This window comes from Dicentrarchus labrax, unplaced genomic scaffold, assembly GCF_905237075.1.
Source record: "Dicentrarchus labrax unplaced genomic scaffold, dlabrax2021, whole genome shotgun sequence".
Lineage (NCBI taxonomy): Eukaryota > Metazoa > Chordata > Actinopteri > Moronidae > Dicentrarchus > Dicentrarchus labrax.
Genome location: NW_026136721.1, coordinates 20,876,258 through 20,939,118, shown reverse-complemented (window position 1 = coordinate 20,939,118; position 62,861 = coordinate 20,876,258). Strand labels below are relative to the sequence as shown.

The following is a 62,861-nucleotide window of genomic DNA, read 5'->3' as shown; positions in this document are numbered from 1 at the left end:
TATAAATCAAATGGTTCTAGTCTGTATTTACATGTTCTGCAGCAGGGCACAGTATGTATGACTGCCAGCTGAGAGAGGGACATCAAGACAGGGTTTAAGAGGAGGATGGGAAGAGGATTGACATGGACTGGGATGCATCTGTGTGACGAAATACAGCGTTATGGTAGCGTTCAGTGTGCGTGTGTGAACTCAGCTGGACATGCTGGAGGGATATTTCCCCACCAGGAGTGGGGGGGTTGTTTGTTTACTGTGCAGTCCACTATTCAGCACTTCCGTTCTCACCCAGGCATCCCTCCCACTTTCTCTCTCTTTGTTTCCTCGACTTCTCCTTCTCCCCCACATCTCAACTCTGTCCTTGAGTACCTCTCTTACTTTCCTCCAGCTTACCCTTCAGATCACTCTTGCTTTTCCTTTGCTTGTTCTTTCTCTTTAAACCTATGGTCACTCATGCTCACTTGAGCATCCTCTCAAAGGCTCCTGCCAGTATCAACACTCAGATTATGTCTTTTCAGGGCCTCTGTATGACGTGATGGATTGCTGAAAAGACGTCCCTCACACCTATCTGACATCAGAACTGGGGGGCAACTGTTGTTATAGCGATTGGCCATGTGTGCAATGGTGAGAAAGTATACAGGAATTGAACTTCTTTCTCTTTTTTTCATTCTTCACACAATTACTTCTGTCTTTTTTCATGTGTACAAATGAGTGCGTTTGCCGTTCAGAGTGATTGTCCAAAAGTGTGCAATTATTGCATCTAAACCCACCCTGCTTATGAATGTGGCTGTTTAAACAGCTATAAAGCCTTTTTCGTTAAAACATGGTCAGACTTCATGTCATACAAACTAGTTCATTTCAAGCATATCTCTGCCTTTCCTCCCTGTCTTGCTCTATAACCTACAACATCGTGGTTCTTCTTTACTTTATTCATGTCTTTTATGGGCACAAATGTCGTAGAGATTTAGTGTTGCCATCAGCACGGATAGCAACTGCAAAATGTGCTAAATCTATTTACAATATATACATGCAGTCAGGAACTGAAACCTAATGACTACATATGAAAAGGCATTGAAAGTCATTTTGAATAAGAGGAAAAAAGATTACTGGACTTCCCCATGATTAGTACTTCTCCGTCCAGCTCAGTCCAAAGTGTTGGTTGGTAATATTTGGATGAGTCTAATGGAAATAGATTACAGATGGTGACCAAATCTCCGTCCAGGCTATCATCCAGGACAGCTGACAGTTTCATACTCATTTCTGGACAACTCTATTTGGGTTTCTATGCTACACAGAACAAAACAAGTTAACAGCAACATAGTCACCAAATGCTATCATCTCATTTATCTATCTGTCTCAGTTCAAATGTGGCAGAAATTGACTGTGAGAACCACATATTCAAACACAGGCTCAAAACACTTTCTTTCACAGGCTATTGCTCCCTTTTGCTATCTACCATTACTCTTTCTAGGCATACATGTCATGCCAGTGGGACATGGAAGAGTTATTAAGTGAACAAGGCAGATTACATCTACAGGCCATGTTTGTATATATTTTTGAAATTGGGTCTACTTGTTTATTTTGGTTCTCGTTCAAGCACTCCCTAATTGCAGATGGGATTTTCCGATGGCTCTTAACTGGTTTATAAAGATATACCCTTCACCATCAGTGACCTTAAACGTTTCACAGGAAATTGAAGGGTGAGAGGGTTTTGTGTGATACCTTTGGCCGACTTAGCAGCATGTGGATTTGTGTTATGGTATGTTTTTCTGTGTGTGTGTGTGTGTGTGTGTGTGTGTGTGTGTGTGTGTGTGTGTGTGTGTGTGTGTGGCTGTAACGCTGCCCCAGGCCAGAGAGACAGGTAGAGTCATGGTCTCTTAAAAAAGCTCCAAATATCCTCAGGAAACAAAGTTCAACAACAATATCTTTCAACTTTGACCTTTGGCTCTTAATGGTGATTTCTGAGAGCTTGTTTTCATTCTTTACATTTACTTCATTCCCTCTTGACAGCCCCACCCACTCCTGTTAAACCCTCCATCCAAGTCTCAGCGTCAGACGATTTGTTTTTAGATGTGACCACTTGTTTTCCTCGGTGACCCTCTGCTCTGGCTCTTAAGGGTGGCATTAACATCAATTTACACGATTAAACGAGAATGCGTGAAGAGTTAGCACGTTGCTGCTCTCCAGCCAAATGTGTAATTGAGCTAATAGCAGCTGTTTGAGCCGGATCTTATAACACATTCACATGTTCCATTAGGAGCTGCTCTCATGAGCCAGCAGTGGAGTGACTGGCTCCAGATGTTCTCCATGGCAGTGAAAAAAGCCTCACAGGATACAACAGGGGAGATGAGGAGATGTGTTTTCTGTCACAAGAGAAGGATGAGAATTGTCCCTGGTGATTTTAAATACCCTAAAAGGAGCTCTATTTTTACCAGCTCTGAACCTTTTGGGCTGCATTTAATCAGAAAGCCTTTCTGTGCCAAGTACTATGAGCTGTCCAGATGATAACACCTCAGTGATTCTGTTATTATATTATGGTTCTGGGAAACTGAGCAAGCTGTGGTTGTGATTGAGTCACTTTTGTGGTGGAGAGATGTAAACAGCTCTGGGTGGTTCAAGAAGGGAGCTGATCAAGGGAGTCGCTTCTGTCAATGTGCTTTCCGTGCTTTGTTAAATGGATGTTTGTCTGTTAGTCTTTGTGTGTGTCTCGTCGCACTACCATGCCCTATGGTGATGTCATCAAATGTACTGATTGCCATTGTTTGTGCAGAGGAACTAAGGCTCTGATTAACAACCGTAAACTACTGTTGCAGATTCTACTGCCGGTAAACTTTGTCCAAACCAGACGGCTGTGCTCTCAAGGGAAAGTTATTATAGTCACCGTTCTCCTCAGGCAGTTCATGTAGGATCAAGCATCCAAACTTTTCTCTCATGACTCAGGATTTCTCTTTTACAATTGTTCAAAATTGTACACTCACTGAATCTCCAGCCAAGATGGAGCTGATTATTCATGCACATCACATAACTTGATTGTTTATAAGTGATCCAAAATGCAGCTGCTGAGCTTCTGATAAGTTTTAGTAAAGGCTCTTATATTACACCTATCTTGACATCTTTACACTGACCCCCATCAAATTTGATGCCATTGCTTTTCAAGTTTTGCATGATCAGTCAACTGTTTACATCATTAAATTGCTTAAAGTTGGTTGTAGTTGCAGGTCACTGAGGTCCTCTGAACATGTTGATTACATTTGCCCCAGGCCTAAAACAAACACTGTGGGAACCTTTAAAAAGCAGCTCAGGCCTGCCTTTGTTTAATTTTTCCATTTTCCATTTAATTCTGTGTGCTTATGCATATTGTGGTACTGCTTTTTATGCACTTAAATAGTATATGCAGTCCAGTATCCCTAGGAATTCTGTCCATATTGGACAATTCTGCACTTCCAATGGCAACCTTCAGTAACAGTGCAGGAAGTATCTGTACGCCTTATCTACAATGGTGAAAGAGTAAGGGTGTATGGTCGAAGTGGTGGAAAATGGCTGACTTTTTTGCAGGAGACTGGAGTTTGTGTCTGATCAAAGACCTGTAATTAATGTTTGCCTTTTTATTAATCATAACCATGATCTTTCCCTAACCATAACCAAATGTTTTTGTTGCCTAAACCTACCAAACCTTGACCATGTACACATTCCATCTGGTGATAAGGTCAATGTATTACTGTGAGAGTCTTGGTGGTGTCTGCTCCAGAAAGGTACAATACATATAAATTTAACTTAATTATCTTAAAGATGCAATATGCTATTTTATAACATAGAAATATGGTATTAGTTATGTTTGTTTGTGTCTCTCTGTGTACATGTCTAGAATATGCTTGGTTAAGGATGTTTCAGAGATATTTTGCTGTGGACAGTTAAACTAAATGGCCAACTGTTAAACTGGGGTTGAGACTTAAGCAGTAAGAACAATGAAGCCGGCAGCACATCAGACATACATGCTTTCTGTATTTCAAATCACCTGTATTGTCTGTTTTGCTTCTTCATCAGTTTTGGTGCCATTAGTCATGCTGGTTAGCTCAGCCTCAGGGCTGGTGACAGCTCATCAAAAAAAGAGACAGGTGGTGAAATAGAAAAGAAGGAGGAGATAAACTTAAGCCGCCATACAAGACCATACAAGTGATTTAGCTAATTTAAGCCAATGAGTAGTAGTACAAGTATAATTTACAATGCTTCTGTGTAATGTAGTGCATGCTACCATCCAGACAGACATGATTTAGTAGCATCTTAATATTTTACAGAAATTAATGGCAAAAAAAATGACTGAAAGGGAAGAAATCATCTATATAAATCTGTCATTCAAGAGCTGCACTTGCAAAAATAGTGTTAAACTTGCGTTAAAGTTCTGTAGGAAAACCACACTTTGAAAATACTCTATTACAACAAGTCCTGTATACAGAATATTAATATGTAAATGTCTGTATGTGTTTGCCAGTTAAATCTATAGTATGCATTATATTTAAGTTAATTATATATTTTGTGTGTACATTTTTAATCCCAGTAAGTTACTAGTGAATAAAGCTGTCAGATAATTGTATTGGAAGTATCAAGCAGCATTAAGGTCCAGTGTGTAACATTTGGGAGGATCTGTCAGTAGAAATACAATATAATATGCATAACTGAGTTTTCAGTAGTGTATGAAATAAAAATCGTTATGTTTTCATTACCTTAGAATCAGCCTTTTATACTTACAGTCACCATCCATGAAGGCCGCCATGTTTCTAAAGTAGTCCAGAACGGACAAACCGAACACTGGGTGTAGATATAGCCATTCACGTTTCTTGCGTGTTTCGCAGCCACTGTATTTTCTCCTTTGCGCTCGGAAGATGAGGGTGAAGCGATCTGCAACTAAATCGCCAGATGCCACCAAACCCTACACACTGTTCCTGTAAGTCTTGAATAAGTCTTTCACAAACTCAGAAGTATCACAAATACTACAATTTAAAAAGTCCAAATCGACACTGGGACACTTTTATATAGATTCAGTTTGGAGGTTTCTCCTGTGTCAGGCAATGTGGTTTTTATGAGCCCATCTTCTCATCTGTGCTCAGTTAACACTGGTTGTGTTCTCTTGTGGTAATGGTTTATGTGGCTCTGATCTTTGGAGCTAACTGCTCCTTAAGCAGTCAACTCAACTATAAATCTTAAATTTTAAGCAGATCTTGAATCTAGAGAAGAGTTGTGCCACATCATAGCTTAAATAGTAGGTAATTGGAAGAATTGGCGTCTGGGGAGTTTTTACTGATGCAGTCATTGGGGTGGCTTACGTGCTTAACGATGCTAATGTGGCCCACATCTGGTAGCTCACAGTAAAACACGTCCAATTTGACGAAGAACTGAATGCAGAGCGTTTCATGTAAACAAGAACTGAAACAAAGGAAGCACAGTGCTCTCTATGATCATCTTCTAACTTTCTCACCGTCTCTCAAACGGCCACAACGTCTTTTATCTGCTTAGACAAACATGCTCATACTTTGTGTTAACACAGTAAAACGCCATCAGCTAACATATCTCGGGCAAGTTAGCAGCAAAAACAACAAAACTAAAGGCTTTAGCTGCCCAGAGAGACTTCATATAACCTTAGATCCAGTAGTGTTACACTGACATGGTGATGACAAGCCTCATTCCAAACTTCAACTCCCTCATATGCTTTCTTTTTACTCCCTGCAAGAGTAAGCACATTTTGAAGACAAAGTGCGTGTGGGGAGTGACAATGGTCAGTAATGACCTTTGACTGTGCCCGACATTAAACAAAGGAAAGACATGGATAATGGTGTCACAGGATCCTCGGTTTACATTAGCAGCACTCTAAGTAATCCAAATCTGTTTGGTCCTGCTTTAATGACATGCAATTAATGTCAAGTATATGTAATGCTGGTTGACAGACAAGGAACTACACACACTGTAGGTGATGTCACATGCTCTCCTAATGAACCCTTTAGAGACACGGACAGAGAGAGAGAGAGAGAGAGAGAGAGAGAGAGAGAGAGAGAGAGAGAGAGAGAGAGAGAGAGAGAGAGAGAGAGAGAGAGAGAGAGAGACAGCGAGAGAGAGAGACATCCCCTACATTCTTCATGCAGAGTAACTTACTGTTCTTGAGGCTATGGTCATGGTTTGGTTCCTCACCACTAAGTCTTATCATTGGCAAACTAACAGATCTTTGCTTGAAAACTCTGTTATAAATCTTACTGAATTGTGGCTGTTTTTCACAGTGTGACCCGCTGTTGACCCCAGACCCCTATGTTTTAAGGTTTTTAAGAGGCCAATTTGAAAAGATTTCAGTTATCTAGTCACACTGTTGATGGGAAAGTGTCGGACACAGACTGAAACCTTTGACTGGAAAGGTTAGTGCTAAACTCAATTTATTGTGATGATATAGAAAATCATGATTTAAAGAAAACCTATCATAATACTCAAATGCTAAATGTACTATAGATTAAAAGAGTGATTGGTTGCTGTATCATTTCTCCTGTTCCTTATCTTCCTAGTGCAGCTCCACAAATGAAAAGTTCAGCTGAAGCTGTTATGAGGCTACAGACGTTATCCAAATCAAGTTGGCATACAGTTACAGTATATCTAATTCCCTCTTTGAATTTCCCCAGACTGTGTTTCCTTGCTGAGTGGTCTGGGAGGTTTACTTCCTGGTAGCATGAAGGTTTGGGACGAAACACAGACAATAAAACATGACTGCCAGGATAAAGATATGCTTTTGATTTGGCAAACACACTGCTGAAGCCTCTGACACGCCACAGTTTCAAACTGCTAAAATGTGTTGACTGATATTAAACCATCCTGACAACCATTTGAGCGTCCAAAAACATTAGAAACTATTGCTTATTGTGCACCACCACTTTTATTTAACCCTCCCCTGCCTGACTGCTCCACAAGAGGCATGGTTTACAGACAGTCATGAGACAAGAGTCATCAGTAAGTCTCTTGAATTGACAGCATGACCATGTCCAATTAACAAGTGATCTAGCTGACTAACTGTCAATTAGCTCTAGGTCAAGATCAAAATCTAGCTGACTGACTAATGCTAGGATAAGATGAGATTTGTTTTGTGGATTACTTTATTAGGTTTATTGAATTTGCATAAGTTAATTAATGGTAACTATATAAACATATTTGTATTCTGTTCTGTAATGTAGATTACACTAGCATTATCCCTGCTGCTTGCATGTTAGCAGTTAACTTTCCAGCTACAGAAGTTCACCAACCCTGTGAGTCCGTCACTAAGCCTCTAGCACCAACTTTGCTCTGCTGTACTTTCTTGTGTGACCGGCCCATTAAAATGCATTTTTACACAGAGAAAGGAATGTGGGTTTTGTCTACCATCTTGTCTTACTGGCAATTTGGGAACCACAAGTTCAGACAGCCTCTGAATCTGTGTGGTGGATAATCGACTGTTGCTGTGAGAAACGCAAGAAAAGTTAAGTGACCAGTGAGCCAATCTATGCTGTCATTGTAGATACTAACGATGCAAGCTGTAAAGCTAGCAAGTCCCACTCCTCTGAATAAACAAACTGTGTTGTTCAGTCCTCCTCCTAGACAACTGGAGCCATTACCAGCCACCACAGAAACCCATGGCTCTCTCCTTATTAAAGATTGCCTTCATCCACGATCGTTTTCATAAAGCCCCTCTACTCCCTCCCGCCTCCTCACCATCTCGTCCTCGCTTTCTCCTCCAATCTCATTCTTTGTGGGTTTGGGGTTGGCGAGCGCTAGGCGTCACATAATTTGAGGCCCACTCTTTCTTTCACCCTCTCCTCAATTTTCCTCTTTCTTACTGCTCCCCCTCTTCCTTCTCTCTCCTTCCTTCCTTCACTCCCTTTCTTGGGACTGGGCGTTCACGTTTTTAAATGGGGGGGCCTTGCCAAAGCACATGTCAGTGAGAAACAATGAGGGAAGGTTAGTCTGAGAGAAAACACAGGAAGCCAAGATGTATGGACTCCAGTTGGCCTGTACCCTGGTAGTAGCTTGAGCCAGCCAGAGGAGAGTGTGGTCCGTGGGTGCGCCCCGCTGTACTTTCTACCCAGGAACCCAGGAGTGATTTACCTCACACAGACAAAACCCGCTGAACTGAACACACACAAAAACATTGCCAGAACAATCACACACACACACACACACACACACACACACACACACCGATATTCTAAATTCTCCATTTCCTTTTATTCTCCAACTAAATGTGAAAGCAACTCAGTATTAATGGTCCAGAAAATTCTTCCCTGCTTCCAAGTGTCCGCGTGCTTGACTTCAACATGAGATAGATCAGCAGATAGTTAATCGAAACCTAAGGAGAAAACATGTTTTTGAGGGTGCAGGACACACACACACACACACACACACACACACACACACACACACACACACACACACACACACACAACATTTTAAAACCAGTGTGTGAGTTTGGGAGGACAGATGGACCGCTGTAGATGCCGACGAAGGAGGTCTGAATGAGCTTTTGTCGATAACAGTGATGGATGATGGTCTTACGGAGTCGAAGATGGTATCTGTTATTTACAGACCTAAAGAGGGGTCTGGGGGAGATGGGCAAAGGGCCACACTCCATTCATCAAGTGAGAAAAAGAAGAAAGAAGGACAGGAAGAGAAGAGAGAAAGAGATACCAGTGTTTGAACATAACTTGTTTATGGTGAGTCCTGCTCCTTACATGGGGCTTTCCACCAAAGGCCTTTCAACATAGCAACATGAAACACATGGTAGAAATGGGAGTTGGGAGGAGAACAAGAGTAATTGTTGGCACGGTGGGAGTCATAGAGTCATGTGGGACTGCAGTCTATGTAACTGGCATATCTTTGCTTTCTGCGGTTTCATGTGACTCATTAAAAGAGTTTACAGAAGAATTTCACCTCCATTTTTCACACATGGACTTTTTATTGTAGCTGTTGTATAAGCTCACAGATGAGCTTGCTAAAAGGACACATCATGTTTTTCATCTGCCTGCTGCTTCTGCTCGCACCCTGGTATTGTGGCTCCTCATCAAGCGTGTCCCCATATTGTACACAGATGGTAAAGCTGATCTCTCTGCAACAAGAACCAAAAGGCACAAACTATTCTTTTTTTGTGAGAGGAAAAACTTACATCAGCGAAAAAGCTTCATGAAAAATGAAGCGTTCAAAAAAACATCTGCTCGTGTCTCTTCATACTGGGCTAGATGAATTTGATTGACAGCTCACCACCTCTGTGTGTCTGTGACATTTGGCATTAGCAACACAGGAAAGGTCAGGAGGGAGTTAAGGTGGCAAAGTGCCAACAAGCATGAAACATGATCCAAGACGCCACGCTGCTGGGCCAAAGTCCTCTCCTTGAAACACCCCGCCAGTAGTTATGATGTGCAATAATCCAAAATCCAATGCAGAAAGAATTGAAGAATTGTGGAAAGAACCATGGTGATGCTAACTTCCGTGCTGGCCTACAGAAATATGTCATCCCTGCAGCACTCTATTTGGTAGGTAGTGAGGAATGTAGAAAATAGATAAATGATGGGATGTTTGCCAAGATTTAAAGAGGAAAATGATATAAAATGATGAAAATGAATAAATGAAAGTTATGTTTTGGATTTGTCTGATATCCTTTTACTCCATAAACATGTAGCTATGAGAGAAACTCGAGTATGTTAGGTGAAGAAATGCCTTGAGGAAAGTGGAAGAGTAATTTGTAATGAATTCTTTCCATGCTGGGAATTTCCACACGCTGGTGGCTTACTATTAGACTTGTCTCAATTGTATATTATTCATGTCAGTGGAATGTGTAGCGTACCCCACTCCTCTGTCATCCATACAGCCCTGACTTCGAGGAATAAAACCCCCATCTATGCAGCATCTTTAATTAAAAACCACAATACTAAATGGATTTTGGTCAAATGACTGTACAACCGTAGATGTGGCAGATTTTGACAGTAATCTTCTCCTCTATTTTTTTCATTTGTTGCATCTCATCATGTTTTTCTGTTTATAATGTTATCTATGAAAGTTACCTATTTTCTTATCTATGTATTTTCATTTGAACTGTCTTTGTTTATTGTATTTTTTGATTTCTCTGTTGTCTCAGCATTTGATGTTTTAAAATCTGATCTATAAATAAATTGATTTGATTTGACCAAGACTCTGACGGCCTGTTTGCATGCGTGTATGTGCAGATTTATTTTTGTCTCTATGAAGTAATGATACCAGGTGCTGCCTTCTAGTTCTGAGAGAAAGGGTGAGGTAAGTGTATTGGGATAATTAAAGGACCCTGTGTCTATATATGTGTGTGTGTGTGTGTGTGTGTGTGTGTGTGTGTGTGTGTGTGTGTGTGTGTGTGTGTGTGTGTGTGTGTGTGTGTGTGTGTGTTTGTATGTGTGTGTGTGTCTGTCTGTTCATGGAGTTCTGTGTGTTGTTGCTGAATTATGGCTTTAACAGGGAGTGTAATTGACCTTCCATGATCCAGACCTGTGTGTGTGCACCAGGGATTTGAATGCTCATTTGTCTGTCTGTCTGCGTCTGACTCCTTGTTTAGATGTTTGCTGCGTGGGTGTGAGTGATCATGTCTTGGAATGCATATGACTAAAACTGCACTGTGTGCCAGCTCGCTGTTACATTGATAGACATGCACAGTAGTGTCTGACACATCTGTTCACACCACGTCACCTCCTGAAGTGTCTGGTTTTTGCTCTACTCTTTAATGAGGGAACCCTAAAGACAGCTATACAGTATCTTCACTGTGAGGTGATAAAGAGGTGATTAAAAAACCAATATGACTCAAAAACCCTCCTGGTTTACAGTGTATGTACAGTATACATCATAAGGTTGATAGCATAGTGTGTCTGTGTGCCTTTATTTGTGTGTCTGTGACCGTGTCAGCAGGAAACCCCAGAGTAATAACTCACCCAGCCCAGTGACAGGAGCTGCTGTGATGCCCAGTGCAGATACACCATCCTGGCTGAGGCGACGCTACTCACAGCTGCCCCTTTTCCAGGAACAACCACACTAGACCGTTCAACTGCCACCTGCCAAGCCTTTATCATCACCTCCCTGTCCTGATGTAAAACTGTGTGTATGTGCGTGTGTGTGTGTTTTGTGGTGTGGACACGTCAGGAAAGGGGTCCAACTCAGCCACTGGTAGGAGATAAAACAAAGGAATATGTTTAAAGAATTGCGTCATATGAAAGGGTGCAGAGTAAAAGTGACAGAAAAGCTGGTGGAAGGCAGATGTGTGTGTGTGTGTGTGTGTGTGTGTGTGTGTGTGTGTGTGTGTGTGTGGCTGCTGGAGGGCAGATGAATGTGTGTGTGTGTGTGTGTGTGTGTGTGTGTGTGTGTGTGTATGCTCTATAATTTCCATAATGAAAATCATGCAGACCATTAATCATTTCCACACAGAGAGCACATTTTTAGCAGTATGACAGCCCATGAAATGTTCATTTACTTAACAAATTATTATCTCAAATCAATGAAAGCTTTGGCTGTTCTTTGGATCATACCTCATGAAATACAATATCTTTTGCACTGGACAAGTCTGGTTGAAAAGCACAGTGTAATGAGAGTGTGGTGCCAATTTGAACTAGATGACTTTTCCTGAGTTTGATTTGACCCAGTTGGGCCTTTTCTCTTCTTCTCTTGCACGCTCTCCGAGCCATCTCCCATAAGTCTGTCCCATCTTAATCCTCCTCCAGCCTGCTGCACAAACCCCTGAGATGTAAAAAGAATGAAGGCTTTGTTTAAGTTTGCTTAAGCGTTGCTTAAATCTTAAATCATCACATCTCTCTTACAGCTTGGAGAGACTAATCTTCTCACATGTCTTCAACCGCAGCAGAGCTTTCGGTACAAACACCGACATCAGAGAGAGACCTAGATTTAATCTGAAGTGCAGAAGACAGAATCCTCCGCAGCTCGTTCAAGCTCTGTCGGCCCAGAATTAAATCTCAAGACTGCAAAACAAACTGAGGAGGAGTTGTTTGTATGCAGAGCCTCAAATGATTTCACACATGTTGGGATTCTTCATTGAAAAACAGATCAGTTGACAGGAGGGGCTTTTGTTGTCTGTCAGTAGTCTGTGTCAGTTGTTTTTTTAGACTAGAAGACTTAGAGGTATTTAAAATAAATGCTCCACATTTAGACAATCTAAATCCAAAGAAGAGAAACTAATTTAGAGCCAAAGATGACCCACATATGTCATGTGAATTAGGTGCCAAGCAACACACATGATGTGCTCATGTATAGGAATTTCTCCACACTAGTATCAGTCAGTAACAAAGTCAGAAATTAGTTAACTTGAGATTTCAATTAACCTCTTAAAGAGATAAGTGCAAATTACAAACCAGATTTTCTCACTTATCTCATGTGGTTTTAAATTCATCTGTCTGCTTTCTGACAGTATTTCCATTTATGGTGCTCGCACCATTAAAGTTACATTTTAAAATTTCAATAACATATCTCTTCAGACTCCGTGCCATTTTGGATAATTCACAGCAATTTGTCAACTGTTTTCATTGCAAAAACTGTAGTAACATCAGTAATAAAATAAAAACTGCTCATAGATTTAAAATTTATATTGTGAGTTGTGTATTGGTTTTTACAGGGTCATGTTTGGGGGCCAGATTAGACTTAAACCTATAAACATTCTCTTGTGTGCCAATGTGAACAGTCATGTGTGTATTATGGACAAAGACACATCCAAGACTGGCCTACACCCGGTCCTGTGTTGTCTGTTATCATCTCTGTTGTGCGATGATAAAGCCCTGAGTTCCAGATAATGACAGGCAGGAGATGACAACCCCAACATGTGCAATACACACACACACACACACACAAACCACACACATGCAAAGAATAACGTACCACATAAAAGAGCCACATACCAAACCATGCCATTTGGATAACAAAATAAACCTTTTGCTTCACATCACTATAGTTAATATGATACTAATGGTTAGGAACAGATGTGGCAAGAGACAAATAATGAATAATTTCAAAACACTCTGTTGTGACTTCTGGGAAAAACTAAGGGCATGCACTTTTATGCACATACACTGTTGGCTGCCATCCAACAATAAAACAATATTTGCGCCACCAACAAAATAGTTTTCCTCTCTCATACTGTTTTGGGCCGTTTCAGTCTGCAAGCAGCACTGATAACACTGTTTAGACTGGCTATTCTGTAGACACGCCTGTCTTATTCATAAAAAAAGGAAAAAAAGAAGTTGTGCTTATGTTTTGCTTTGGTCACGAAGTGGATGAGGGATGGAGGTTCATCGGAGAACGTGCAGGATTAAAAAGAGAGACAGAAGTGAAGTAAGCCAGGACAAGCAGAAAAGATGTACTGACTGGGTCTCGATGTGTCGGATACCAGAAAAATAAGACCTCAAAAGTGGCTAACAAATTAAAATAACAATCAGACAGTCAGGAGCATGTTCACCCGGATGCCATACAGGGAATGCATTTTGGTCTCATTATTGTTTTGAAGCAGAATTATACATCCTTTAAAGGCAGGAAAGCAAAGCACTTTTAAAAGTAGAAAGTGAGTCAACGTCTCACCATTTTAGAGAATGAATTCTTCCAGTAAACCGTTTTACTTCATCTTGTATTTCTCTGACTGCCCCTTTGGAGCCTAAGGTGGAAATGTACCAAAAAAAATCCAGATGAACTCACAAGACCATACAGCTGCAACTAAGAGACTTTGTGAAACATATACGCTCACTATGAAGAACCAGATCCTGTTTGTGTTGGTTTAGCTGAGAATCTCGCCCTAACATCCCTCCGTCTTATATCCAGTGTGACCTGACAGTTTGAGAAATGCTAACTAAAACTAAAAACTAAATCCTGCATCAGGACTGAGTGGGCAAGTGGATGTGTACACCTCTGCATGTATAATATTGATTTATTTTTTAAAAATCTAAATGAAAATGGCCCTTCATGTAAAAGCAAACCACTACTTAGCTCTAAGGGCTAATCGTTCATTTTGAAATATACTGTTGAAATAAAGACAATCAATTGCAGCTATAAAGACAATTTATAGCTGCAATGAAATGCTTAATCATGTGGAGTGAAACAGAGTCCAGTTTGTCATGGAGTTAACACCTCTCACTCCCCAGAGAGACATTGTGCTCTGGTTTGGACTAAATGTTCCACAGAGGCTAGGTCTGGATCATGGAAGGTCAATTACACTCCCTGTTAAAGCCATAATTCAGCAACAACACACAGAACTCCATGAACAGACAGACACACACACACATACAAACACACACACACACACACACACACACACACACACACACACACACACACACACAGGCAAGCAGTCAATCATTTTCATTTGGACTGAAGTGCATGCAGACACATAAATATACATCCACACAGGCATACACATGCAGATGTTTTAAGTTAATTTACATAATGCCCTCACTCACTCTCTCTGGCTCATACACACACATCAACACACACTCTTTGTCTCAGTGAAACTGATCTTTACCTGCTGTCAACACGGCAGAGAGGCAGCCCGGAGCTACTCTCCTTCCCCAAGGACGCTTATCAATCATTTTGCTGCCATGACAACAGAAGAAGGCCTGCAGTTGGCTCACAGTCTGATGTTCCAAGTCCCACAATGCTGATGTTTCCCTGGTAACCACAAAGTGATTGACAGGTTCAGTTGGAAAGCTTTGACGATGAAGAGGAAGAGATACATGATATACTGTGAACACAGCAACTGATGAGTCAGTTCTGTTGAAGTATCAGTCAGGTGATATTTTATATTTTACTTATTACCAACAAACACCACAAAAAAGAGCAAAACCAACAATGAGTTGATGCTACTAACACTGTATTTGTGTAGCCAAAGCCTGATATAGCTTACTCATCTGTGCCAGAGACTTCCATTGCTGTCCAAAAACTATTAAAAATGCATCAATGAGCCACGCCTTTGCACTGATTCTAAGTACACCGTCCTGCTACCTGTAAATACTCATTAAATCACTAAATGTGTATTAATTCACTGCTGAAACTAGCCCCTATAGTCACTTATTTTCTCCTGTTTTAGAAACTTGCTACTGACTAAAGTTCCCAGCTGTTAGAGGGAATTGTTGAGTCTTTCTTAAAAATGAACCTTGAGCTGTGACCCATTTTAGAGATTTCCTCCTCAGTAGGAAAGAATGAACCTGGGGCTGAGTGCCACAGAGAGCATAGAAATAGAAGAGTATGTCTATTTATGGGATGTATTGACAATACGAAGTACAGAATAACACCAGCCTTATCTTCTATCTTAAAGTTGGCAAGACAATCTGACCACAAGTTCCATTTAGTTGTTCTTGAGCACAATGTGTATTAATCTGCCACAAAGAATAGTCCCCATTAAATACACAAATTCTGGTATGTTTGCTAAAACAGGGTCAAGCAGCAAATTATTTATCCTTTTTGAAAAATGAAAGTATATATTTGTTACTTGTTTTTAAAGATTTATGTCAGTAGGAACTTGGGCTGAGTGCCACAGACAAGGTAGAGGGGAGTCAGAAAGGAATTTATGCAATTTGTTGACAATAACAACAATATATCTTATCTTTTGAGTATACATTTCTTCAAATTGCCAATTTATGTAAATGTAATAATCTGATCCACATACCACAAACTTTTGAGCAACAAAAAAAGCATTATTGGAATGGGCCGATGACTTCCTTGGTGTGTTTGGATTAGCTGACATGATTTGTTGCATCTCAATGACCTCCCAAATCTTTGACCGCTCTCTACAGCCTTTCTTTATCTGGTGTCAAAGGTCAACAGCCAGTGGTCAGTGCTGTCCATCACAGGCCAGACGGTAGTCGCTCAGACCACAGACTGAAACTTAAACAAACACTATCACCGCTGGCCGCTGTGCAGTTTTTAGTGTTGTGTGTGAACAAGGTTATTAATTACAAATAACTCAACACCACCTTGAGCACTGGGGTGACTCCTAAAATGATCATACATTTAAATGTGTTACACACAACAGAGAAAGTGTCCCAGACACATAAACATCACAAGGGTTTGACTAAGAAGCTGTTTTCTCTGTAATAATGCCAGCTCCCAGGCTGCTCTGTTTACTCACATTGGTGGTAAGTTTCCCTTTTGTCTGGCTGAGGAACAAGCTTTCCCACACAGACGAAGCATGAAAGGGCATGAGGGCACTTTTTTTTACCTGTCTAATTAGTTACTCTCAGAAGTCTGTGTGAGTCATCTGAGAGGAGGGAGTCATGACACTGCTTGCACAATGCAGCTCATATGCACCACCGCAGGTACGCACATGCATACAAACAGATACATGGTGGTTTCAAGTGTTACGATGATATGATACGATTAAATGTAACTCTGTTACAGTAGTTCAAACATGTCCTGTTGTCAATACATTCTCTTTGAGGTCAAACTCTGGGGGAGCTGTAAAGTTTCTGGCAGTGTCTTTGAAACTAACTCAAAATGTTGTTTTAACATTTTAAGAAATCCTATTGTCTCATCGAGCTGGGCACCAAAAGGAAATCACTAAATTTAAGTTTGGCTGTAAGTGTTTGCTGGCACAGAGCTGCATCGTTCAAAGCAGCTTTAAAGGCAATGTTGTTCCGTGGAACACCCATCTGACATCCATCTAACTCTGAGCAGACTGTTCCCAAAGGAGGGCAGTAAAACAAGTGAAATCGAAAGAAACGGCCGCTGTCATTCAGCCTGGTGGCCTAATATAGATCATCAAGACTGATGATATTCTTACAGTTAAGCCAGAAACAACATGAAATAGAGGAACTAAGATCTGTATGCAGACAATAGGCATGTGAGGGAAATTTGCAACCACACACATACATTAACACACTTCGAAAAATGTTGCAACTCCAACTTTGGATATTTTCATGCTTTAACAAATTGATCAATTTCTACAAAAACTTCTTGGCCTTATACCAAAAGGTATAAAATCAAAGAATAAGGTTGCCATTATTCTATATTCTTTGTATTGTGAAAACACCCAATAAAAAGATCAACACCAACAGTGTGTTAGTTCCTCTCTCAGTAGCCTAATTATATTATATATTATAATATATACCGTTTTTTTACGAAAAGCGAAGAAGTAATTTCCTCAAACTGCTTGGCACTGTAGTTTTTTTGCAAAAGTTACAAAAGAATATTACATTTTCAGGGTTGTTTCTGATGAGCTGTTGGCACCTTGCATGTGTATGAATGAGTGTATGAAGTGTATGAATGAGTGTGAATGACTACGTAAGTGCAGTCCATTTACCATTCACTAATTTATTTTCTTCTTACTTTAACTTTTCAGCTGAGGATTAATATGCGAGTATTTCCAGCAGGAGGACTGTGTGAATGTGGGTCTGACTCAAAATAAACTACAATGCCCATGTTCATGGTAATAAAAGAAAGGAAAGAGAGGAAAGGAAAAGGTCATCCAGTGCAACAGTGAGACTCATTGATGTATTTTTAAAATTGTAAGCATAATAAATTCATTGTTGGTTTTGATATATTCAAGGTTAATAGTTAAAAAAGGAAAATATAGAATATCACTAAGTTTATACTTTAAAAGAAATTAAAAGAAACCTGTTATTCAAGTTACAGATGGTGACTTTTTTAAATACAAGTCTCAATTCTGTTGTGATAGGTGGGAAAAGTATAATAAATAAAAAAAACAATAATGGTAGCTATGATGAGAGGGATTTTATGGCCCTCAAAGGACTGCTGGGAAATGTTGTGTTTTTCCATGCTTTATCTGTCCTTGGAAACATAAGCTGTACACATACACGTGGTGTGCTCTGGGGAGATTCAGATGGATCGCTATATATCACTCCTGTGAGTTTAAGGAAGTATGTGTGTGTGGGATTGCATGAGTTACTGTACTGCATAGTCATCAGGGAGTGAGGGGAATGTAATCTGAAGGAACAGCTAGGGACCACGTCATATCCAAGTCAAGTGTAACAACCTCCACACACACACACACACACACACACACACACACACACACACACACACACACACACACACACACACACACACATGCACACCTGCAGGACCCGAGGACAGCAGGGCCCAGTGATATATTAAGTGCTGTGATTTCACAGACTTCACAGACACACAGGTAAACTGTCCCTGGACACTAATCCTGTGCAGGTGTGTGTGTGAGAGAGAGTACATACATGAAAGTGTAATGGTGTTTCATTATGTGGATTTAGAGTCTATAAAGTGTAATAATCTAGTGACTCCCAGCGCTTGCTATAAAAACCAAAAAAGCAGACACGAGAGTGCCCAGTTTACTTTTTATGGCCATGGGAGGGACCTCTGCAGCTAGAGCCAGACGGGGGGTTGGTATATATCTTAAAACTCACTTTAAGAGCGGACTTCCCCCCCAGATCATTACAGTTTTAAACACTAAAGGAATGATAAGAAAAGAAAAAAATTATAGGGCTACCCCAGTGGATGAGCTCATCGGTCATTATAGAGTCACTATAAAGTCTATAAATCACAGCTCAAATATCAACACAATGCTCCTCTGTGGGAGTTTTACTACTCTGTAAAAGGATTATATGTTTAATAATGTCTCCAAGCAGATGACAAGGACAGTGAGATACAGAAAGAGAGAGGAAACAGAATGCCTGAGCCCTTTACCTACCTCTAGTCATAACATCACTTCTCTGTCTTCACACACCAGTGGTCTCAGTATTCTGCCACTAGCCTGCATCAGATTTCTTATCTAGGTTACTCTTCCTCAACAGCAAACATAAACAAGGCAGAACATGCATTTACTGTTGCATGACACTGTCATGGAGCTTAACACTGAATAGGACTTATGTGGGAATATGACAAATTGTATTTAGATTCTTGTAAACCGTGGGCACAACTTCCTTAACCAGAAACAGAACTTTAACATGCTTAGACTGGTCAGAGCTGCAAATGGAATAAACTACAGTGACACCAAATGTAGCACTGAAAAGTAAGAAACAACAGCGATATAAAAATACTCCATAACATGTAAATATCAAGCATTCAGATTGTATTAAATTAATAGTCAGAGTCTGATTATGATATATTATTATGTATTAAAATATTGGAATATTACTAGTGATGCAAACTAAAGGTGGTGCTAATCTGACACTGAAAAGTAAGATAAATGTAGTGGAGTCAGAGTAAAATATTCATATACTTAAGAGTAAATATCCTTAAAGGGCAATTCGGTTTAGAGACAGTAGTCAAACAGAACACCATGAATAAAACAACCACAATAATTTAAAAAAATATGCAAGGTCCCTTGTCAGTAAATGGAAAATGGACTGCACTTATGCAGTAAAAATACTTTACTTGTTGTTGGGTAGATTAAACTATAACAACCGATGATATTTTCCAAGTTGATCCTAATCACTAACTATAGTGTGAAAATTATAACATACACCTCTGAAATATAGTGAACTATTAGTATGAAGAGACAGAAAATAGAGGTACTCAAGTACAAGGGCTCCAAATAATAAGTATTAAAATAATATAATAATATATATTACATCATACATAAGTTACATTATACAAATGACATTCTGTTTAAAAAGAAAAATGGGGAAATAAAGTATCTCTAGCCTGTTACTGTACTAAGGACATAAACAGCCACCTTGGTGGAAGCAAATTAATGTTGCTGTATAAATGTTGAAGTTCAATATAATCTTCTTTGACCCATTATAGATTATAATTGATACACCCAGTCCACTGTTGAGATATACATGTTATGCTACTCCCATTTCAGAGGGAAATATTGTACATTTTACTTCACTACATTTATCTGACAGCTTTAGTTACCAATTACTTTTCAGATGTACATACCTTACTAAACATATGATCAGTTTATAAAGAAATTTCCTTTGTTCAGGTTTAAAAAGTGTATTAGAAAGTAGTTAAAATTAGCTCCACCTTGACCAGCTACAACATTTTAGCTTCCATATGAATGCATCTGAATACTCCAACCACCACTGCCAGTCAACAGATCATAGCTGTTGTGTATGTTGTGTATGTTGTGTATGTTGTGTGCAGTGTGTGCAGTGTGTGCAGCAACAGCGTCCTCTGCTGTCACAGCGGTACGTCAACGTAGAGACGTCACCCCGCCAGCGCTCTTCTCCTATTGGCCGCTTTCGGCCATGTGACCAAAACAGAATCATGGCGGCCTCCGCTGCTGTCCGGTCGAGCATGGGGCTGACTTTCAGACTTTCTCGAGTTATACCGGACTGTAGCACATGTCCTCTCAACAGGCTAAAGAGCTGTGTGAGCAGCGTGGCTAATGTGCAGAGGAGGGGGTCCTTTGATAGCTTCCGGACGATAAATCGACACTTGCAGACAAGTATAGGTGAGTGGGGCAGCTTGCTAACACCTTTAGCCTCAGTCAGAGGAAGGGTCTTCTCTCGGGACTATTTGTTTACGGTACGCGGTAATGAGTTGTCTTTTATCCAGAGTGGATAGTTATGTTATTGTTGATGCCAGCAAAGCTCGACTTACAGGTGGTCGAAAGATATCAGACGCTGTTAGAGTCGAAAGCTCGCTCAATGACACTTGTGTAACTTCACTTCAACAATCCCAGATTATGAAACTTTGGGCAACAAGTCAAACATTGCCCTCGTGGTCTGGAGTTGCTCATATCGCCACTGACAGCAGAAACATTCACACTTCTGTTGTTCGTGCCTCTTTTTTCTAAAGGTCTTTACCAAAGTGAGGAGGGGAGCTCCAATGCAGAGGACCCAGAGGATGTGTAAGTTCACTGGGGGCTTTTATTGTGAATTGATGGGGTGTTTTCAGTGGGTATTAATCAATGCACACATTATACTTTTAATAACAGCAGCACTGCTACTACAGGTACAGCTACGACTAGTCCAAGTCAGTGGAGGGGACTAATCTTTAGGGGAAAGATAGCTTCATTTATTTTGCCAAGTCATGCTGAACTTGCATTTATTTATTTATTTATTTAATTTTTGCACTCTGATCACATCCTGAACATAGACTGAACTTAAATAGTACTCTTAACCAGCAGCCTATATAGTATGCGTATGCAGCATTTGAGAGACACATTGTCTACAAAAATGATTAATTTGATGGTGTGCATTAATTAAATAAAAAGTAAAACATTTTAGTACAACATTTGTGGCTGGGTTGTCCATTAATTGTGGTTCGAATCCTCCTATACACAGATAGCAGGAGAATTTTAAAGCTCTTAAGCTTACTAAGGATGAAAAGTTCTGTGTAAGAATAGTCTATTTACAAAATAACTTATAGTAAAAACATGTGCACATAATATCACAATAATTGACACCCATTGGGCTCTGTGACAGAGGATCTATGGACACACACCACACAGGACCATAAAAACTACTAATTTTTCCCTCCTCACACCAGGTTAGAGCAGGGAGCAGTATCAGGACTTACAATAACAACACCACATGTATCTAAACTTGTTGGAAAATGACCAATGGGTAGCATTACTCAGTTGGACAGAAACTTGATGGAGGCTTGAATTTAGGCTTCTCATTAAGTATCAGCTGTGTGTAGCTAAGGTAAACAGTCACAGTCCAAAAGGTGTCATATAACCACTATGTCCTATGACTCTGACTTTTAGCCCACATTCTAACACTATGTACTGTATGTATTTTTTGCATCTTAAGTTTTGTGAAATTATTGGTTTGAATGTAGGAGTTTCTTCTTGTGTGATCAGAAATTGTTTTTGTCAGTATATTGTTCAAACTCAAGCACTTCCCTCAACTTGGAACATGCTGTTGCTTGAACTGCCTTTATTGTTTAGACAATAAAAAAGGCAGAATGGTGAAAGAGGGTTAGGGTCAAAAACACAGAAATATATGATTGTTGATAAAGCTCAATTAACTTTGAACTATCTGGTGTTTAGGGTGAATGTGGTGTATATAGATCGGTCTGGCCAGAGGATCCCAATTAAGGCCAAAGTGGGAGATAATGTCCTCTACCTGGCTCACAAGCATGGAATTGACCTGGAAGGTGAGCATTTACACAGTTACTAAAGCAGTTTACTAAAGCATGGTTTTAAGATGATTATTGATCATTATTTGTCTTTCATTTAGGAGCCTGTGAAGCATCACTGGCTTGCTCAACATGTCAGGTGTACGTGAGTGACGCCCATTTCGACAAACTACCAGAACCTGAGGAGAGGTAGGTCTGCTACAAATAATATTTTTCTTAACAACAACATTCGAATGACGTCAAATGTGTGCGATGAGGATGAAAGAGAGATCAATGTAAATGTTGACACATATCTTGGTGCTTTAGGGAGGACGACATGCTGGACATGGCACCCATGCTTCAGGAGAATTCCCGACTGGGATGCCAGATCGTTCTCACTCCAGAGCTTGACGGCATTGAGTTAACCTTGCCCAAAGTCACTAGGAACTTCTACGTGGATGGGCATGTGCCCAAACCTCATTGAGAAGAGGTGCAGATTATGAAGAGGGGGATTGGAGGAGAATGAGAGGGTGTCTCTGCACTGCTCCTTGATTGAGAGGGGGGGGCAATGATGAAGAGATGCACGGCTAGGATAGCAAAGTCCGTAGCAACTCCAAGATGTCTTGCCGACTGACAAATTCCACAGTTAACCAATGACAAGACAGGCCTGCAGATGAAATCAGGCAGTCAGACACTATACAAATTTCACTGGAGGTGAAATGAATGGTTACTTCAAAAAAAACAACTGAACTGACAATGTATTTATTTGTGTGGAACATTCTCAGGCCAGCATTACGACACCATTCAATCTCACAAACTGTTCTTTGTTAAAACACCAGACAATTTGTTTGTTTTATACATTGCAGAGCAAATTTTTAACAAAGTTCATCTTTGTGCAGTTTAATGGAACATTCCTTGTTACAGCTCATATACGCACAAGTATCACAAGTTGAGTCATTTTTGCCAGTCTATCATTGCCACCCTGATTCACTTGTCAGATAGGGCATGCATAACATTTCCTTTCATTTTTATTTACCAAGTTCATTTGTAGGTGTTGTGCTGGCTTATCAGTAAGTACTTACCCACTGTCTGTGGTTAGACTGAAGTCACAAACCTAATAGTGTTCCTCTGCATGGAACTGAAGCCAGAAACAGAAAAAGAAGAAGAAGCCATATAATGAAGTGTTTTTGAAAGAGAAAATTTGCCTGAAGCTTAAAGGATGGGCTTCTAAATATAATAGATAATAGTAACTCAGTTTCACAAGTCTAAACTATTGCATTGTATTCAGTATAAACATTTCAAAACATTCAGGTGAGTTGTGTTTCAAGCCTCAGATGGAAAATGCAAGGTTTGATTAGTTGATCTGGTTCAGGTGCTTAGCATGATGGAGGTAGAGAGCAGAGTCAGGCTTCATGTTACCATGGAAGGAGTTCACCACATCTATCCTTTACTTGTCAAGTCTAGCTACTGTACTTTTTCAATTTACGCACAAATGTAAAAAAAAAAAAAGTGAATTATGTATGTCTTAGAAACTACAAATATTTAAAGTTGTGCAATAAAACAGGTTTTAAAAAGTCATTTTTTGAACACTACTCATTACTCATCAACTTTAAACACTAAGCATAAGGACTCAGAGGGGACAAAATGAAGTTGCCTCTGTTTTATCCAAATATACCAATAGTTCATTGCATGATTAGCAGGCGGCCAGTGTTGCTAAAAATCGACACCTTTACCTAGCAAATATGTAAACGTGCATTTGAGTTGTCACAAAAAGCAGTTTGCAGCAGCTACCAAGTGGCACTGGAACACAGTGGGCAGCACTTTTATTCACCACTGCTGTAATCTAGCAAACCAAAAACACCCGCGCAACTCCTCCTCCTGGTCCACAGCACCACCCAGTCATAGCAACCAGCTCCATCGGTCTGAGTTCCCAGTAAATTGGCACACTTCATCAGTTAGCTGATGATCGACTTGGAGATCAAAGGTGAGCATCAGGTTGACAAAGGTGGACTGTAGCCTATACATTAATTTTTTAAAAACCAAGTTTGTAGTTGTTTTGTTCAGGCCCAAATGATGCAGTTAGCCATAGAGGCCATGACAGGTCAAAGGTGTGTGAATACAGGGCCCTTTGTAAGATCACAGTTAATGGATCAGAATATGCGATCATTTAACTTACATGCGGACTAAAGCGAGCTCTGGTAGATCTACATAAAACTACAAGGAAGGGAACCGTATGCGTCATAATGCCCATAGAGTTAAAACATTAGATCAAACCAGTAGCTCAAAACGTCTACCGGTTTCCGTAGGTCTATATAGGCCATTGAACTGCCCATCAGTCCATTTATGAGTGAAGTCATAGTCAGCTAATACAATATAGAGGAGAATAAAGGTGGAAGAATACAACTTCCGGCACGGTTAAAGTGATTGTCAATATTAATATTGTGTCAGTATCCATGCGACTTGCCTCTGCGCTCGTGACAGTCAAACTCAGACAACCGCGAAAAAAATCTACCGTTCTGGAACGCAAATGCTACATTTGTGTTCTGGAACACATTTGAACTGCATTGTTAGTTCGACTTCTTGTTACATTTCTTCCGGTGAGTTAAATAAGTAACAATTTAATTAAGTCGTTTTTATTAAAGTAGGCGGTTTCACGTCATATATGCTTTTCAAGGAAAATGACACCGCGACCATATGATGCATTTGAATAGGCTGAATCTCATTAGCTCTTGTAGGCTAATACAATGTCAGCCTAGTTAAACATTTTAATAAACTGTCCTAAAGTTCATTTTTGTTAGCCTAACATCACTGTCACTGTTGTCCACAGTTTGGAAACAAAAATGTTAAACACTGCAGTAGACCAAGCTTATCCGCTGCCACTGTGCTGTCTGCATACAGTAGCTTATGTATCTTAATTATAGAAGTTATGGATATGAATATGAATCAGATTGTGTAATATTCTTTGTTGGACAATTGTTTGAAATCCCATTCAGCCTCTAGAATAGTGGTTCCCAACCTTTTTAGCTTAAAGCAATATTTATTTTCCACTATCAGTCGATGTCTATGAGTTGTGAGCAGTTCAGCTGAAGAGCCATCAGACTTCTAGAGAAATGTCTAAAAAGAAACACATAGTTTGATTTTATTACTTCCTACTTCGGTAATCAACCCCTTGAGGCAGCCGACCCCCAGGATGAGAACTACTGATCTAAAAGCTGTTTGTTTCGTATTTGTGACGCAGACGTTGCCTCAAGATGAGCACAGGATCGAGGACACAAGCTACCTTCATCCAGGGAAACCAGAGCACAACAGAACACGATGCCTCCCACTCAGCACTCTTTTACCTTTGCCAAGAAGTTTCCAAGCTAGCCTCCCCCATCCACAACAGTTTCCTGGACACAAATACTCCCTTCGTGTGTCTAAACGAGACTTCTCGGCAAGATACTTTCATAGTTAAAAAAGAGGAAGAGGATACACATTCATTACAAGTCTCTAGTAGTTCCTGCCAGCAGAGTTTGTCTCGTATGTTGCCTTATAATCAGATGAAAAAGCTGAAGGAGGACAGTCACAGCAGCAAGGGCACAACTTTGGTTGAGCCACGTTGTGAAAGCGCCAGTCCCTGGAAAGTGCTGAGTCTGATCAACCTGCAGTGTGAGAGGCTCCTCCATCACAGTGATGTAGAGGAGCCATTATTAGGTCATTCAGTATACAAAGCATCGACGGAAATAGCAGATATAACAGACCAGGGATTTGGAGGTGACTGCGTAAGTGTCGAATGTGCTTTGAGACCATCTCTTTGTATCTATGAAAGACAAGAAATCCCAAACTGTGTGAGTCCTGTAGACGATGTGAGAGACTGCAGTGGAGGAGCCTGTAGTTATAAACGCTGTGTGAAAAACTCCAAAGTGGTCTGTTGTGTTCTGCCACAGACAGCTGAAAAGACAGACACTATTAGACCAGAGCTGGTGGAGGAAAATACTACAGCGTCTCCTCAACATCACCACACAGACAATGGGCAGGACAAGTTCAGTGTTAACAGACGCTTTGAGTGGAACCAGGAGTTTAAGAAGGAGTGTTTCTCTTGTCGACAGGTCATTTTAAATGTACCCCTCTCTGAAAATGCTTTGTCACAAACCCGCGTACCCAATCCATCCCTTAATAATGGGTATGATTTAGATGACGATGCAAATCTGTCAAAGCCAGCGCTAACGCTAGATCACAATGGAAACCTTACAGAGTCCCCATATGACACCCAGCTGCCCCATCCGACCTCCATCCTGCCTTCTTCACAGTCAGCATCACTCTTATTTTGCGCTGCAGGGAACTGTCACTCACTCTCAAAACAAAATCACAAAATCACAGCATCGAAACCAGAATGTACAGATGCTCCCATTGAGGAAAAATCGCTTCCAGCTGCACAACAGAAATCCTCAAGCTGTAATAGAGAAACCAACCCCTCACCTTCAGCATTATCACGACCAGAACTTAGGTCAGTGCTAAAGGAGGAAATTCCTCCTCCAACTAGCCAGCAGTGGAGAACCAAGACTCCTAGAAAACAACCTCATCCCAGCCGGAGTGTTGATATCCAAGACCCAGACTTCCAGGGAGTGACGTTCAGGATGGACACGGAGCTGGATGACAGTAGGGAACAGTGTCGGCTCCTCATAACTTCGAAGTACAGGTAGTGACAGATTCATTACGTTTTCTGCTTGTGAATTTAGGAAACAGTGATCATAAGTTAAATTCATACATATTATTGGTGTGTGCTGCTTGTGTATCCATCGCAGCAAGGAGCTCTGCAAGAGTGTAAGAAAACCGAGGCTGAGAACTCGGACATCCCAGAAATCCCTTAAAACTAGCAGCTCGGATGAGGAGAGTGACCTGACGACCAATGTTTCCAGTAGGTAACACTCGAGTACCTGCACCGTTCAGTGAAGCTGATTTCAGTTTATGTGGACATTTTTACAGAAGTGTGGAGTCCCTGCAAATTAAACTGTTAATCTCATTAATAATTTATATATGAATCATGCTAAGTTAAGTCAATTTTATTAACAGTATAGTGGCCAAAATCACGTTTGTCTCAGAAATCTTTAAAATCTGTATAACATAGGCCTACTCTATATCTTAAGCCCACACAATAAAATGTTAAGAAGAGAAATAAAAGGGCAAACTTCAGGAAGAGATAATAAAATACATGATATAAACTATATAACTGTAATAATTTAAGCAGTTTCAGATACAAGTACAAATAAAAATGCTGCCATGTTATGTGTTAAGCATTACTCTATAATTTAAAAAAAGTCATGTCAATGTTTGTCTTTGCATGAAATGCCCATTTTCTCCACTAGAGGACGCTAACACCACATTAAAGCATGACAGCTTCACTCAGGACAGGTGGTGTACATTTGATAGTATTTACATAAACTTCTGTGTAAACATCCTAAGATCCATATATAATAAAAAATTCAACATGTTTTGACTCATTTCCACTGGCAGCACCAACATATCTCTCAACGATTTTCAAATGATTAGCAGTGATGAGCAACTCTCCTCACATTTTAACAAAACTTCTCAATGAAATATGAAATGAAGATATACAGCCTTGTTGTGTTCTGTGAGTTATTAACAGGAAAATGCAAAGTATACATAGGAATATATAGTAAATAATAAATAAATAAAATCTCCCCTTTAGGTACAATTGTTTTTAGTCTTTTTTGTTGTTGTTGTCATAAAATGACATTAAAATGCAGAACTTTAAGAGGTCACACAGTAGTATTAATCTTATCACTGAAATGTAGAGTCCATTGAATCACATGCACTAGATATAAAACGTTCCTTGTTTTAAAATAACAGTAACTAAAAATATGTTTCTTTCTGATTCACAAGAGGGTAAAGTCTGTGCATCATGCTGCACTAGGAAGACCCCCATGTGGAGGGATGCAGAGGACGGGACCCCACTGTGTAATGCTTGTGGAATAAGGTAGCTCCCATTAACACAAAACGCATACATGAAGCTGTGTTAAAGGCCTGATCTGTTAGATCAATATGGGAGCCTAATGCTACTTTTAAATGTAATGAAATCTAATCCTGAAGGTCCAGTGTGTAACATTTAAGAGGCTCTATTGGCAGAAATGGAATATAATATTCATAGGTTTATTTTCATTAGTGTATAATCATCTGAATATATGAATTGTGTTTTCGATAGCTTAGAATGACTCGTTTTATGTACAGACATTGCAGGTCGCCTTCAGTGGAGTCCATCATGTTGAATTGTCATGTTTCTACAGTAGCCCAGAACAGACAAACCAAACACTGGTTGTAGACAGCGCCTTTGGCCTTTGGGCTTTTTTCACAAAGTTTCTAATTTCTTCAACACACTTCACAGCCTTTTGTCATTCCCAGGTTTTCAAATACAGCTGTGTTTATTTAGTTTTAATCTGAAGATTTATTATCCATATGGTCAAGGATTTTTTAAAGTTATTTCAAATGGTTACAAGCAAATTATGTTTTGTGTAAAACTAGTTAAAAAGTGTAATTCCTATAACACATAAAGAATTGGACTGCATTTGACAGTATATAACTTTTTCCAGATGTTGTTTGGTTTTCCTGTCATGTTTTTCAGAAGTTTATTTTGTCTGTCAATAGCCACCAGTAAGGACAATTATATGGATTAGAACCAACTCTATAAAATTGCTAAGTACAGACTCATGGGCAGCCACAAATGCCGAAATGGATTAAGGGTTTAAAGCGTAACACTTCAACAGCTCTGCTGTTGGTTCATTGTCACCATTGCTTTTTATTAGTGGAAAGCTGAAAGTCAAACATGTTTTACTTCTCTACAGTTTCTTCTGTTGTATTGATATATATATAATATTCATCGTCTGTACTCACAGAAGTGAGATGTTACTCAAACCTAACACAAACACCATTGCAACAATTAACCTGACTATATGAAGCACTTAGTGTGTTGATTGCCTTTTGTTTTTTTTCTCTCATAATCTTAGCCTGCAGAAATAAACACCATCTTGCTTCTGAAAAGAGGAATAATGCTGTATCAGTGTTGCAGTGACCCTAAACTGGGACATTTCAAATATACATGTCATAGATAAATACTATTTTTCATAAAAATACCTGATTGTTAAGAAGAAAGACCAGTCACCACTGTATTTTTTCTTCTGTCTTGACTTTTGAAGGTATAAGAAGTACAGAGTGCGCTGTGTCAACTGCTGGCATATCCCTAGGAAAGAGGGCAACTCCAGCTCATGCTGCCTTAAGTGTGGAAACTTTGTGAGGCTGACCTCAGCTCAGCGGAAACACACCACCTAGGCAACATACACAAAGCAAAGGTTTTTATGTCCACATGAGGCGAAGCTCTTCCCACACACACACACACACACACACACACACACACACTTGCTCACAACAGTTCAAGAATACACTCTCCGCTCCTGTAGGTCTTAGTCATCTACAATTCACAGCAGACGTGAATGCAAACATGGAGGAGCAGCACCAGCTTGTTACATCTTACTTGACTCTGAGTATTTAAATTAGTGTCACTGCTACAATGTTGTACCTCAGGCAGCAGCACTAATCCCCTCGATCCTCTCTACACCAGGGAAAAACAAACAGGTTAAAAACCTAAGAAGGTGAAATCTTGGAAAACTCTTCTCTGCAATCTGCATCTGCAACTGCACTGATTGTATTTGTGCTACCTGCTAAACCTGTATGTGGCAAAAGTGACAGAACTTATACAGCTGATGGGTTTTCTTTCTGGATATATTGATGAAGCACAGGCAGTCTGTAGCAGAGCTGAAAATCGTAAATCAATTTCATACTCAAGGGCTACTATAAGAAATAGACACATTCAGTGGAAAGTTAAGTCATAATTGTTGACAGTTTCATCCAAATAGCTTTACTGTTGCTTGTGTATAATGGTCAGCAGTGCCAGATGGCTGCAGTACAAAGTTATTTCTGTACAGAACCAAAAACAGCAACCTGAGCTCAGCACTGCGTTCACTGTTATTAACTGCAAAAACATTTCCTTCCCTTGACCTTGACAGCAAGACTGTCTGCCAAGTTCTGTAGATACACATTTTGTTAAATTAAGTTATTTATTTTGTTGTCTTTGTCAACATTTCTAATTGTGGTTCTTCTGTGGTGTTGTTTTTTTTTCTTGTTGTTTATTTGGGATGTTGCCTGTTTGATTGGTGGATTGATTTCTTTAGTATTGCTGTTTTCTTTCAGAAGAAAAATAATAGATTTTTGTGTGTGCATGCATCAGGTTTTGGTCTGTATTAAATTCAGTGTGAAACATCTAATTTGTTTCTTGGTTCTTTTTAGGTACAAGTAAAACCTCCACTTTCCCCTACTGCAATGTCTATAAAATAGTGTAACAGTTTGAGAAGGGAGCACATATCAGATTAAACTACACGGAGAGGTACAGGGAAGAATTGTTCATTAATGAGACTTCCCACAGTTTCCTCAGCCCACCCTGCAGTACAGGCCTGTTTGCCAAGTGGGTGGCCTCACACGAATTGATACAGTGTGGCTATTATTTCAAAACGGATTACGTCTTCCTCTTATTTGAAACAGCCAGCGAGAGAGAGAGAGTGCTGCCCCTCTCACCATGTGCCAAACCATCCAGCGTGAGGAACACTGAAGGAAATGAGCGTTGTTTAAGCCAAGAACATAAAAGATAGAAACGAGCTCAATAAAATGAATGTGCTTGCTTCATTTTTTTACGTTAAGCATATTTCAATCCGAAACAGTCTCACCTGCAGTGGTCATTTAAACATCAGCTGTAAAACATAATGAATGGTGGTGGAGAGTAACTAAGTACATTTACTCAAGTGCTGTATTTAAGTACAGTTTTGTGGTACTTGTACTTTGAGTATCGTCATGCTATGCCACTTTATATTTCTGCTTCCCAGAGGACATTTATTTGACAGCTATAGTTACTTTGCGGATTACTTTTTCCTATAAAACATTATCAGCTCAGTAAAATATGATTCATTACTATAGTTAAAAGTGGCTCTACATTGACCAAACACACTATTAAAAATATAATAATATATAGTATTGTAAACAGACTCTGCTAAGGTGCCATCTACATAAAGTTCTTTAATTTTGCTTTTGTACTCTTTCTTAAAGGACCACTGTGTAGGATTTACTGGCATTTAGACGTGAAGTTGCAGATTGCAACCAACACCTCAAAAAACTGCAGTGACTGCAAAAAACGTGAATGGTCCTAGAGCCAGTGTTAGGTTTGTCCATTCTGGGCTACTGTAGAAACATGGCAGTTCACATGGCGGCCTCTGTAGAAGAGGACCCGCTCCCTCTGTAAATAAAACCGTCTCATTCTAAGGTATAAAAATAAATAAAAAAAACGTTTATTTTCAGGTGATTATACACTAATGAAAACATACCTGTGAATATTACATTCAATTTCTGCCATAGATCCTAAATGTTACACACTGGATTTTGAACGCAGGACTTCATAAACTACTTAAGTACATAAATCTAAATACTTTCACCAATAGGCAGTACACACTGGGATACATTTTTGAGCCAGTAAACAATAGGCCTACAATAAAACATATTAATAAAATACAAAAAACATAAATATAAAATGTGAAAGAGTAAAGTAATTTGAAATAGTGAAGATTGGCATTAATGTGGCTGTATTAGCCTTTGTTATATAAATAAAGTACAGGAACCCAGTCTGAAACTCTAACCCAGACCCAATCATGTGACTATTGGTGTATAAAATAGATTTCATCTCACAGCATCATACCTCAGGTGATGAGTGGATAATTACCTCATCAATTAATATTCACTATCAGACTGTGTCATTCATAATCTGAACCTCTCATTCAGCTCTTATTGCTTCAGGTTTCCATCTGTTATTTGGCTGAAGACAGACTCTTTGCAGGAGGAGGAGGAGGAGGAGGAGGAGAAAGTTTAGACTGAGACGCTAAAAAGTCAAGGATGCAGTGAGATGCGCAACTTTTTTGTGAATGAAAGGGGAGAAGGGGGTCTGCGCCCGGGCGCCAATCTCGCCTGTTGGGGCCGCAGTGTCACCGGACCGCTCTGGACCATGACATTGGACAGCATGGACGAGGTGGACATTGACGTGGAGGGACAAACAGACTGTGATGAAGATGTGAAGACGACAGATTTCTCAGTGTTTAAGGATACTGCTGACACTCCTGAACACCGGGTTGAGGGAGGCTTCACGGTCCGGTTACAGGATGGTCCGGGCGAGAGAGCCGCCTCGGTGAAGCCCCCGTACTCTTACATCGCTCTCATCACCATGGCAATCCTCCAAAGCCCCAAAAAGAGACTCACCCTCAGTGAAATATGTGATTTTATCAGTCAGCGCTTTGCGTATTATCGGGAGAAATTCCCTGCGTGGCAAAACTCAATCCGTCACAACTTGTCTTTAAACGACTGCTTTGTCAAAATGCCCCGCGAACCTGGGAATCCTGGAAAGGGGAATTACTGGACCCTGGATCCCATGTCGGCCGATATGTTTGAAAACGGAAGTTTTCTCCGGCGGAGGAAACGCTTCAAGAGGCAGCATTTCTTTTTGGGAGCGCTGAAGGACTCCAGGGCGCAGGAGCGCAGCCGGATGCCCGTGTTTCCTCTGCTCGGAGCGCACAGGTTGGGTTCTTGTCTCCAGGGTCCTGATTTATATCACGACCTGGGCATAAGAAGTCGTTTAAGCTCCCACACTAGCTGCAGTATTCCACCTGTGAGCAGCATCATACCTGCGCTGTCCTCGCTCCTCTCCAAGAGTTTCCCCTCATGTCTAACCTTTGAACATTTGGAGCCGGGACGCTGCGCTGCGGTCCCGTCTTTTGCTCCAAACTCCTCGTTCATGCCTCACGTCTCGCTGCACGGAATGATACCCGAATACCCGGTTTCTCACTTGTCTAGTTTCCCCACTGGGATCATAAAAGTGTCGTCTAATTCAGTTTAATGCAACGGTGCCCGGAAAACTGCAACGTCTTCCTCTCACCTGAGAATAAACCCATGGTACATTATGTAAATAAAAAATTACTACCGTTTATAATGAAGTCAAAGCTTGTGAACATTCAGCAATTTGTTTTCTTGAGGCAAATGTTCTTGAATATCTGATATTTTACAGTTTTTAATATGTTTGTAATAAAACGTGATTGAATTTACAGTCTGTGCAATTTGAATTAACATCACGGGGTTTATCATTAGACATCAAACAATGTAGCCCTTGTAGACATATCGTTTAAGTTTAGATTAAGCTCTACTGTTGTAGTGTTTTTCTTTTTTGGGGGCCAAATTCATTGACTAGATTTAATTGAAAGATTTGTGTGAATTGAAACGTATTAGAGTAAAATGTTTCTTTCAAGAATCACAAAAATAAAAAAATATAACAGTTTCATATTTTTAAAAGAATTCAACAAAACTAATTATATAACAGCAATGATAATAACAGAGCATAAGTGGCAAAAGAAGGGCTTTTATTTTATAAGATAAGGAGAAAGAAATACTATTCTAATGATGAATAAAAACTAGCCACCAACAATCCAAGCTCTTAAGGTGTTATCACTGTATCCGATAGGTTGTCCGGCTGGAGAAAAGAAATGGAAATCGCTCATATGTGCCAATGTCGCTGCGTTGTTTCGCTGCGGATGAAGAATCAGGTTTTAGAGTAGATGTCAACACAAGAGGTCACAAAATATCTGAGCAATGAGCACATGTTCTCCCCCCTCCGTTGTTTATCGATTGTCCGTTTGTGTGTGTGTTTTCTGACACATCGTGTTTGATTTAAGGCGAAACAGGCCTGGTCAGTCTCTGCAGCCGACAGCAGTGTTTAGCACGAATATCAAATACATCTGATCTTCTGGTCGTCTGGTTTTATAACTGTACCGCTGGCTTTCATCGGACGTAGCCTGCTTTGTGCTGTTTGTTTTCTTACGTGGAAATATGCAGGCGCACAGACGTGCATTTAGGAATTAAATCGTTTGTTTAAGTAGCAATACCGCAAGTGAAAAAAAAACATGATAATAATTTTAATTCAATTGCAGAAAGTACTGAAAAACGTTAAAGGTAAAGTGGCCCCTTTTTCTGAGTGATGCATTTATAGTATCACCATTTAATGTTGTAGACTCTAGAGCTGTTTGTGAAGTAAGCCATTGGATAAATTAAAGACTTACTTAAATAAAAAGTTTGTATATATGTGTGTGTCTAAGAGATTATAAAAGAGTGTGAAACAGGGTGAGTATTTAGTTGCAACACTAATTTAAACAGGAATAAAAAGAACCAGTATCATGGGTAAATGAGAGCTTGGAACAAAATTTGCAGTGTCACGATTGTTAATCTGCTTTCCTGCAGTGTGGTTCCTGTTAAGCACTAATTCCTAAGAATAGGAAACCAAAACTTTACATGAAATATCTATGATGACCATGCAGTTTCTCCTATTTTTCAGTCTTAAAGTTTCACCTTTTATTCAAAAACAGAAACATGTGAAGGTGTAAGGGAAATTATTTTAGTCCATACGTTTGACGTGGTTTTACCGTTTTATGTACAGTTTTACATTTTCTTACCGTCAGTTTTTACAAGCTTGCTAAAATGTTTTGCAGTGCTGGTGCTTTAATCCAGAAGAACACTGGGTAAATGTTTCCCAGAATGTAGCTGCTGGTGTAAGTGTGATGTGGCTCATAGCAAAATCTTCTCCCGTCTGTAAACAGCTGCCTTCCACCAAAATAACCCCTCAGGGAGTAGTTTGCTTTTCCTGGCACACTCAGTCATATTTGTGTTTAATTCAGTTATAGCACACATGCACGCTAACGGTCCCGTTCCCCTCTCTGAAAAAAATAAAATCTCAATATATCCCCACGGAGTGTGGTCTATATTAAAGTCAGTCAGCGATGTGTGTGGACTGCAGCATGAGCCCCATGACAGGAAATATGATGGAGTCGTGTGTATATTTGAAGAAACAGGGACCCCTTTCCAATCCCCAAAATCTGGAATGGGGAGATGACAGAGACATGTAACAGCAGAGCCGTGCACAAGCTCACCATTTATCCACGTCTGTGTAAAAAGAGAAGGACTGAGAGTGGAATGAGGTTAATGCAAAAGTATGGATGAAAGTTAGTTATGACAAAAACTTGCTCATGTTGTCAAATTTTGAGATATAAAGTCAACATTTTAAATTTCTGTCACGTCATTTTGACTTACCATGAGCATTTATTTAAATCATAACCAACATTTTGTATATTTTGGTGGAAACAGGCTTCCATACAAAGCTTGAAAAAAGTAAGTGTAACTTAGGAAACAGGAAATCAGACAAATGACAGATGAATATGAGGTCAAGGTGACACGGCCACGATCATCATTATTTGGTAGATCCTCTGCCCTCTTTCAGAGGTCTAGATGTGTGTTAGGGACAAATGTGTCCGATTAAACACTCAGGGCTTGAAATAAAACCAAAGCAGAGAGCTGGAGACATGATGTAATCACCCATTAACTGATCCCACACTTTTGATAATTTGTCTTTGTGTGTGAGTGAAGGGGCTCACATGTGTTTGCCCATTTCACATCTCCCCAAAAGAGCTGCAGTTTCCTGGTCAACAACCGACACACAGAGGTGGACCAAGAGCAAACACCAGGAGCGCTACAGGCTCAGTGACGTTCTTTGATGAAGGGACATTTGGTTTCAGTTATTCTTTTTTTTTATTCTCCTGCAACTGGATCTTGGGATTTGTGCTTTTTTCTTGCCATCTTTCTCGCCTTGTACCACCTGAACTCTTTACATGAGCTAAAGAATCATTTCACCCAAATTACAAAATACATATTTGATCACTCAGTCTATGACGTCTTGCTATACAAATATTTAAAATTTCTACTCAGTTTATTTTTTGAATAATCCACTCAGTAAAAATACTGTTTTTTTTCTGGGAGTCCTGCACACCGACATGAATTTCTTACTTTGCATTATTGTAAAGAATTTCTCCTTTTACAATTTCCTGGAAGATTCTTGTTGGCAGCACACAGGCCATGTTTATGGCATTTTATATGAAGCATTAAATGCGCTGAAATTATGCTTTCGTGTACTAATCAATATCGTGTAACAACATAACAACCTTTCCTGAATATCACCCAGTTTTGAAATCTTAGTTGCTGTTCACTGGGGGTTAAGTGTTCAAAAGTCTGATTGCCCATGGATCGAAGGTGCTTCTAAGCCGGTTTTTCCTGCTCCCCAATACCCTGTATCGCTTCCCAGAGGGCAGGAGATTGAAGAGGCCATGGCCTGGGTGGGATGGGTCAGACAGGACCTTCTTGGCCCTGTTTAGCCCTCGCGTCTTTGCAATGTCTTCCAAGGAGGTCAGAGGGCAGCCAATAATTCGCTGTGCTGATTTAATGACCCCTTGCAGGGCTTTACTGTCCTTGGCCATGCAACCTGGGTACCATATAGTGATGCAGTATGTCAACACACTCTCTATGGTGGAACGGTAGAAGGAATGCAGCAGGTGCACATCCAGGTCACATTTCCTCAGCAGTCTTAGGAAGTGTAGCCTCTGCTGCCCGTATAATTCACTCACGCAGCGCCAACATAGTGAATAATGTTGTGTTTAAGAGAGCCAACCCAAGCTGTTTATCCATTAAAAAAAAGGAGACAGAAGTTTCCTACTTGTTTCTATCGGTAAAACATTTCCCTTTCACTGATAAGTTAACTGTGTTAACTTTACATTAACTTTACAGTTTTTACATTTTATAGAAAATCCCATTCTGTTGCCAAGACATTCTGGGAAATATGCTTTTATTATTATTATTATTATTATTGTTGTTGTTATTTTTCCAAGAGCTGGATGAGAAGATCAACACCACTTTCATGTCTCATGAAGTAAGGAGCTAGAACCAGGAGACAGTTAGCTTAGCTTAGCATAAAGACTGGGAGAAAGGAGTAAAACAGCTAGCCAATACTAAAAAATCTACCACCTCTAAGCTCACAAAATAACACTTTGTTTAATCTGTACTCAAACAGAAATTTAAAAACCAAAAGTTGTAATTTTACTGGGAGTTGCATGCCATAATTATTTCTTGGCATACAGCACAGAGACTTTCTGGAGACGTGTCACTATGAGGTTGCTGCCCTCATTTTTGTAATACAGTTACAAGAAAAATATACCAGTTACGTTAGTAACCTTTAACTCCAGATTCTATAGGTGTAGCCATCAAAGCTATGGCTACTGGTTCCATTAACTAGCTGAAGTAAAAGCTGTTAGTGTGAGCCGATTGTCCAGTTTCAGTCCAACTTACACACAAGGTGAGGCTGAAGTGGGGCTCATGTGATATGTGGGTGTAGACTAAAAGTCAAGGAATGAACCCATAGTATTGGAGTGCTGCCCCTATACTCATAAATCATAGGTCATCATAGAATCTGGAATTGCAGCGCAACTTGACCAACCAACTTTATCAGTCACTCAGTAAGTCACAGACTTTCACGTTTATAGTGCAGCTCCTCGCTTTGCTGCAGTCCATCCAAAAAGAAAAACAATATTATGGAAGCTTTTTGCTTGGTGGTGAAGAAAATGATTGTACTTCTGGCCAATCTTCACTTTGATAAACAATGAAAATCACACTCAGGCATTGAACCTGGGTCGCTGCAGTAAGGACTTGACCTTAGCACATTGGGTGTGAGCTCTACCAAGTGATCTACTAGTAGCTACTGATACCCAGTAATATGTTTACTTCTCCAACACAAATCTGATGTCAGAGAAGATTCTAGTAACAGGTTTACATCGGACTATCATTGTAGTATCAGAGTGATCACAACTGTCCCAACTGAAATGTCTCGTACGTCATTTAAGATGGCCATTAGAAAAGTATAGTGACACAATGTTCAATGTTCAATAAGTTCATAAGTGCTACGATGGCTGGTCATTTTTTGTTGGTGTAACTAATGCAAAAAATTCTATTTAAAAACATAGACATAGAACAGAAACACAGAAAAGACAATTTATTTGTTAAAATCCTTTAACTTTATTTTTAATTTTTTACATTTAATAAACAACTTAAAGAGCATTGTTTAAACATCAGAAATATAAAATGTTAGAAAAGTATAACACATAATTAATGTTTTTTTTACAGTTAAAATCAAATCAAACAAAAGCAATCATTTTAGTGGATAGTGTGAGTAATTGTAACTTTCATTGTGAGTTATTTTCCATATATTTAGTAGTTGTAAATTGGATTTCAGTGCAATAGCATTACTTATAGAACACAACAGGTTACTTTACTTTTGTCTTATATGAGGAAAACAAAACATAATTTGTGGTTTATCTGCAGAAAAAACAATAAACTTCACAGTGCTCTCTTTGACTTTACTGTAGTTAAGAACCCCCCCCCCCCACATTATCATTAGCATATTATCATACATTTTCAAGGTTGGTTATATAATCTCAGCATCTTAAAGTCGGGTGTATTTCCAGAGCTCTTAATCATTTTAGGTGAATAGTCCCATACAAGGATTTACCATAGAGAGAAGGCTTCACCTCAGTTAAAGGCAATGATTTCACATTTGTTTACTCTCCAATGCCCTGGTTGACTTTGTTGTAGCTAAAAACTACAGAGGCTATCTGCTCAGTTTCTTTCTTCTCCCCACACTCCATTAGACATACAAACCAGCCATCACCAATGTAAGCCAGGTCTGAGTAACCACTGGGTCCTTCATTGATGATCCAGGGTTTGCTCCATGCATTTGGATCACCTGGGGATTTATTCAGATACACTCCTAAATTAATCCTACTGGTTTTATCACTTGGGTGGGTGAAGAGCAGCCACTTGTTTTTGTTCTGGCTTGGATTGCCACCTGCACCTTCATTTTGAGCTGGAAAGGAAACGACACTTCCCTGACAACCTGAACCTGTTTCCACAAGTTTTTCAACACGGTTCAACATGGAAAAAGCTTTTCCTTCATTTACACTGACAGCTTCCATTCGATAGCCTCCCTTTGTACGAGCATTGCAGTAGATGAAACTCTTGTCTTTATCATAAAAAATCTCTGCCATTTCACACTCAATTGACTCCTTTTGAAGCATTTTTCCAAACTGCCATGTTTGACCAGAATCATCACTATACAGGGAAAGGGCATATGGATCATTGCACTTGCAGCATTTCTTGTAACAGAAGAAACAGCATGAGCTGCAGGAAGAAGTATAAGCATAAGTTGGAACAATCAATCTACCACTCTCTGTTTGAAGACCATGGCCTGGCCCAACAGCAAATGTGGCCCAGGTTTTTATTTCACCCAGTTGGTCAGTCAAATCAGTCAATCTGCTCCAGGTTTCTCCAAGATCCTTGCTTGTGATGTAGCAGAGACGGGCCTTGTTGATGTAATGTTTCCTCTGCCAGCCCTCAGAGACAGTACCCTCAACACAGATGAAAAACAGGAAAAGTGTTTTTTGGGTTTTGTCATAGACCGGGCAGGGGTTCATAGAACGGTGACCTTCAAGATGTGCCTCTTCCAACAGTTTGAAGTCCGACCACTAGAGAGGATGTTATTCAGAGATGTGTAAGTAAAATATAAGAATTTGTATGTGGGTTAAAGCAATACTATATATTCACAAGTAATTCAGAGATGAAACAATTATTTGGCATAATTACCTCAATCGTCCTCACATCAGAGATTTTATCTTTCTTCAGTTTTCCTTTTTTCATAACCAGGTTTTTTGCACTGCTATCATCTTCAGACCTCCTCTGCTCTGCAAAGGCTAGAAGAGTTTTGCTTTCTGTCTCGAACAAAAGAGCAGGAATCCTGTAAACCCAAGATTCAAAAAGAGTTTCTTTCTGTGGTTTTACGTCCTTTAAAGCTATGTTCGACATGGTTGGTGTAAAATTATCAAACAGCAGATGACAAAGAAAGACTTGCTGCTCTATCTCTGCAAATATTGCCTGCAGAGGGTTTTTATAGGACTGTGTGATGGTGCTGTTTGTGAATGAGGGAGGAGCCTTTTATCACAATCTTAACCTCATTGTTCATTTTTGAAGAAGTAACTCAATTTTTAAAAAAGGGAATTGAACCGATTCTTCTTACTTGGTGTACTTGCTGATATTCACTTTTAGTCAGCCTCAGTTGTCCGTACTGGTATATATGTTTATTTCTAACACAAATTTGATATCAGGTTCACATGGGAAAGTAAAATCATTGTAGTATCAGACTAATAAAGGGCTTTTCTTTATTACACAAGGTCAAAGAGATTAACATGCACAGGTAAATGAACATAAAAACAAAAGCAAAACAACAAGAAAAGAAAGAAGAAGGGGGAAATGAAAGGCTTCCCGTTATAAAGTGTTATTTTTAGATTATACATGCTTCAAAAACCCTTTCAAACATCCAAATGTTTAATTGTTGTCTCTTTGTAGCACTGAATATATATATACATAATGATTATATTGTTCAGATATTTTCCTTCCACATCATCACAAGCTTTATGGTTGAAGAACAACTAAACTTTTTTTGTATAAGATTCATTTTTCAACTTTAATCCAAAACAATGCCACTTCCTTACACTACCAAATAAGATAAATATCTGACTCCTCTTGATCTTCACATAATCTACATAAGCCACACTGTTAAATATCCAGTTTATTAAACATTTTCCTGGCATGTATCTGTACATGTGGAAATCAGAGTCATTAAAGGTAGTTGTGTAGATGCTCGCAAAAGTTTTGATGATACAGGTAATGAAATATTATTTGTGCCCAATTTCACCTTAAAAATATTCCACTGTTTTGGATTTTTTGGTTAAGACATTTTTCCTTCTTTTGACACATATTTCATCCAATCTTCACCAAATTCACGACATATATTTACCGAACAAGACTTATCGGTTTGTGTTTAGGAATCACTTACAGTCTGTCTTGTTACTGGTTACCGAACTGAAGGTGCGATGCACTTAATGGGCCATAGCTCTTCAATGCTGAATTGGATTGCAACCAAATTTGGGAATGTTGTACATAAAGCCACACTGCTCACGTGTTTAACATTTCATACAATTCTACTGACTGGGCTCACTACAGTAACAACATTTATGTCTTGAAAACTTGGTACAAATTTTCTCCATAAGCATGTGCGCAACATAAAGAAGCATGGCACAGATAGCTACACCTTGTGGCCATCAATAAAACCGCACCATATCCATTGATTTGATTTGATTTGATTTGATTCAACTTTATTGTCATTGCAAGTACAGGTACAAAACAACGAAATTCAGTTAGCATCAACCAGAAGTGCAAAGTAGTAAAGTGCAGAGTAATTTACAAATGTACAGAAATATGTAAAGAAAAAGTAATAATAACATTATAGATATACGAATGAACATACTGGCAAGATATTTACATTATGAACAGTATTAACAGGATAGATATATATGGTAATAAGTCAATAATATGGAAATATGTTAACGCAACCGTGTTATTCAATTACCACCATTTTTGGGTGGTATCTTCAGTGGATCATGAACACTCCTTTCAGAAGCTGGGCTGGCGAACAGTGGTAACGGAGGCAACAGCAGATGCAGCAATGACATGCATTTTCTAAAATGAACATGTTCTAGTTAGACGTATGTAATGCTATATTATATTGGACATAGCCTTTATAATCGTGAGACAAACACAGAGACCAGAGGACAATAGTTTTATTTTGCCTTTATTTAACATAGTTTCACTTTTTGTTTGTGTCAAACCACATCAGGTGACATCTGGTTGTTACTTCACACATCCCTCGTAGCCTGGATGTTCTCCACAGCCCTTTGGCATTCATAGGTAGTGATACATACCTTAAATGCTTCCTGGACACTCTACTCCTATATCAGTTAAGACATGCTATTTGACCCCAGTACCAGGCTGAAAGCCAATCACATTGCATCTTTGTCACTATTTGACCCTTATTAGACTTTCTTAGAAGTTAACTTGCAACACATTACAACAGAACTGTACCTTGAACTGAAGTGAAACCAATTTTTAATTCCCACTCTAAAAATACTTCTTAGACTTTCTTAGAAGTTAACTTGTAACACATTACAACAGAACAGAGCATGTGATCGGAGTGAACTGGGAGGGAGCGAAGAGCATGAGTGAAAGGATTTTGGATCGAGCACAGAGTGGATTTTTAAAAGTTGCTAGGGATCTATTTATTAATGAGTAACTCATATTCAGATTTGATAAAATAGCTAATGATTAGTAAATTAAAAAACGAGTGCAGAACAAATCAGGAACAACTTGATAACTGCATACTTGTGGTTCCTATAGTCTCCAAAAGTCGAATCGGAGCCAGAGCCTTCAGCTCCGAATCAGCTTCCAGTGTCGGTTCTAAGACAGACACCCTCTCCATGTTTAAGAGTAGGTTTAAGATGTTCCTCTTTGACAAAGCTTATAGTTAGAGCTAACTCAGGTTAGAGTTTCTGTGCTTTCTCGTTCTCATTGATTGTGGTTGTGCCATCTGCCGTGGTCCTGCTTGATGCCCACTTTTAATGTTGTTATTATTATTATCATTATTATTAATTATTCAAAATAATTAAACACATTTGTCTTTTGTGACACATTGATGTTGAAACTGGCTTTTAGCCAGTTGAAAAGAGGTTAAAAAGACCTTTCCTGAATATCACCCAGTTTTGAAATCCCGGTTGGTGTTCACTGAGGTATCAGCTGCTTCCTTCATGCTTCACCACCAGTGACTCATTCATAAACTGTTTGGTTACCAGCTGACATCCAGTCACATTCATATGTACTGTATGTACATCATAACCCATCAGCCTCACCACCAATGGTCTTTAAACTAGAACTGGCTACAGGGCCCCTCTACAAGATTGTGCTTTCAGATCAGGTACTAACGCAGGACAAAGCTTAAGGCCTTTATCTGTTTTTGTGCCATTTTCACAAACAGAGTTGCAGTTATTTAAATACCACTAACCAGCTGCCACAAAGTGAATATAGTTGTGATTAAGAGGGACAACCCAACCTGTTTATCCACTGAAAAAAGGAAAAGAAGTTTCCTATTTGTTTCTATCAGTAAAACATTTTCCCTTCACTGATAAGTTAACTGTGAAGGGAGTTTTTACATTTTATAGAAAATCCCATTCTTTTGCCAAAACATTCTGGGAAATACGCTTGTTTTTTTTTCTTCCCCAGAGCTGGATGAGAAGATCAACACCACTTTCATGTCTCATGAAGTAAGGAGCTAGAACCAGGAGACAGTTAGCTTAGCTTAGCATAAAGACTGGGAGAAAGGGGTAAAACAGCTAGCCAGTACTAAAAAATCTACTACCTCTAAGATCACAAAATAACACTTTGTTTAATCTGTACTCAGAAATTTAAAAACCAAAAGTTGTAATTTTACTGGGAGTTGCATGCCATAATTATTTCTTGGCATACAGCACAGAGACTTTCTGGAGACGTGTCACTATGAGGTTGCTGCCCTCATTTTTGTAATACAGTTACAAGAAAAATATACCAGTTACGTTAGTAACCTTTAACTCCAGTTTCTATAGGTGTAGCCATCAAAGCTGTGGCTACTGGTTCCATTAACTAGCTGAAGTAAAAGCTGTTAGTGTGAGCCGATTGTCCAGTTTCAGTCCAACTTACACACAAGGTGAGGCTGAAGTGGGGCTCATGTGATATGTGGGTGTAGACTAAAAGTCAAGGAATGAACCCATAGTATTGGAGTGCTGCCCCTATACTCATAAATCATAGGTCATCATAGAATCTGGAATTGCAGCGCAACTTGACCAACCAACTTTATCAGTCACTCAGTAAGTCACAGACTTTCACGTTTATAGTGCAGCTCCTCGCTTTGCTGCAGTCCATCCAAAAAGAAAAACAATATTATGGAAGCTTTTTGCTTGGTGGTGAAGAAAATGATTGTACTTCTGGCCAATCTTCACTTTGATAAACAATGAAAATCACACTCAGGCATTGAACCTGGGTCGCTGCAGTAAGGACTTAACCTTAGCACATTGGGTGTGAGCTCTACCAAGTGATCTACTAGTAGCTACTGATACCCAGTAATATGTTTACTTCTCCAACACAAATCTGATGTCAGAGAAGATTCTAGTAACGGGTTTATATCGGACTATCATTGTAGTATCAGAGTGATCACAACTGTCCCAACTGAAATGTCTCGTACGTCATTTAAGATGGCCATTAGAAAAGTAATAGTGACACAATGTTCAATGTTCAATAAGTTCATAAGTGCTACGATGGCTGGTCATTTTTTGTTGGTGTAACTAATGCAAAAAATTCTATTTAAAAACATAGACATAGAACAGAATCACAGAAAAGACAATTTATTTGTTAAAATCCTTTAACTTTATTTTTAATTTTTTACATTTAATAAACAACTTAAAGAGCATTGTTTAAACATCAGAAATATAAAATGTTAGAAAAGTATAACACATAATTAATGTTTTTTTTACAGTTAAAATCAAATCAAACAAAAGCAATCATTTTAGTGGATAGTGTGAGTAATTGTAACTTTCATTGTGAGTTATTTTCCATATATTTAGTAGTTGTAAATTGGATTTCAGTGCAATAGCATTACTTATAGAACACAACAGGTTACTTTACTTTTGTCTCATATGAGGAAAACAAAACATAATTTGTGGTTTATCTGCAGAAAAAACAATAAACTTCACAGTGCTCTCTTTGACTTTACTGTAGTTAAGAACCCCCCCCCCCCATTATCATTAGCATATTATCATACATTTTCAAGGTTGGTTTTATAATCTCAGCATCTTAAAGTCGGGTGTATTTCCAGAGCTCTTAATCATTTTAGGTGAATAGTCCCATACAAGGATTTACCATAGAGAGAAGGCTTCACCTCAGTTAAAGGCAATGATTTCACATTTGTTTACTCTCCAATGCCCTGGTTGACTTTGTTGTAGCTAAAAACTACAGAGGCTATCTGCTCAGTTTCTTTCTTCTCCCCACACTCCATTAGACATACAAACCAGCCATCACCAATGTAAGCCAGGTCTGAGTAACCACTGGGTCCTTCGTTGATGATCCAGGGTTTGCTCCATGCATTTGGATCACCTGGGGATTTATTCAGATACACTCCTAACTTAGTCCTTTTGGATTTATCACTTGGGTGGGTGAAGAGCAGCCACTTGTTTTTGTTCTGGCTTGGATCGTCACCTGCACCTTCATTTTGAGCTGGAAAGGAAACGACACTTCCCTGACAACCTGAACCTGTTTCCACAAGTTTTTCAGCACTGCTCAGAATAGAAAAATCTTTTCCTGTACTTTCACTGACAGCTTCTTCACGGTGGCCTCCCCTTGTACGAGCATTGCAGTAGATGAAACTCTTGTCTTTATCATCAAAAAACTCTGCCATTTCACACTCAATTGACTCCTTTTGAAGCATTTTTCCAAACTTCCATGTTTGACCAGAATCATCACTATACAGGGGAAGGGCATATGGAGCATTGCACTTGCACTTGTCACAGGAGAGACATGAGCTGCAGGAAGAAGTATAAGCATAAGTTGGAACAATCAATCTACCACTCTCTGTTTGAAGACCATGGCCTGGCCCAACAGCAAATGTGGCCCAGGTTTTTATTTCACCCAGTTGGTCAGTCAAATCAGTCAATCTGCTCCAGGTTTCTCCAAGATCCTTGCTTGTGATGTAGCAGAGATGGGCCTTGTTGGTGTAATGTTTCCTCTGCCAGCCCTCAGAGACAGTACCCTCAACACAGATGAAAAACAGGAAAAGTGTTTTTTGGGTTTTGTCATAGACCGGGCAGGGGTTCATAGAACGGTGACCTTCAAAACGTGCCTTATTCAATGGTTTGAAGTCTGACCACTAGAAAGGATGTAATTCAAAGATGTGTAAGTAAAACAAGACAGTACTGGTGTGGTTTAAAGCAAAACTGTATATTCACAAGTAATTCAGAGATGAAACAATCATTTGGCATAATTACCTCAATCGTCCTCACATCAGAGATTTTATCCTTCTTCAGTTTTCCTTTTTTCACAACCAAGTTTTTTGCATTGCTATCGTCTTCAGACCTCCTCTGCTCTGCAAAGGCTAGAAGAGTTTTACTTTCTCTCTCGAACAAAAGAGCAGGAATCCTGTAAACCCAAGATTCAAAAAGAGTTTCTTTCTGTGGTTTTGAATCCCTTAAAGGTTTGTCCATGGTTGGTGTAAAATTATCGTAAAACAGATGAGAAAAGAAGACTTGTTTATCTCTGCAAATATTTCCTGCTGAGAGTAAGACTGCGTGTTGCAGTTTCTTAGTGAGGGAGGAGTCTTTATTCTTCGTTACAGCCAAAACCTCCTCGTTCATGTCTAAAGAAGTAACTCATTAAATAATACATAGTATAGGGTAGGGCTGTATTATTGATCAAATATTACTCTTGATCACAATTATGGCTTGCCACAATTAATTAACGTGATCGTCAACGATATTGTTGTTTAAAATACATGATCGGCTCAAAAAAACTGATGTATTAAGTTACTGCTAACTAAATCCGAACATTTCCTGCAGCTGCAACTTCACATTAAAAGCATTTGGCTGACGAAACACGAGTTGAGTTTTATTATGAAGTAAACTAATCACAGGAAGTGCAATGTGTCAGAGATCTTGATACTGTTTGCCAACGTTCAACAAAAATGCGTCTACAAAACAACGGAAAACAACATTTGGACATCGGACCAGTTGTAAATATGTCAGGGAGTGATGGGACAAGAAGGAGCAGCCATGGGGAGCTGCACCTTACACCTCTGTAATCAATAATCGATCTCAGTATTGATCAAAATAATAATAATACGTGATTATCACTTCCTTGCTGAAGCAGAACCAAAACAAACAACCATAACACGTTTGGTTATTAATTGACCAGGAGGAGGTTTAGTCAGACTTTGATCACATTCGTTTTCTAGTTCATTATTAGCTATCCTAGATTAATATATCGATAACTGATTATGAATCATTGACTATATTAATCAGTTTGGACACTGGCCAAATTTAGTTGATAACATATCTCATCGTCATTTTAGGTCATTAAAGCCATTTTCTACAATTAAATTCTTTAGACTTTAGACAGAAACACTTTATGTTGAATAAATTAGCGATGTGGTGTTAATGAATGACTTCTCACCTGCCACAAATACCAACCTAATAGGAGTCACTGTTGTATTTCCATTGAAAACAGGAGTAGTACTGCCTTTCTGCTATGCGATTGATATTTGTACCCAAGGGTAAATGTAAAGTGTCACAGCAGCAGTACATGAATAAACATATAATGGCACAAAAACAATGTCAAACACATTCAAAAATCCTGTTTTATTGTTTGAATTTGATCAAATAAAAACACAAACTCTGTCAGGAGCTTTGTTTAAATTAACAGAAGTATACAATGTTAGTACAGAATCACGTAGAAACAATATGGTTGTTACAGCTGAAATCAAAACAGAATAAATAATATTAATGGGTAGTGTATTATAACTTTGATTCTATCAATGTCAATCCAACATGTAATATATTAAGTAGTCAGTGCAATAGTATTACTTATAGAACACAACAGGTTACTCATTTGAGGAAAACGAAATATAATTTGTGGTGACTCTGCAGAAAAAAGTTGTCTTTTTACTTTCCTGTGCTCTCTTTGACTTCATTGTAGCTAAAAATCTTAAAACCTATGTGATCAGTTTCACAATGCCTTCCACACTCCATTAGCATTAGCATATTATCATACATTTTCAAGGTTGGTTATATAATCTCAGCATCTTAAAGTCAGGTGCATTTGTAGGGTCTTTAATCGTTTTACAAGGATTAACCAGAGAGAGAAGGCTTCAGCACAGATAAAGGTAATGATTTATTTTTTCTTTACAATGCCCTGGTTGACTTCGTTGTAGCTAAAAACTATAGAGGCTATCTGCTCAATTTCTTTCTGCTCCCCACGCTCCATTAGACATGCAAACCAACCATCACCAATGTAAGCCAGATCTGAGTAACCACTGGGTCCTTTGTTGATGATCCAGGGTTTGCTCCATGCTTTTGGATCACTCGGGGATTTATTCAGATACACTCCTAAATTAATCCTACTGGATTTATCACTTGGGTGGGTGAAGAGCAGCCACTTGTTTGGTAAATGTTCACCGTGAGCTGGAAAGGAGACCACACTTCCCTGACAGCCTGAACCTGTTTCCGCAAGGGTTTTGGGAAACAGAGTGTTCATATCAAGAGCTTCCACTCGATAGCCTCCATCACTACGTGCATTGCAGTAGATGCCATCAGAAACCTCTGCCATTTGACATTCATTTGATTTTGTTTGAAGCATATTGCTAAATTGCCAATTATTGCCCATATCATCGCTATACAGATAGAGTGCATATGAGCGGAAGAGAGAAGTAAAAGCATAAAGTGGGACAATCAATCTACCACTCTCTGTTTGGAGACCATGGCCTGGCCCAACAGCAAATGTGGACCAGTTTTTAATTTCACCCAGTTTGGTTGTCAAATCAGTCACACTGCTCCAACTTTGGCCAGCATCTATAGTTGTAACATAGCAGAGACGGGCCTTGTTGCAGCCCCAGAATCTCTGCCAGCACTCTGAGACAGTGCCCTCAACACAGATGAAAAAAAGGAACAGTTTTTTGCTTCTTTTCTCATACACTGGGCAGGGGTTCATTGGACGGTAGCCATGAAGATGTGCCTCCTTCACCAGTTTGAGTTCAGACCACTAGAAAGAATATTGTTCAGAGATGTGAAAATTTACAAAAACAGTTTTGATGCAGTTGAAAGCTGAACTATATATGCACAAGTAATTAACAATTAAAAAATTGCTTGGAATGATTACCTCAATTGTCCTCACACTGGAGGATTCCTCTATCTTCAACGTTCCTGTTTTCATTACCAGATTTTTTGAACTTGTATCATCTGCGGTCCTCCTCTGCTCTGCAAAGGCCATAAAGATTTGTTTGTCATTGGCATAGAAAAGAGCAGGAATCCTGTAAACTTCTTTCTCTTTGGAATAAAAGACAATTTTCTTCCTTTCCTGTTGTTGTTGACTTGAGGGTTTGTTCCCCATGGTTGTCTGTGGTCTCTGCGTATACTGATTATATAGCGTATCAGAAAGTAAGACATGCACTGTGTTGTGCGCTGTGTGAATGAGGATGGACTCTTTTCAAACAAATTGAAAATGATTAACCAAACAGTGATAAAGTAACCTTGTAAAAATAATGCTAATCTATATCCTGGTGGGGTGTAGACCTTCTTCTCTCCGTCTCTTAGTGATGATTAAACAAGAAAAAGACAAAGAAAAGAAAAAACAAGATTAAAACATGACCAAATATGGCTGGGGTATTCCTTTTTGCTCAAAAAGTAGACCTGTAGTCGTCCTGTTGCCACTGTGCCAAAGTGCGCTCCAACAAACAGAGCTCCTGAAACTCTGATAGTACCCCCAGATAAAAAACTGGAACAGTATGTTCTAAGCTAGTCTGAAACTGCTCATATAAATGTGTATTATTCCACACTCTAATGTTGCCATGTTAAAAATCAACAGTTTCTCTTTAATACAAGATCTAATACTATTTGATTGTATTTTACTTTTCATTATATCTGAGCAACAAACTGCATCATCATATGCATCAATAAATGTAGGACTACAGCAAAACAGAGGCAGGATTTCAAGCCACAAATCATAACACAAACTCACTTTTACAAATGATCAATGTGACACATAAGCTGCATGTTCGAGGAATGTCACAGTCTTATAACAGAGGAAACACATTTCTGTGTACCACTTGACATTTGTGCTGGCCCAACAGTAAGTAGGGTCTAGACCAAGGACTGGATTGTAACAAATGAGCGACTTATTACGCCACTTGTTATAACCTTTATTTAATCAGGTAAGAATCAGGGATTCAAGATCTTAGACTTCTAACATGTTTGTCACAGCTTCGTGTGAGTGAGGCAACAGGAATAGTACCCAAATGCAGACAAAGCAGGCAGACTGATTTATGTATTGACCAGATAAAGGTACAAAATCTTATAGAAATCAGTCAGGAAAGGGTCAAAGCCAGGAACACAGTCAAAATTCAATGTCAAAAAGATTAGGTAGGCGTTCAAAGCAGGCAGGTAACAAATCTTAAATTCCAGGTTTCAGATAACAAGCATTAACAACGATCCGTCACTGACTGAGGAAAGAGGCTGGTAGAAGTAGTGCAGGGCTGATGAGGTAAAGTGGAAACAAGTGAGCCAAAAGGTCAGCTGATGGGAATGGCTCAAACGGGTTATTCAAGTCAGGAGCGAGTGGCTGGATGTGGGAGTGAGGTGATCCGGGCAAGAGAAAAAGTAAAAGGTCATCTGGTGTACTGGTAAAGGCAATGACCGGGTTTGGGGAAGTGGGAATGTGGCTGCAGGGAAGGACAGAAAGACTGAATGTGACTTTCAGCAGAAGTATTTTAAAAGGGAGAACAGAAATCAGTTTTCCATAGAAAGTTACATTGTGCCTGTTTTACAAGAACTTCCCATTTCATAATAACAGCTTTAATTTTGAGGTTGGATTCAATTCATGGAAAGGCTTTTTCTTTATTTTCACTTCATGTCCACCCCCATCAACACATTTACTAGTCTGCAAGAACACATTTAAACCATGCTCTACACTAGTCCTGCACAATAATGGCAATGCTGTGCAACATTTACAAATAAAAATGTGACACTGAACCATTAAACAAACAGTGAACAAAGTCTGTTACCGTTTATAGGTGACTGTTCAGGGTTTTCCTTACTGAATCAAGGACAGTAATCAATAATACTGTCTACATATTTAAAAGAGGAGATAGGCTGATTCAGTTTGAGATGTTACAGTCTGCCTTTTATGCAATAGCTTGTTCCTGTTGCATGAGAATGAATGTTGTTTTCTCAGAAATTTAAATCCTTCCCAAGCAATTCAACTTTGTTCAGAAAGTACAACCATTAACATTCACTACTCAGCTACAATACATTTTTAGTTATATCCCATTAGCCAACTTTCTGCACTCACTTAGTTGTATTGGTACAATGTTGGCAGCCACATTTATAATAATGCTTAGTAATGATAGTTTGATAAGTATTTATGAGGTGCAATCTAATCTCATACTTGTTTTCCACTGACTGATAATGGAAACAGAAAAATGTGAATGAGCATTAAAACACAGTGTAGGTGATCACAGAGAGGAGAAGGGGACTTTATTGAGGTTAAATGAGCTGTCATGAAAAACTAGTTTGTGATATGTGTTACAGTTACATACATTCACAAGGGAATTTCACATTTCTGTGACGAGATCTGCTCCAGCAGAAAACAGACCCAGATAGTGGAGCAGGGAAAATAGTGAGACCTGGTGGACAATCACACACACACACACACACACACACACACACACACACACACACACACACACACACACACACACACACTGGCTGTATATTGGGCTGGAGTACAGGCTACGTGCATGAAATGGCCCACTAGAGAAATTATTTTTATATTTTGGAGGTGGGTTACGTTCAATTCTAAAACAGGACTATGTGTAAAATCAACAAGGGAAAGCACTGCATTTTTAAAAACTAGGGCTTCCCCCACCTCAAGACTAAAGATCTTATTTAAATATATAGATTTTAAATGCTCCCTGTTAAATGATAATGAAATCTGAACGTGTCAGAGCAACCAGCAAGGAGACTGAACACTTGGTTAATTTATTTCAATGCAGGGTAACATCACATGAGTCTCGATGTTCAAACGAGTAAAAACTCTTCACATTGACTACCTATTAAGTCGACTATTAGGGGGCAGCCCTTAAAAAACATCTTGGTTTCCTGAATTGTTCCTCTTCTACATACATGTGATTGTTGTATATCTGTAGATTTGTGTAAGTGTAAGACTACTGTATAGAAAATGTCAATAACACATCCACATTATTTGCTATATACTGATGTAAAGGAAAATGTTGAATTGAGTTAAATTGTTCTGAAGTCTTTATGAATAATAATTGTTCTCATCTTGGACGGATATTAACTGCCTTTCAGGCAGTTCAGTCAGGACCACTTTTGTCAAAATAACTTTTATTCCAAAGTAGAATGTTACATTTGGCGGTACGGCTCTGTTCTGGGACCTCCTTGCCCTTCCACGTGCCTACGTGGAAAACCTTAAGGCAGTGAGAGCACACCTCCCTGCCCTTTCATGTGCACAAATGGAAAAGTTTAAGACAAGGACAGCGGCAGCAGAGACCCCCCAGGGTACAGAACAGAGCAAGTGTCATCAGAAAATGACATTGATTAATTAGATACAACATAAAAAGGAGGACCTGGGGTGGAGGTGGGTTGCAAAAAGGCTTGTAGAGGAAGCAGCAGAGATAGGCAGGCTAAAGCAGCTTAAATAAGGCGCCATGAATGATATTTGCCAATTGGATGCTTGAGGGAATCAGCTGAGCTGTCAGCTGACTGTGTATGGTTTCCAATAGGAAGCTTAGGAGGAATTAGCTGAGCCATCAGCTGATGACTAGCTGTGATCATCTGATATAGCTGGAATTGAGAACTGAGCCTGACTTCGTGGCCTGCCTGAACTAACGCTATGCTTAATTTGTGGCAGGCCCCGACTAGATGGGAGAGAAGTTGAGATCTCTTGTAAGAGCTTATCCCTTTAACGCTGTGCTGTACGCTGCACTGTGTGCCACCCTGTGACCCATAAATATCACAAATATCCCCTTTCCTGTCCTCCTCCCATTTCCCTGCTTCTCCTCCCTCCAAACCGCTCTACCCTGCTGCTCTATATCCACTCCTGCCTCCAGTGCTCATAAAAAAGTGGAGCTGACAGGTGCTGGAGACCCAAGCCAGGGATATAAGAGTTGGAGGGATCATTAATGAGCTCTGGCTTGATAACTCTTGAATATTTTTGGATCAAATAAATCTGTACTTTAGATTCTTTCCAAATATATACACATCAACAACTGCCAATAAATTCTATCTGACTGGATTAAACTAGTTTTAGTAGGAGACCTGAATCAGCAAATACAAACAGCTGCGAAGTGTTTTGAAGACACCCGCTAGCCAGACCTAACTTGGGGTCTGGTTAGCTGGAAGGGGAAGTAACAGGGGAAGGAGAAGTAAGACAGAGGCAAGGTCAGAGTCAATAGCAGCTTTGTTATTTTAGTAGAAAACTCAAATATCCTCCTCCACCCACCGCTGAATTAGCCAGCTGTGGATGTGTCTGCTATAGTTGGGAGAAGTTAGGATGGGTGGGATGACTTGGATGTTTTCTGGTGTTGTGTTGACAAGCCCCTATCTGAGCATGCAGCCAAGGACCACCCTGGTCGATTCCCATAAAAGCACACTCCCCTTCGCCCTCGCTCGCTCTTTCCTCTGCTCATATATGAGCTTGTGAACTTCAGTTTTCTTAGTTGGCTGCCTTGCTCTCTTTGTTCATTCTGTCCGTGTGCATCGTGCTGGTGTTTGAAAGTTGTTAATGATGAATCTGGGGCACCTTCAGTTCAACCAGATCGTTATTACCTCACCGTCAAAATAACAATCACTATTGTTCAACCATCTCACATGGAATGGATTATTTTGTGAATGTAGAATATGTACAGTGTTTGGCATCTTGGCTCTGAACTCCGCTCGAGGAAGTACCCAGCAGGGAGTGGGGTAGTGATAATACTAACTCCCCCACAAGGGGAAGGTAGACGCAGAGCCTACAGGTGTATGGAGGACTGAAAGTGCCACAATTAAATAAATAAATACACCATTAAATAATTACTTAAATGTGTCATTAATTAATTAAAATTGGAATTAAATACATAAATGTGATATTAAATGTGTCATTAATTAATTCAAATACCGATTCATTTAATGTAAAATACATATATAATTATTTTACTATTTACATTTACATTTCATGGTCCTGCGTTGCAGTGCTTCATGAATTACTTAAAACTGTCAAACTCACCCATCAAAAGTTGGTAGGCGGAACCTAACGCCTGATTGGTTACCCTGCGCATCAAGCCAAGACAAATCAATTCCAGATAATGGATCGATGCAGAGCTAGTGAACACATTCCAATACACTGGGTGGCGCTATTGGACTACTTCTTATAAATCTGCAGTCACTCTGTGGTCAATATCTTGGTCAGAAAGTGCGGAAATAACTCCAAGAACTTCAATAAGTGCCTCTGCTTTACTCGCTACATGCTCTGGGTCAGCAGCTCCTGCTTCCACATCATCTGCTAAGTCTAAAAAATAAAATAAAGTGTTTAACTTTGAAAAATAAAGTGTAGCTGCAGCTTGAGTTTCCCTTTTTCTTTGTTAACTGTTTCATATCTTGATTAACAGTCTCAACAAATTTTATAAATGAATATCAACACATCTTTACAATTGAACAGTTTCTCTTTCTTTCCCTTTTATATCTTTCTATACACTTTCTGTTGTTCAGTGAGAGAATTGAGCTCTAACCTCGCTCCCTCGTTGGGCAGTGAATGAATGGGTCAGGATCAGTGTTGGTCATCTTACTTTAAAAAAGTAATTAGTTATAGTTACAAATTACTTATCCCAAAAAGTAACTGAGTTAGTAACTCAGTTACCACATTGTAAAAGTAATTAGTTACTCAGCAAAGTAACTGTGACATTATTTTTTATGGTCTATAATTACATTCTATAACATCTTCTATAACGTTAAAGATGTTTATAATCACTGAATAAAGAATAAAACACTATATACAGTATTTTAGAACATTTGGTATTTATTTGAACTCAATAGATTGCAGCCGGCCATATGCATAGAAATAAAAATATATAAAAAATAAATATTGAAAATAAAATTCACACGTGTTACATAAACATTCTTGCATTTAACTTCAGTAAGCGAGTAGTAGTGTCGGTACTTCCAGTTTGATATCGCTACCTTTGAATTTCCCTAGCTCATCGCCATTGTCTCTGTCTTGGCATCCACCCACCAAGCCAATCATCATCGCATTTGCAATGGTGTCATCATCACCACCCTGCCCTCTCCCAGCAGCTGATGTGTGGCTGTCAGAAAGCCTGACACCGCTGCGCTTCATTCACCACATTGTAGGAACGCAAGTAACGCGCCACTTTACATTCTCAGTAACGGTAACGGCGTTGCAATGATGGGAAAAGTACTTAATTAGATTACCCCGTTACTGAAAAAATAACGCTGTTAGTAACGCCGTTATACTTAAACGCCGTTACTCCCAACACTGGTCAGGATACTGGTTGATTGATCATATTGGGATCTGAGACTGCTTATTTTCTGAGAGCTTGTTCAGACTTGAGTGGGTATGTTTGATGAAAACTTTGTGTTTTGTCTCATAGTGGCGTTTCACACTGGCACTTTTAATCAGCGCCACGGTCTCTGAACATATGAGATACACTGGTTATGTGCTCCAAGTGGGAAGAATGAATGTGAATGAATCTGTCCATTAAAAGCTCGATTTTCTATCCACTTTTCTCTTCTTAGAGAGCGCCATAAATCTTCTGTTGTCTCGTGCTCACTCATCTCTCCGTTTCCTCTCAATGTATCTCTGACTTCTCTTTCCGTCTGTCTCTCCTCTCTCATCGCTCTCATCTCTGTATTCAGTCGTGCTGTTTAAACAGATTTGATTGGCTGAGCAGCATCACGTGGGATGCTTAACTAGCATGCGATTGGTCTGTGAGCTTCCTGATCTGCTAAACAAATACCGTAAAGACTAGAAAAGCTGTGCTGGTTAAAATAGAAGCTCCCCATCAAAATTTAGAATCCTCAATAATGAATTGACAAAGGTCTGGGTCCACATAGGACGGTGTCTGGGTCCAGACTCGCCTGTTAGCGACCTCTGCCCTAGAAAGTTCATGAAGATCTTCCTGACACTCTACTTCAGACCAAAGCAATGGATCAGGCTAGATCCGGGTTGGCCCCACCCACTGAGTTTGATGGCTGGCTTTGACAGTTTTAAGTAATTCATGAAGCACTGCAACGCAGGACCATGAAATGTAAATGTAAATAGTGAAATAATTATATATGTATTTTACATTAAATGAATCGGTATTTGAATTAATTAATGACACATTTAAGTAATTATTTAATGGTGTATGTATTTATTTAATTGTGGCACTTTCAGTCCTCCATACAGGTGGAGCTGGGGTTCATGAAAAGCTATGTAGTGGTGGCAGCGGGAGGAGTACATTGCTTTAAAGTGAGGTGCAAAAGAGGAAGCAGAGCATTGACAATTTACATTAAAAGGATTAAAAGTGTGTGTCTGAGAAGAGTTGGCCATGTGATTGTAATGGCAGACTTGAGTTTGCTACCTGAACTATCTTGCAGGATTCATGTAATTCGTCAATGTCGTCCTGTTCTGTATTGTCACATGACACCCCCACCTTTGACTGCGAACAACAAACAGGAAAACCCCAGCTAGAAAACTTGAATCACATTCACAACCAATCAAATCTGATCAAACCACAACCACACCATCTTGGTGAAGCAGATTAACTGACTTTCTTGAATGTTAAACTCCTGTAAATAATACCGAATCACATTTTGATTGTTGCAATTTTTTTAGTAGTGCAGGCAGCATCAGTAAAACAATATTTCATTTAAAAACAATTCACAAACTAATGAACAATGATAGTCCAACATTGGTTGCCATAGTGTGAATGATATAGCCGAATTTCTGATGGTTTACAAAGTTATATCATGCTACGGTATTTCCTAAAATCCCTCATCCATACTCATCATTATCTTTGAATGTTCTTCATATTACGTCTGTGCTCATATTTGCACTTTATCTGCCCTTAACTGCATGCCTCAGAAACTGACTGTGCTGTATCTGTTTTCTGCGCTCTTCAAAGTAATTGGTGATCTGACAGAAGGTCAACATAAGATTAATGTCAGAACCAGGGAACAACAATATGAAACAAATCTGCAATACATTTCCCAATTATTGACAACCTGTAACAGAAGATAAATGAAAATGCACGCCGGAGTTGTCTGTACAAGCTCAGTCCAGCCCCTTTGAACCCTAATCCCCCAAACGTTCACTCACACAGCAGAGGGCTTCGCTAAGTGGAGCACTGACAGCAACCACACAATGCTAGGATTCACTTCAAAAACAATGAGAATAGGGGAAATGGGGAGATGCACATGTGCGGAGAAGCAGACTCTTTCATAAAAGTAAAAAAACGACCAAGTTGAAAGACATGAAAGCTGAATATGTCCCAGCATATGGTTGCCAGATTTGTAGCATATTTCCAATGATACAAATCCGAGCTTTCCTGGTTTGAAGAAGCATGGCTGGGAGGGGGATAACGATGTGATGGAGTCTGTTTCATTTCAGACTGCTAGTCTGCTAGTGGCTTGTGCGTGTGTGTGCCAGTGTTGATGGACAGCTCAATTCACAGTGATACATGGTTTGAATCTGATGCTCATCTGTTTCTGCAGAGGAGAGGAAAGATCCTGTCTGTCAGCCTGTGTGCTTCAATGAAATGCTCAGAAATGTTAATGTCAGCCGCATAATGATTCATGAGGTGGAGTGAAAGCAAAATGACAAAATGAAATAAAGGCTTTAGCAAAAGATCAAGGCTTCCATCAGAACTTATGTCTACTTTTTTATTCTGCCAAAGCAAACAAATAATGAAACTACGAGAGCAGCTCTCAAATTGCATATATAGAGAAATGAAATATCTGGTTTTTGAGGGAAAGTTAATGGTAGGCTACAGAGGGAGAGAGCATGAGGCATGTAATATTTTTCCTTGAGTGAAAAGCAGTGAAAATAGAAGATGTGTATTAGACGTCTGTTTCAGAAAAGAGATTTGCTAGCACACAGATCATGTATGGTGGCTTACATGGCTCTTACCTATGGTGTTTGTTCATTAGTGAAACATGTAAAAATGTGTGACAGAAACTGATCTCATATTGCAAACATTTTCAAACAGGTCTGAGATTTCTAGTCTGATTATCAGACTCAGTTGCCATTTTGTTTCACTGCATTTTTCCAACTTTGCGTTCATGTTTTCCCTGTTTGGGAGAGGTTATTTGTATTTGCAGTTGAGGTATCTATCCTGCAGTCATAGTCACAGTCAGGTTGCTGTAAATTAAATAAATACAGTAACTTATTGGCAATTACTGTATCTTACGATACATATTACAGTAAAATACTGTTAAAATTGCAAAATACTTACAATGCATGGCTGTAATTTATATGTATAATAACAATGTATTAAATGGCAATGTGAATATGTGTGTATGTGAATTGCTCTGAGATTGGAGATATAAACAGATTTAGAGGGCAGATTTCTACTTTTGTGTCAAATGTTACCAAAAATTTAGTCTTATTTTTTCCCAGCTGGACCATAGAGGATACTATTAGTTACATCATGCACCCCCAAAATTTGATTGACATGTTATCACTGTAAGACATTTTGTCCAGGCTCCCACCTCCTCTAAGTGTTAACCTCCTCACCCATTAGCACCCTGCAGAGGGCACACATGCAAAGCATACATGATGCACTATGATAGATATGTATAGCCACACACACAGCCCTAAACACCCACACAGGCCCACACACACGTCAGGTTTCTCTATATTCAGAATCCAAGTAATTATATGAGATAAAATTTAGTTTTTAAAGGAATCCAGGAACTTTATTTCCCAGCATTTATTGCTCTATAACTTGTATGAGAAAGGTACGTTTCACTGCTCAGCTCCGAAAGAACAACAACTATTAAAGGGCCAAGTGGGATAAAACCTAATAGCACCCAATAACCAGAGCATCAACGAAAATAACTTTTAACAGTTCCAGGTAACACACCTCGCTATGAGCTTTGAGGTCAGCTGAGCCAGCGGGAAGAAATATGAAGGATCAGGTAAAGACAAAATATTAAATACAAACAGGACGTGTACAAACACAAACAGGTCACATACAGTAAATACAGATTGTTTTCTGTCATTTAGTAGGGTGATTTTAATATCATGCTGTGTAACAAGCCACATCTTTATCCTGTTAAACTTTATTAATTTGGCCTCAGCTTTCATCCAGAGTTTATAGGCCTTCAAAATGCCTGAATCTCAGAGGTGGGGCTTGTTGAACAGGGCTCACCCACTGCTCGCTATGCAAACCTACACACCCCACACACACACACACACACACACACACACACACACACACACACACACACACACACACACACACGCACACACACACACACACACACACACACGTACAATTGACAAAAACAATCTCACCACAATGTCCACTGGAGCTTTCAGTCATATCTCACCACCTTCCTCAGCAGATGAGGTTCACCATGACCAATTGTCATGGAATTTGCAGATGTCAAAATTTCCTTAAAGGAAATCTTTTGTCTTTTGTTCCACGGTGTCTGAAAAGCTGAGATGGAAAATTAATTGTTGACTTTGAAAACAACATTTGACAAAACTTTGAGATCAAAAGCTCAAGAACACTAAGTCAACCTTGTGGTGGCCAAAATTTACTTTTTATCTCAATTGTATTTATAATAACACAAACTGTAATATTATTTTCCTTTATTCCAGCTAAACCACATTGTTTGTTTTTGAATGTTTTGAGTTTATCTTGTGGTGAGGTTGTTTTGTAAATAAAATGCAAAGTTTAGTCATATTTATATATTTTTTTGAGAACATGTGGAGCATTGTATGGTCTTACACAATTAATCTGGGCTGATTCTGTGTGTGTGTGTGTGTGTGTGTGTGTGTGTGTGTGTGTGGTTGTACGCAGTGTATATGACACTAAACGATCAAATGTGTGTGTGGTCAGGAAGTGCCGCTAGCAGCAAAATGACTGTCTTGATTTACTGTAAACAGATGATGTGTGTGTCCTTCAAATTACTGCTCTTTGTTATTCATGGCTGCACATTTCTTTATATAGCACCTTCAATTAAACATAGAACTGATCTTAAAATCGACTTTTTACACAAGTCCAACTCTCAACTCCGGTTTTATGTAGGTATTGTTTAGATCTAACAGTAGTAGTTTACAGTGAGCTTTCAAACAAGGCAATATTTCTTGTATAGAACATCTATTCTTGATTTAATCCTGAAAGTTCATTATAGACCTTGGAAACTGTATTTTTAAAGAAAAGAAAAGAGCTAAGTTAAGGTGCACTTACTAGCTTTTATTGGAGCTGTCAGTGTTTCAGTTTTCATCACTCAGCCGAAAGACTTCAAGATTCAAGGGTTTTATTTGTCATATGCTCGTACAACAGTGATATGAATGGTAGTATTCTCTTGAGGCTGTGCTAAAAAGGCTACACTGAAGCATAAATTAGAATAAGAGTGAAAATAAGAATTAGAAAAAGAAATACAGAAGAAAGTTCAAATTCAAATATTAAAAATTATAAATATGCAATAGCCTACAGGAAAAACATTTAATTGTGATGTTTTGCAGGTTTGTAATATTTAAACAGTTTATGTGCAAAACAGATAGAAGCCATTCTTAAAATGAATAAACTTGACTTTAACACTAAAGTCAGTTTTAAAATCAGTCTTTTGTTCCTCAGTAAGTTCAACCTCTCTCCTTTCAACACCTTCCTAAAACACACACACACACACACACACACACACACACACACACACACACACACACACACACACACACACACACACACACACACACACACACACACAACAACTGGACATATTTTGCCAGGTGGTCTTCACTGGTTTATTCTGTATAATAGCAGCCTGTAAAAGTTCCTCCGGGAACGGAAGAAGAGACGGAAAGAGAGCGAGTGAGTGTGTGTGTCTGTTTGTGTTATGTATATAACCAAATGACAGACAACCAGAGAAAACATACACACACGGAAAAAGTAGAGAGTGATTGAGCAAGAAGTCGAGGCTGAGTGTTATTTCAGTCACAATGGATCCAGTTGTCATTTAGCCCTGTGACCAAAAGTCTTTTCATTCCCTCCTCTCTGTTTCATAAACCACCTCCGTATGCCGAGCAGCACATCTGGTGGACAGATGTCTATCTCTCCTCCATCTCTTGTTTTCTCTCCCTCTGTACTTTTTCCTTTAGGCAGGCCTGGTGTTAATCCCTCTCTCCTCCACCTGGACCAGACCACCCACACATTGAGCAGGGCAGCGGCAGCCCACCAGCAGAGAGCAAGTGTGTGTGAGAGTGTGTGCTACAGAACGTCATGCGAACAAAAAGGAGAACTGTACTTACGTTTACACAGAAGCAATAATATATAAAATGAAGAAACAGATTATTAGATAATAATTTGTGCTCAACGTAATATATAATGATATCATGTTTATATGTTTCTGACTGCACATTAAACATGATTATCAAACCAAAGCCTGTTTCTAAGTGTAACAAATATCACTGCATTCATTGCTGTAAATTGTTTTTATATTTTGCATAATCAGCAATTGAACAATCCCAATTTACAAACAGCGAACACTGATATATGAAATACAACAATGTCTTTTTCTGTCCTTTCAGAGAGTAAAAGCACTTACTGAGGTTAATTTTACGCTGGTGAGTTTCTTTCCACCTGGAACAAATAATGGAGAATATTCTGAGAAAAAAAGATACTACAGCACCAAGTGGACACTTATAACACAGAGGTCCAAAGTGCTTTACAAACAACAAATATACATATGGGTATAACCATACCCAATCAAATATACATAGGAAGCATGTACATACAAATATAAGAAAGATAAAACAAGAGGGAAGGATAAATTAAAAGGACCAGAGTGTAAATTAAAAGGACCAGAGTGTAGGGTTTAGTGATATCTAGTGGTGTAGGTTCAGATTACATTCCCTTTGCTTCCAGTTTGAAGTGTATAAGAGAAACTACGGCTGACCCAAAACTCGTGAAAAACGGTGCAAGGCCCTATCCAGAGTCAGTGGATGGTTTGGTTCAACATGACCCCATAGAACAGGTCCCGCTGCCTCTGTAGATTAAAAAAAAAGTCTCATTCCTTGGTAATAAAAACACAACTATTGATATGTTCAGGTGATTATGCTCTGAAAAATGAAAAAATACCCATGAATATTATATTTAATTTCCAAAAGAACCTCTTAAATGGTACACTCTGGATATTAAGTGTACATATAATAGTTTTTCTAAATTAAGGACTTTGAATTTAAAGGAGCACCACCAATTTTCAACCTTTTGTTTGGGTATAAGGTGTGGATTTAAATGTTTATACACTACAACACTGTTATATTTGTCACTGCTGTATGCATAGCGGGAGAACTATTGCCTAATACATCCAGTGATACAGTTCCAGTCTTTGTTTGACTTTAGTTTTTATGTAATCTAATTTTAATATTAAATACATATGACACAATGACAAGTATAATGGTCAATATAAACCTGCCACACTATGACAAAAAGACATAGAGGAAAGATTGATAAAATGTTCCTTTGAATCATCAAACAAAGCGACTTTGAAGTTGCACAAGTTCAATACCAAGCCTTTGTTGCCATCTAGTGGGAAGATGACCAAAACACTAAAACAATACAGTTCTGAACTACAGACACACAGTCCAATGCGTGAGACAACAATTGCACCTTGATTCACTCAGTTTCCAGTAAATTAGGTACACTGAGATAATACTAATGCAGTCTAATACAACAGTCCTGTTATAAATCCTCCATGAAGTTTTCAGAGATAGATTAGATTCAGCTTTATGATCGTTTTGGAGGATCCGGTATGTGATGCTCTGGAAATGTATTGCATTACGTAGAGAAGTGTTTCTGTTATTTATCCTAGACCTCACCAATAAAAATGGGTTGGACCAAATAACAGAAACACCCATGCTTTAAAGAGGGTACGGCAGAGTTGCTTTTTGGAGGTTCAAAT

General features: G+C 39.2%; 6 protein-coding genes and 1 long non-coding RNA gene across 8 annotated transcripts in view; 4 read left to right on the top strand and 3 right to left on the bottom strand.

Annotated features, from left to right (window-relative positions):
• The first annotated feature begins 20,183 nt into the window (after nt 1-20,183).
• On the top strand, nt 20,184-23,580 carry fdx2 (ferredoxin 2). Its single transcript, XM_051385479.1, has 5 exons — nt 20,184-20,389; nt 20,737-20,788; nt 21,935-22,041; nt 22,125-22,212; nt 22,330-23,580. Exons 1-5 carry the CDS (start codon nt 20,203-20,205, stop codon nt 22,484-22,486), a joined length of 591 nt encoding a protein of 196 aa, XP_051241439.1. The 5' UTR covers nt 20,184-20,202; the 3' UTR covers nt 22,487-23,580.
• A 1,206-nt stretch (nt 23,581-24,786) lies between these two features.
• zglp1 (zinc finger GATA like protein 1) lies at nt 24,787-30,317 on the top strand. The gene is made up of 4 exons (XM_051384636.1): nt 24,787-26,680; nt 26,787-26,899; nt 27,886-27,979; nt 29,193-30,317. The coding sequence occupies exons 1-4, from the start codon at nt 25,254-25,256 to the stop codon at nt 29,323-29,325; spliced, it is 1,767 nt and encodes a 588-aa protein (XP_051240596.1). The 5' UTR covers nt 24,787-25,253; the 3' UTR covers nt 29,326-30,317.
• A 1,652-nt stretch (nt 30,318-31,969) lies between these two features.
• Nucleotides 31,970-33,187, top strand: LOC127355266 (forkhead box protein D2-like). Its single transcript, XM_051385931.1, has one exon. The coding sequence runs from the start codon at nt 31,997-31,999 to the stop codon at nt 32,978-32,980; it is 984 nt and encodes a 327-aa protein (XP_051241891.1). The 5' UTR covers nt 31,970-31,996; the 3' UTR covers nt 32,981-33,187.
• Nucleotides 33,188-37,998: 4,811 nt separating this feature from the next.
• LOC127355034 (sialidase-4-like) lies at nt 37,999-39,965 on the bottom strand. Its single transcript, XM_051385478.1, has 2 exons — nt 39,646-39,965; nt 37,999-39,527 (listed from the first exon to the last, which is right to left on the bottom strand). Exons 1-2 carry the CDS (start codon nt 39,862-39,864, stop codon nt 38,565-38,567), a joined length of 1,182 nt encoding a protein of 393 aa, XP_051241438.1. The 5' UTR covers nt 39,865-39,965; the 3' UTR covers nt 37,999-38,564.
• Nucleotides 39,966-44,323: 4,358 nt separating this feature from the next.
• LOC127355033 (sialidase-3-like) lies at nt 44,324-46,458 on the bottom strand. 2 transcript variants are annotated; one of them, XM_051385476.1, is made up of 2 exons: nt 45,960-46,458; nt 44,324-45,724 (listed from the first exon to the last, which is right to left on the bottom strand). In XM_051385476.1, the coding sequence occupies exons 1-2, from the start codon at nt 46,323-46,325 to the stop codon at nt 44,888-44,890; spliced, it is 1,203 nt and encodes a 400-aa protein (XP_051241436.1). In that variant the 5' UTR covers nt 46,326-46,458; the 3' UTR covers nt 44,324-44,887. The 2 variants fall into 2 exon arrangements, with proteins under 2 accessions (XP_051241436.1, XP_051241435.1); XM_051385475.1 differs by having other exon boundaries at nt 44,324-45,841; nt 45,960-46,448.
• An 847-nt stretch (nt 46,459-47,305) lies between these two features.
• LOC127355164 (sialidase-3-like) lies at nt 47,306-49,400 on the bottom strand. The gene is made up of 2 exons (XM_051385678.1): nt 48,841-49,400; nt 47,306-48,723 (listed from the first exon to the last, which is right to left on the bottom strand). The coding sequence occupies exons 1-2, from the start codon at nt 49,069-49,071 to the stop codon at nt 47,857-47,859; spliced, it is 1,098 nt and encodes a 365-aa protein (XP_051241638.1). The 5' UTR covers nt 49,072-49,400; the 3' UTR covers nt 47,306-47,856.
• Nucleotides 49,401-60,984: 11,584 nt separating this feature from the next.
• Nucleotides 60,985-62,861, top strand: part of LOC127354790 (uncharacterized) — a 4,412-nt gene continuing 2,535 nt past the window's right edge. Inside the window, exon 1 of the long non-coding RNA XR_007881625.1 lies at nt 60,985-61,149. This is a non-coding gene — a long non-coding RNA (uncharacterized LOC127354790). The remainder of the gene's footprint in view (nt 61,150-62,861) is intronic.

Bases quoted from the DNA above. Each gene is read 5' to 3' on its own strand.
- fdx2 (XM_051385479.1), top strand. From the start codon at position 20,203: ATGGCGGCCTCCGCTGCTGTCCGGTCGAGCATGGGGCTGACTTTCAGA. The intron at 20,789-21,934 runs GTAAGTTCACTG...TCTGGTGTTTAG, and splicing joins GCAGAGGACCCAGAGGATGT to GGTGAATGTGGTGTATATAG. The intron at 22,213-22,329 runs GTAGGTCTGCTA...TTGGTGCTTTAG, and splicing joins CTACCAGAACCTGAGGAGAG to GGAGGACGACATGCTGGACA.
- zglp1 (XM_051384636.1), top strand. From the start codon at position 25,254: ATGAGCACAGGATCGAGGACACAAGCTACCTTCATCCAGGGAAACCAG. The intron at 26,681-26,786 runs GTAGTGACAGAT...TATCCATCGCAG, and splicing joins CTCATAACTTCGAAGTACAG to CAAGGAGCTCTGCAAGAGTG. The intron at 26,900-27,885 runs GTAGGTAACACT...CTGATTCACAAG, and splicing joins CCTGACGACCAATGTTTCCA to AGGGTAAAGTCTGTGCATCA.
- LOC127355266 (XM_051385931.1), top strand. From the start codon at position 31,997: ATGCGCAACTTTTTTGTGAATGAAAGGGGAGAAGGGGGTCTGCGCCCG.
- LOC127355034 (XM_051385478.1), bottom strand. From the start codon at position 39,864: ATGTCGAACATAGCTTTAAAGGACGTAAAACCACAGAAAGAAACTCTT. The intron at 39,528-39,645 runs GTAATTATGCCA...CATCCTCTCTAG, and splicing joins CTGATGTGAGGACGATTGAG to TGGTCGGACTTCAAACTGTT.
- LOC127355033 (XM_051385475.1), bottom strand. From the start codon at position 46,325: ATGAACGAGGAGGTTTTGGCTGTAACGAAGAATAAAGACTCCTCCCTC. The intron at 45,842-45,959 runs GTAATTATGCCA...CATCCTTTCTAG, and splicing joins CTGATGTGAGGACGATTGAG to TGGTCAGACTTCAAACCATT.
- LOC127355164 (XM_051385678.1), bottom strand. From the start codon at position 49,071: ATGGGGAACAAACCCTCAAGTCAACAACAACAGGAAAGGAAGAAAATT. The intron at 48,724-48,840 runs GTAATCATTCCA...TATTCTTTCTAG, and splicing joins CCAGTGTGAGGACAATTGAG to TGGTCTGAACTCAAACTGGT.